This window comes from Melopsittacus undulatus, chromosome 21, assembly GCF_012275295.1.
Source record: "Melopsittacus undulatus isolate bMelUnd1 chromosome 21, bMelUnd1.mat.Z, whole genome shotgun sequence".
Taxonomy (NCBI): Eukaryota; Metazoa; Chordata; class Aves; order Psittaciformes; family Psittaculidae; genus Melopsittacus; species Melopsittacus undulatus.
The window spans coordinates 1,334,838-1,395,790 of NC_047547.1; the positions used below are offsets into that span (position 1 = coordinate 1,334,838).

General features: G+C 63.0%; 6 protein-coding genes across 8 annotated transcripts; 3 read left to right on the forward strand and 3 right to left on the reverse strand.

Annotated features, from left to right (window-relative positions):
• Window positions 1-598: 598 nt before the first annotated feature.
• On the reverse strand, window positions 599-8,778 carry PDE1B (phosphodiesterase 1B). Its single transcript, XM_034071496.1, has 16 exons — window positions 8,663-8,778; window positions 8,007-8,124; window positions 6,103-6,216; window positions 5,462-5,647; window positions 4,721-4,787; window positions 4,330-4,446; window positions 4,117-4,257; window positions 3,748-3,848; window positions 3,013-3,138; window positions 2,808-2,909; window positions 2,601-2,721; window positions 2,413-2,494; window positions 2,183-2,309; window positions 1,457-1,593; window positions 800-907; window positions 599-714 (listed from the first exon to the last, which is right to left on the reverse strand). The coding sequence occupies exons 2-15, from the start codon at window positions 8,117-8,119 to the stop codon at window positions 816-818; spliced, it is 1,626 nt and encodes a 541-aa protein (XP_033927387.1). The 5' UTR covers window positions 8,120-8,124; window positions 8,663-8,778; the 3' UTR covers window positions 599-714; window positions 800-815.
• Window positions 8,779-12,070: 3,292 nt separating this feature from the next.
• NCKAP1L (NCK associated protein 1 like) lies at window positions 12,071-25,453 on the reverse strand. The gene is made up of 31 exons (XM_034071562.1): window positions 25,352-25,453; window positions 24,859-24,969; window positions 24,336-24,428; window positions 24,191-24,247; window positions 23,972-24,114; window positions 23,424-23,514; window positions 23,178-23,315; window positions 22,861-22,909; window positions 21,908-22,064; window positions 21,365-21,421; window positions 21,144-21,240; window positions 20,556-20,665; window positions 20,353-20,482; window positions 19,951-20,032; window positions 19,802-19,860; window positions 19,266-19,411; window positions 18,901-19,033; window positions 18,694-18,813; window positions 18,209-18,348; window positions 17,613-17,744; window positions 16,590-16,808; window positions 16,242-16,372; window positions 15,108-15,205; window positions 14,925-15,018; window positions 14,388-14,470; window positions 14,158-14,238; window positions 13,796-13,889; window positions 13,381-13,497; window positions 12,835-12,944; window positions 12,577-12,666; window positions 12,071-12,217 (listed from the first exon to the last, which is right to left on the reverse strand). Exons 1-31 carry the CDS (start codon window positions 25,451-25,453, stop codon window positions 12,110-12,112), a joined length of 3,372 nt encoding a protein of 1,123 aa, XP_033927453.1. The 3' UTR covers window positions 12,071-12,109.
• GTSF1 (gametocyte specific factor 1) lies at window positions 23,880-28,598 on the forward strand. Of its 3 annotated transcripts, none has more exons than XM_034071559.1 (7): window positions 23,880-24,084; window positions 24,874-24,985; window positions 26,296-26,485; window positions 27,144-27,255; window positions 27,585-27,668; window positions 27,910-27,985; window positions 28,442-28,598. In XM_034071559.1, the coding sequence occupies exons 3-7, from the start codon at window positions 26,393-26,395 to the stop codon at window positions 28,596-28,598; spliced, it is 522 nt and encodes a 173-aa protein (XP_033927450.1). In that variant the 5' UTR covers window positions 23,880-24,084; window positions 24,874-24,985; window positions 26,296-26,392. The 3 variants fall into 3 exon arrangements, with proteins under 3 accessions (XP_033927450.1, XP_033927452.1, XP_033927449.1); XM_034071561.1 differs by having other exon boundaries at window positions 24,874-24,967; window positions 26,332-26,485; XM_034071558.1 differs by having other exon boundaries at window positions 23,881-24,084; window positions 26,332-26,485.
• A 3,377-nt stretch (window positions 28,599-31,975) lies between these two features.
• Window positions 31,976-48,170, forward strand: ITGA5 (integrin subunit alpha 5). Its single transcript, XM_034071551.1, is given in 34 exon segments — window positions 31,976-32,169; window positions 32,974-33,101; window positions 33,522-33,628; window positions 34,212-34,338; window positions 34,461-34,522; window positions 34,810-34,855; window positions 35,456-35,581; window positions 36,022-36,066; window positions 36,152-36,195; window positions 36,626-36,682; window positions 37,065-37,117; window positions 37,739-37,950; window positions 38,613-38,804; window positions 39,321-39,366; window positions 39,459-39,563; window positions 39,985-40,040; window positions 40,134-40,198; window positions 40,200-40,286; window positions 40,784-40,921; window positions 41,506-41,573; window positions 42,150-42,214; window positions 42,217-42,276; window positions 42,279-42,300; window positions 42,841-42,866; window positions 42,869-42,933; window positions 43,019-43,098; window positions 43,536-43,616; window positions 43,911-44,016; window positions 44,333-44,485; window positions 44,849-44,950; window positions 45,881-45,994; window positions 46,531-46,623; window positions 47,178-47,300; window positions 47,601-48,170. Coding segments are annotated over 34 exon segments (3,090 nt in total). The 5' UTR covers window positions 31,976-32,017; the 3' UTR covers window positions 47,685-48,170.
• A 1,070-nt stretch (window positions 48,171-49,240) lies between these two features.
• ZNF385A (zinc finger protein 385A) lies at window positions 49,241-54,940 on the forward strand. The gene is given in 9 exon segments (XM_034071507.1): window positions 49,241-49,290; window positions 49,998-50,072; window positions 50,247-50,342; window positions 50,963-51,101; window positions 51,216-51,425; window positions 52,105-52,271; window positions 52,843-52,935; window positions 53,544-53,678; window positions 53,680-54,940. Coding segments are annotated over 8 exon segments (1,029 nt in total). The 5' UTR covers window positions 49,241-49,290; the 3' UTR covers window positions 53,794-54,940.
• A 1,121-nt stretch (window positions 54,941-56,061) lies between these two features.
• COPZ1 (COPI coat complex subunit zeta 1) lies at window positions 56,062-59,933 on the reverse strand. Its single transcript, XM_034071523.1, has 9 exons — window positions 59,816-59,933; window positions 58,533-58,601; window positions 58,351-58,432; window positions 57,842-57,933; window positions 57,422-57,477; window positions 56,777-56,854; window positions 56,633-56,684; window positions 56,514-56,552; window positions 56,062-56,127 (listed from the first exon to the last, which is right to left on the reverse strand). The coding sequence occupies exons 1-9, from the start codon at window positions 59,831-59,833 to the stop codon at window positions 56,080-56,082; spliced, it is 534 nt and encodes a 177-aa protein (XP_033927414.1). The 5' UTR covers window positions 59,834-59,933; the 3' UTR covers window positions 56,062-56,079.
• Window positions 59,934-60,953: the final 1,020 nt, after the last annotated feature.

Sequence of the window (60,953 nt, forward strand, 5' to 3'; positions counted from 1 at the left end):
AGGCACAAGAAGATGCAGGAGGATGCTCCATGCCCATGGGATAGAGGAGGATGCTCCAACCCTTGGATGCAGGAGGATGCTCCATGCCCATGGGATGCAGGAGGATGCTCCATGCCCATGGGATACAGGAGGATGCTGGAGGCAGAGCAGGGCAGGAGGAAGCAGGGAAGGGGGTACCAAGGGCAATGCTGGAGCCAGTGATCCTGGAAGCACCCTGGGGCTGGGGGACCATGGGGGGACACTGGGGGGGGTACACACACACAACACCAGAGCCAGGGGCCACCTCCACCCCATTCCCAGCTCCTGCTCCAGCCCCATCACCACCTCCCTGTCCCGCATCCCATTGGGGTTCGGGTGTCCCCAGCGCCGGGTGACAGTGGGGACAATGGGGACCCCCATCCCCGGCTGTGCCCCACAGGGCAGCGGTGCCATCGGTGCCATCGGTGCCCCCGGTGCCAGCACCATGGTCCCCAGCTCTATTTAAAAGCCACCGTTGTGGCCCGAACCCCTTGGGTTCGCTGTGGCAGTGACAGGATCGGTGTCACCGGCACCAGGACCGGCTCTTGGTTGGGTGTATGGGGGGGGGGGGATGCTCCGGTGGTCCCCAGCACTGATCCTTGTGCGTCCCCGGCTGGCTCCTTCCCTGGGGATGGGGCTGGGCTCCATGGTGTCAAAGACTTTGGGTGAGACGGTGGCACTTGGCTGGATGAGGACCTGGCATGGGATGGGCACAGGGTCACAGTGATGCTGCCACCCCCCCCCCCGCTCCCGGCATTCCCGGTGTTCCCGGTGCTCCCACCTCGCGTTTCCCGGTGTTATTCCACATCCCCGTTGTGCCGGTGCTGGCCGGGCTCCGGCTGCTCCTCACTGGGTGACAGCTCATCGATGGATGACTGGTCCGTGATGCCTGAGGAGGGATGTGGGCATGGGGGTGGCTCCTGACCCCCCCCAGCTCAGACCCATAGCTTGGGGTCTCCCAACATGGGCTGTGGTGGCCGTGGTGGCAATGGTGACCGTTGTGACCATAGGGACCCATAGTGTCCATGGTGACCATGGTGGCCATAGGGACCCATAGTGTCTATGGTGGCAATGGTGGCCATGGTGGCCTGGTGACCATAGTGGCCATGGTGGCTATGGTGGCTTAGTTGACCATTGTGGCCATAGTGGCCATGGGGACCGTGGTGTCTATTGTAGTTATGGTGACTATGATGACCACTGTAGCCATAGTGTCCACAGTGGCTATGGTGGCTGTGATGCCCATGGTGATCATTGTGGCCATGGTGGCTATGACGACTGTTGTGACCATGATGGCATTGTGACCATGGTGGCCATGGTGGCTATGATGACTACTGTGGCCATGATGACCATTGTGATCATTGTGACCATGGTGTCCATGGTGGCCATGGTGGCCATGGTGGCTATGCTGACTGTTGTGCCCATGGTGGCTGTCACCTACCGCTCGCCGCCCGCTCCTTCCACTTCTGCTTGTTCTCCTGCAGGTGCTTGAGCCACGTGGAGCGGAACGTGGTCAGGTTGGCCTTGATGTCCCCCACGTCCGCGTGCTCATCCAGGCCTGGCTGCCGCCACTGGGAGCTGAGGGACAGGGACACTGGCACCAGGACCGGAGCCTGCGCTGCTCCCAAGGAGGGGATGGGGCCCACAGACATCCATGGGGAGGCAAAGGGCACCAGGGGGCTGCACATCTGTATCCTGCCCCATCAATGGTATTGGGTACCAGCACATCTGTATGCTGCCCCATCAATGGCATTGGGTACCAGCACATCTGTATCCTGCCCCATCAATGGCATTGGGTACCAGCACATCTGTATCCTGCCCCATCAATGCCATTGGGTACCAGCACATCTGTATCCTGCCTCTATCAATGCCATTGGGCACCAGCACATCTGTATCCTGCCCCATCAATGGCATTGGGTACCAGCACATCTGTATCCTGCCTCTATCAATGCCATTGGGTACCAGCACATCTGTATCCTGCCCCATCAATGGCATTGGGTACCAGCACATCTGTATCCTGCCCCATCAATGGCATTGGGTGCCAGCACATCTGTATCCTGCCCCATCAATGGCATTGGGTACCAGCACACCATATCCTTCCCCATCAATGCCATTGGGTACCAGCACATCCCTCCCATGGTGGTGTCATCGGGTGTCCTGCACCCACCTGCCCTGCTGGTTGCCCACGGCATTGCCATTGCCCTTGGTGCCATCCTCGGCCGCCGGCAGCACCATCCTCTCGGCCACATCGGTCATCACCGAGAAGGTCGGCTCCACAATGAAGTCAATGAACCCTAACGTGGGGCAGGGACACGGTGACCATGGGGACACCCCAATGGGGGGCAGGATAGGGGTCGGGCCCTTCTCCATCATCCCCCCCCCTCCATCCCCACTCACCAATCTGGGACTGGGCCACCAGTGTGGATGTGCGGTCACAGAGCGGTGAGAAGGGGAGCCCCAGTTCAGCCTCTTTGTCTCCCTGGCAACGCAAAGGAGCCGCATCCCAAGGGATGCTCACATCCATCCATCATTCCCAACACCCCCCCTTGGATCCCCCCTTTATCCCAGCCCCATGGTGGCCCTACCTGCCTGAAGAACTCCTCCATAAGGGCCTTGGTCCAGCGGCTGTGCACCGACCACTGCTTGGTGGGGTGGCTGATGTCGGCCGCATGCAGCAGCAACGACAGCACCTTGGACTTGTCGATCCTGGCGAGGGGGGGACCCCAAAACTGAGCTTGATCCCCCCATTTAAACCCACCTCATGCAGAGCAATGGGAGGCACCAGGACTCACCTCTCCAGCTGCTGCAGAGCCGTCTTCATGCTCTTGACCTGCTGGAAGTGGCAGGACATGTCTGTGGCCAGCACCATCTCGATGACCAGCGCCCGCAGCTCCCTGCGCCCCAAAGGGGGGGAACAGCATCAGGGCCCCCCCTGCGTCCGCCCCCCAAGCCGGGGGATGCTCCGGACGATGGGGATGGGCACCGGGGAAGCCTTACGCGAACTCGTCCTTGGTGAGGTTGACGAAGATGTTCATCTCCTCGTCCTGCATCAGCCGGAACGCGGCACTGATGTGGTGGTTCTCCAGCACCGAGCGGTCGTTGTACAGGATGGCACAGTCCGACCTGGGGACATGGGGGGGGGTGTCCCCAAGGGGGCAACGCATCTGTATCTGTGGCCTTGGGTACCACCAAGGTGACAGAACATCTGTATCTGTGGCCTTGGGTACCACCAAGGTGACAGCACATCTGTATCCGTGGCCTTGGGTACCACCAAGGTGACAGAGCATCTGTATCCTGCACCATCAATGCCATTGGGTACCAGCACATCCGTATCCTTCCCCATCAATGCCCCAAGGTCCTGCCCATATCAATGGCATTGGGTAACCCCAAGGTGACAGCACATCTGTATCTGTGACCTTGGGTACTACCAGGGTGCCAGCACATCTGTATCCTGCCCCATCAATGGCATTGGGTAACCCAAAGGTGACAGCACATCTGTATCCTGCCCGTATCAGTGACATTGGGTGTCCTGGGTGTCCCCAAGGTGCTGCTTTCCATGCCCCTAGCAGGTCCCCAGCCCTGCTCATGCCATGCCATCCATTCCATGCTATGCCATGGCACCCATGGCACCCATACCACCTGTTCCATGCTATGCCATGCCACCCGTTCCATGCTGTGCCATGGCACCCATGGCACCCATTCCATGCCACCCTTGCCCCCGGTGCCCCTCACTTGGTCTGGATGTGGAAGCTGTTGGTGGTGCCCGTGTGCTCATAGTCATGGATGGCGGCAGCGAAGATGATGGCCAAGACCTCGAGCTCCGTCAGGTAGTTCTGGGGGGGGGGGGGCACACATACATGTGTGTCACATGTCACAGGCGTGTGCAGGCACATGTGGACACGTGTGAACCCATGCAGGACACATGTGCTGGGGTCACTCCAATGGCATCCTGCTCCCCACCCTCCCCATCATCCTGGCGCTGTTGCCACGGTGGCACCGTCTCCATAGCAACAAGCATCACTTGGACCAGCATGGCCAGGACCCCCATGGGACCCCCATGGGACCCCCATGGGACCCCTATGGGACCTCATGGGACCCTACCAACATGCCCGTGCGGACCAGGAAGCAGTGGACAGTCTGGGTGACATCGGCAGCGTGGACTTGGTTGTGGTAGGGATTCCGGTACTTCCCATAGCCTGTTTCCAGCGCATCCAGCAGCGTGTTCAGGAAGACAGCCGGGATCTGGGGCACGGATACATGGATGTAAAGGCCCTCAGCACCCATGGGTGCGCACGGGCATGGGCATGGGCGCACCTTGAAGCGGCTGTTGAGGTTGTGTCGGGTGAGGATCTCGAAGACGATGGTCCTCAGGGAGTGTTCCTCCGTCATCTGGTTCAGTGTGAAGACATCGAAGCACCACACATCGAGGCTCTGGGGGGGGAACATCCCATAGGATGCTCAGCAAGGCACAGGGAAGCTCAGGAATGCTGAGCCAGGGAAGGGATGCTCCAGGGATGCACAAGGCCAGGGATGCCCCAGGGATGGGGACTGAAGCGCAGGGATGCTGAGCCATGCCCAGTGGTACCCAACTGATGCCCAATGAATCCCATCCATGCCCAGCAGCACCGGGTGCCATCTCCCATGGGAAAATCCCATCCATCCCCAGGGTATTGGGGTGCCCCCCCCCCCCATCACCCCCTGGTACCTTCAGGCAGTTGAGGACGGAGCTGGAGTAAGTGGGCCCAACGGCTGTGTACAACCGGCGAAGCATCCTGCAAGGGATGGGGTGATGTGGGTGCTGGGGCAAAGATGGGTGCTGGGGGCAAAGGTGGGTGCTGGGGGCAAAGGTGGGTGCTGGGGGCAAAGATGGGTGCTAAGGCACCCACTTAGGTGCTGTGGGACAGACCTGGATGCCTGGGGACCACTTGGGTGCTCAGGACCCTCTTGGGTGATGGGGACAGTTCCTGGGTGCTCAGGGACCCTTCTTTGGTCCTTGGGGACCCACTTGGAGGGTTCAGGACCCTCTTTGGTCCTTGGGGCCCCTCTTTGGTCCTTGGGGACCCTTGCACTCAGGGACCCAACCTTGCCCTTGGGACCACCCCTGGGTGCTCAGCACCCTCTGTGATGCTTGGGGCCCCTCTTTGGTCCTTGGGGACTCCCATTGATGCCTGGGGACCCTCTTGGTGCTGAGGGACCCACACTGGGGGTTCAGGACCCTCTTTGGTCCTTGGGGTCCCCACTGATGCTTGGGGACCCTCTTGGTGCTGGGGTCCCACACTGGGGGTTCAGGACCCTCTTTGGTCCTTAGGGACCCTCTTTGGTCCTTGGGGACCCTCGCCCTCAGGGACCCAACCTTGCCCTTGGGACCATCCCCTGGGTGCTCAGCACCCTCTATGACGCTCAGCCCCCCCCATAGACCCCATGGCTCCCATCCTGCTCCCCCCACCTCTCCACGAAGATGCCGGCCTGCACCGCGTGCACGATGCTGCGGAACTTGGGCTTCTCCTCTGCCCTGCGGCCCTTGGCTCGCGCCTGCTGCGTGAACGTGGCCGCCAGCCAGTCCCGCACCTCCGAGGGCACAGCCGCGTCCGAGCCCATCTCCCGCAGCTCATCCTCCGTGTCCAGCATCTGCCTGCAGGGGGCACAGCGAGGGGATGGGGGTCAGTGGTGGTCAACGATGGTCAATGGTGGTCAATGATGGTCAATGGTGGTCAATGGTGGTCAATGATAATCAATAGTGGTCAATGTTGGTCAGTGATGGTCAAAGGTGGTCAATGGTGGTCAACGGTGGTCAACGATGGTCAACGATGGTCAATGGTGGTCAACGATGGTCAATGGTGGCCAACGATGGTCAATGGAGGTCAATGATGGTCAATGATGGGCAATGGTGGTCAATGATGATCAATGAAGTTCAGTGGTGGTCAATGGTGGTCAATGGTGATCAGTGATGGTCAGTGGTGGTCAATGATGGTCAATGATGGTCAATGATGATCAATGATGGTCAATGGTGGTCAATGATGATCAATGATGTTCAGTGATGGTCAATGATGGTCAATGGTGGTCAGTGGAGGTCTGGGGGGGTCTCACCGGGTCTCATCGATGTAAACGGCCTCGAGCAGGGAGGCTGCATACTCCAGGTTCCGCTTGAGCTCCTCCACGTTCACCTCACCCGAGTCCAACTGCTTCACCAGGAAGCGCAGCCTGTGGGCAGTGTGGGGCACTGTGGGGCAGGGAGCGCGACACCGGCACCGGCCGCGAGGGGCGCTGGGGGCGGCTGTAGGGACCGTGGGCTATGGGTGCTATGGGTGCCATAGGGACCATGGGCTATGGGTGCTGTAGGGACCTCTGCTGTGGGTGCTATGGGTGCCACAGGGACCTTGGGCTATGGGTGCTGTAAAGACCATGGGCTATGGGTGCCATAGGGACCGTGGGCTATGGGTCCTATGGGTGCTATAGGGACCCTGCTCCATCGGGAAGAGGGGCTGGATCCGGGAGCTCTTTGTTGCCTCTTCCAGCCCGATCCAGGCTGGGATTGCTTGGATGCGCCCACACGAGCCCTGATCTGCGTGGGCAGCTCCTGCGTGCGCGTGTGTGCATACGTGTTCCTGTGTGTGCATACGTGTTCCTGTGTGTGCATACGTGTTCCTGTGTGTGCATACGTGTTCCTGTGTGTGCATACGTGTTCCTGTGTGTGCAGGCATGTTCCTGTGTGTGCATGTGTGTTCCTGTGTGTGCATGTGTGTTCTTGTGTGTGTATGTGTGTGCGTGTTCCTGTGTGTGCATGCGTGTGCATGTGTGTTCCTGTTTGCATGTGTGTGCATGTGTGCGTGTGTGTGTGTTCCTATGTGTGCAGGTGTATGCATGTGTGTTTCTGGGTGCGTGCACCCAGCAGGTCCCCATCAGCACCCAACAGGTCCCCATTGACACCCAACAGGTCCCTGTTAGCACCCAACAGGTCCCTATGGACCCAATCCTCATGGACCCCATCCCTCTGGACCCACATCCCCATGGATCCCCATCCCTATGGACCCCCCTCTCCATGGACCCCATCCCTATGGACCCAATCCCCATGCACCCCATCCCTACAGCCCCATCCCTACAGACCCCCACAGGATGGGGTCCCCTGTGTCACAATGGGTGCCGGGACCCCCCAGTGGCCCCCCCATTGCCAGCACTGGGCCCCATCTCATGGGGGGGGGCCACCCGCACCCACGCCCCCCCACGAGCTGCCTGTCACCACCCACACCGCTGCCCCCCCCACTGCCACTGGGGTCCCACTTGGGGAGGGGGCTTTGGGGTGCAGCCGGTGCTGGGGGCTGCCCCATGCACACCCATGGGTGCTGCTGCCCCCCCGACACCGCGGGGTACCCCCCCCAAATAACCCCATAGAGGTCCTGGGGTACCCCCATAGGGGTGATGGGTACAGCCCCTATAGCCCTATAGGGGAGCTGGGGTACCCGCTATAGGGGTGCTGGGGTACAACCCCTATGGCCCTATAGGGGAGCTGGGGTATGGTCCCTATAGCCCTATAGGGCTCCTGGGGTACCCACTATAGGGGTGCTGGGGTACAACCCCTATAGTCCCATGGTGGTCTTGGGGTGCCCCCCGAAGGGCTCCTGGGGTACAACCCCTATAGCACTATAGGGGACGTGGGGCATCCACTATAGGGGTCCTGGGGTACAACCCCAATAGCATCCTGGTCCCATCCCAGGGACCATTGGGGTCCCTGTTTTGGGGTCCCTGTTTTGGAGTTCCCCTTGGTTCCCTATAGGGGTCCGTACTGGGGTCCCTATTGGGGGTTCCCTATTGGGGTTCCCATTGGGGTCCCTGTTTTGGGGTCCCTACTGGTGTCCCTATTGGGATCCCTATTGGGGTCCCTATTGGGGGGTCCCAGTTGGGGGGTCCCTATAGGGGTTCCCCATTGGGGTCTCTGTTTTGGGGTCTCTATAGGGGTTCCCATTGGGTCCCATTGGGTCCCCCCCCGCACTCACAGCGCCCGCAGCTTCACCCAGATCCTTTTGCTGGGCTCCGGTTTCTCCTCCAGGGTCTGCTCTGGGGCCCCTCGCTCAGGCTCCAGCTCCGGGAGGCTCCGCGGCGGCTCCATGGCCCCTGCGGCCGAGACGGAGCCGTCCTGAGCCCGGGGCCGAGGCCGGTACCGGCACCGGCCCGAGGGGAGCGGGGGGGGAACAACCGGTAGGGATGGAACCGGGAACAACCGGTAGGGATGGAGCTGGGGAGCAACCGGTAGGGATGGAGCTGGGGAGCAACCGGTAGGGATGGAGCCGGGGGGAACCGGTAGGGATGGAACCGGGGGGAGCAACCGGTAGGGATGGAGCCGGGGGGCAACCGGTAGGGATGGAGCTGGGGGGGAACCGGTAGGGATGGAGCTGGGGGGGAACCGGTAGGGATGGAACCGGGGGGAGCAACCGGTAGGGATGGAGCCGGGGGGCAACCGGTAGGGATGGAGCTGGGGGGGAACCGGTAGGGATGGAGCTGGGGGGGAACCGGTAGGGATGGAACCGGGGGGAGCAACCGGTAGGGATGGAGCTGGGGGGAACCGGTAGGGATGGAGCTGGGGGGGAACCGGTAGGGATGGAGCCGGGGGGGGGACGGGAATGAAGGGAGCGGGGAGGCTGCGCGCTCCTACCCGGGGATGCTCGGCCGGAAAGCGCCGCTGTTACCGGTGCCGCCGGGCTCCGGGTACCGCCGCTGTTACCGGTAGCGCCGTGCTCCGGTTCCGCTGTTACCGGTAGCGTCGCTGCCGCCGTGCTCAGGGTCCCGCCTCTGTTACCGGTCGCTCCGTGCTCCGGTTCTCGGTGTTACCGGTCGCTCCGTGCGCCGGTTCCGCTGTTACCGGTCTCTCCGTGCTCCGGTTCTCGGTGTTACCGGTAGCTCCGTGCTCCGGTTCTCGGTGTTACCGGTCGCTCCGTGCTCCGGTTCCGCTGTTGCCGGTAGCTCCGTGCTCCGGTTCCGCCGTTACCGGTCGCTCCGTGCTCCGGTTCCGCTGTTACCGGTCGCTCCGTGCTCCGGTTCTCGGTGTTACCGGTCGCTCCCTGCTCCGGTTCTCGCCGTTACCGGTAGCTCCGTGCTCCGGTTCTCGGTGTTACCGGTACCGTCGTGCTCCGGTTCCTGTTACCGGTCGCTCCGTGCCCCTCGCTCCCCCCCGCTCCCCCCCGGTTCTGCCGCCGCCCCCCGGGGCTCGCCGCAACTTTCCCCGAGCCGGCACCGGGGGGGGGGGCGGGGGACGGGAACCGGGCCCCCCCCCCCCCCCCCCCCCTCCAACCCCAGCACGGGGGGGGGCCGCAGCCCCGGACCCCCATAAAGGAGGAGGGAGGGGAGGGTCCCCATGGGGCTGAACCACAGGAACCCTATGGGGGGTGCCCCAGGACCCCTATGGGGCTATAGGGGCTGTACCCGACGACCCTTATGGGGCTATAGGGGCTGTACCCCAGGACCCATATGGGGCTATAGGGGCTCTACCCCAGGACCCATATGGGGCTATAGGGGCTGTACCCCAGAACCCATATGGGGTTATAGGGGCTCTACCCCAGGACCCTCATAGGGCTATAGGGGCTCTACCCCAGAACCCATATGGGGCTATAGGGGCTGTACCTCGGAACCCCAATGAAGGGGTCCCCCAAGACTCCTAGGATGGACTACAGGTGTTTTACTCCAGAGCCTCTATGGGGTCACCCCAAGACCCCCATGGGCTACAGGGGTTGTACCCCAGGGCTCCTATGGGGCTATAGGGGTTGTAGCCCTAAACCCCTATGGAGGGTACCCCAAGACCCCTAAGGGGGGGTTTACCCTAAGACTCCCATGGGCTACAGGGGCTATACCAGAAGACCCCTATGGGCTAAAGCAGCCACCCCTGCACCCCTATGGCGCTATGGGGGTGCGAGACCCCCCCCATCCCTATCCCCCCAGCACCCCAATGCCTTTATGGGGGTGCTCAGCCCCCCCTCACCCCATCCATGTCCCACCTATGGGGGGTCCCCGGACACATGGGGGGGGGGATGTTGGGGTGCTCGGGGGGGGGGGGGGTCCGTGGCTCGGGGGTGTCCCAGCAGCCCCCGCGCTGCTCGGGTGCACGCGCCGTGCTCAGCCCCCGGCATTAGCACTAATTAATATTAATGAGCCTTTATATAACCTATGCAACACCCACCCCCCCCTCACCCCCCCCCGGCCATGGGGCAAAACGGGGACCCCCCCCCCAACCATCCTACCCCTGGGGGGGGCATCTGAACCCATGGTCCCCAATGGGTTCCCTTGTGCCAGGCCATGGCACCCATGGGTGCTGCCTCCCTTTGCTTTGGGGGGCACCCATTGGACCCCCCCTTGGGTGCTGGGGTCACCAGATGGGGGGCTGGGAGCTCCCCATGGGGACACATTGGGGTCCCCAGTCTTTACTTTGGGGGGGGTCTCAGAGCCAGGTTGGGGGTTCAGGGACCCAAAGAGGGGGTGCTTTGGTTTGGGGTGATGGGGGCACCCATGGGACCCCCATTTGGACACGGGGACACTTTGGGGTCCCCAAATGTCATTGGGAGGGTCAGAGCCAGGTTTGGGGGTGCAAAGGGGGGACCCAGGGGGGTGGGACATCTGCTTTGGGGGCACCCATAGGACCCCCATTGGCTCTTGGGGTCTCCAACGAGAGCCCCGCATCCATCAGGGACCACTTTGGGGTCCCCAAATGTCTTTGGGGGGGTCAGATCCATGTTTGGGGGTGCAGGGACTCAAATAGGGGGTGCTTTGCATCCCCCCCATTGACTCTTGGGGTCCCTGATAAGACCCCTGCATCCCATCAAGGACCACATTGGGGTCCCCAAACTTCATTATGGGGGGGTCAGATCCAGGTGTGGGGGGGATGCAGGGACACAAAGCGGGGTTCGGGGGGGGGGGGGGGTCCCCCCCTCTGTGGGCGGCGTGGGCCGGGCCACGCGTGCGAGACAAAGCAGCTCTGCGGCCGTGATTGATGAGCGGGATAATAGAGAGGAGCAGGGATGCGGGGGGGGCGGGGGAGTGCATTCCCTCTGGGAATGCAGCGGGATAAGGGGAAGGGGGGGGGGGGGGAGCGGAGGAGTTCAACCCGCTCCGCACCTGGAATCCCAACCCCTTCCCTCGGCGCTGCTATGGGATGTGCGCATCCCCCCCCCGGATCCTGATGGAAGGGGGTTGGGATAGAAGGTTGGGATAAGGGATGGGGAAGGGGGGGGGGGGTCAGGGCAGCGGTGGCCACGTCCCCATTCCCGGCGCTCGGTGACTCATCCCGGAGCTGCCGTGAGGGGAATGGCAACGGGAGCTGATCCCGAAGGGGATGCGGGATGGGAGGTGGGAATGGGGTTTGGGAATGGCCCCATCCTATGGGAGGTGAGGGACCGGGATCATCCCCAGCAGGATGGGACCCCACAGACACCCCTGGGGATGCTGTTCCCGTTGGATGCATGGATCCGGATACCCCCCCCGCAGCATTCCCGGCTCCCCCCCCCCCCCCAAGTGGGACACAAACTGGAGAGGGGTTTGGGGTGACTTTGGCTGTTTTTGGGTGCATTTGGTGGGGTTTGGGTACAGTTCAAGGGGTCGGGCGCAGTTTGGGTGCAGCTGCAGGGGTTTGGGTGGCATCCAATGGGGTTTGGGTGCAGAGGAAGGGGTTTGGGTGCAATTGCAGGTATTTGAGTGCAGTCTGGGTGCAGTTTGGGTGCAGATGAAGGGGTTTGGGTGGCATCCAATGGGGTTTGGGTGCAGTTCGGATGCAGTTTGGGTGCAGTTTGGGTGGGGTTGATGGGATTCGGGTGCAGTTGCAGGGATTTGGGTGCAGATGAAGCGGTCTGGGTGCAGTTTGGGTGCAGTGGATGGGGTTCAGGTGCAGTTCAGGTGCAGTGGATGGGTGCTGGGTGCAGTTTGGGTGCAGTTGATGGGGTTCAGGTGCAGTTCAGGTGCAGTGGATGGGTGCTGGGTGCAGTTTGGGTGCAGTTGATGGGTGCTGGGTGCAGTTTGGGTGCAGTGGATGGGTGCTGGGTGCAGTTTGGGTGCAGATGAAGGGGTTCAGGTGCAGTTCAGGTGCAGTGGATGGGTGCTGGGTGCAGTTCGGGTGCTGTCAGCGCGGGGGCTCCCTGCACACCTCCCTGTACGCGTTGCGCAGGAGCACATATGGGAAGCAGGATTCCAGCACTGCCGGCGTCAGGAACGGGGACTCGGCCACCACCTGGGGCAGGGACATGGGGACCCCCCTGGCACCTGGAGCCCAACCCCAGCCCCAAGAGCTGCATCCCAAAGCCAGGCCCCAGCAGGCCCCAGAGCCCACCCATTGGTACCCATTAACACCCATTGACACCCATTGGCCCCCATTGACACCCACTGACCGCCACTGACCCCGCTGGCACCCACTGGCACCCATTTGTCCCCATTGACACCCAGTGGCCCCCATTGGCACCCATTGACACCCATTGGCCCCCATTGACACCCATTAACCCCCATTGACACCCATTGGCCCCCATTGACCCCCATTAACCCCCATTGATACCCATTGCCCCCCCTTGTCCCCCATTGCCCCCCAGCACCCACCAGCTGCAGGAGCAGGGCGATGGAGCCCCAGTTCCGCACCCGGCCCCGCTCCGTGTCCTGCCCCAGCTGCAGGAGGCTGCTGGAGGCCACCTGAGGATGGGGCCAGATCAGCGCCGAGTGATGGGGACCCCATGGGTGCCCCCCCCCAGCACCCATGGGTGCCCCCCCCCCCCCTCACCAGCACCCATGGGTGCCCCCCCCTCACCAGCACCCATGGGTGCCCCCTCCTCACCAGCACCCATGGGTGCCCCCCCTCACCAGCAGGAAGTCCTTGAGGTGCCTCTCGATGTTCTCGTTGTGGAGGGTGAAGAGTGCGGCCGAGAGCTGAGCGATGGCTTTGGCCAAGCAGTGCAGGTTGTTGGGGGAGCCTGGGGAGAGCAGGGATGGGATGGGGATGAGGGATATGGAATAGGGGGACATGGGGGTGGGGGATATAGGGATGGGAGATACGGGATGGGAGATATGGGAACAGGGGATATGGGATGGGAGATACGGGAATGGGGGATATGGGAATGTGGGGACAGGTGGATGGAGGATATGGGGATGGGGCACATGGAGATGGGGGGATATGTAATGGGAGGATATGGGAATGGTGGGACATGGAATGGGAGTCATGGGGAGTTTGGGACACCAGAAAGTTGGGCCATGGGGATGGTGGGAACTGGGGATGGTGGGAGTTGGGAAGGTCGGGAACAGGTTGGGATCACAGGAGCTTGGGGCCAGGGGCGCTGCGGGTGAGCAGGGGGGGTCCCGGTGCCGGGGGGGGCCCCGGGGGGGGGGGTCCCGGTGCCGCTCCAGCCTCACCACCCAGCTCGGGGCTGTAGCAGGAGCCAGGGTCCGAGGCCAGGACTGGCAGTGCCAGTGCCACGAACAGCAGGAGCAGGGAGGGGAGAGCAGAGCGATCCTGGGGGCAGGAGCCCTCTGGGGCAGAGAGAGCTCTGTGGAGGGGGAGCGGTGCGGGCACCCCCAGAGACACCAGAGACACCCAGAGACACCAGAGACACCCAGAGACACCAGAGACACCAGAGACACCCGGGGCACCCAATGGTGCCCAATGGTACCCAGTGGTACCCAGAGATGCCCAGTGATACCAATGGTACCCAGCAGCACCCAATGGTACCCAATGATACCCAATGGTACCCAATGGCACCCAGCCGTACCCAATGTACTCAATGGTACCCAGTGGTACCCACTGGTACCCAGCAGCCCCCAGCCATACCCGTCTTGCTGCCCGCCAGCACATTGACCAGTGCAGGATCCACCTCGCAGGGGATGCCGGCGGCTGATGCCAGCTGGAAGATGCTCAGGGTGACCTAAGGGGGCAAAGGGGAGTAGGGGTGAGGGCTGGGGGACCCCAGGGCAGGGCTGGGGGCACCAACCCAGGTCCAGCCCCATCCCAGCCCTATCCCTGCCCCATCCCATCCCCATCCCATCCCCATCCCAGCCCCATCCCATCCCCATCCCATCCCCATCCCAGCCCCATCCCATCCCCATCCCATCCCCATCCCATCCCCATCCCAGCCCCATCCCATCCCCATCCCATCCCCATCCCAGCCCCATCCCTGCCCCATCCCATCCCACCTGGATGTCGGTGTCTGGGCTCACAGCATCCATCAGGCTCTCAATGGGGCCCATCAGGAAGGGGCAGTGGTGGGACAAGACCTGCAGAGGGAAGGTGGATGCTCCATAGGGAGTGGGGGTCCGTGGTTGGTGTTGCCATGGGGGAGGGTTCCATCACTGGGGGTCCCATCGATGGGGGTCCCATGGTTGAGGCCCTATGGGTTGGGGGTCCCATGTGTGGGGGCTCCCACCTCCCGCAGGCCCTCCTGGGCCATGGCTCGGAAGCTCAGGATCTCTCCGATGATGGTCATGCGCTTGAGGACGTTCTCGGCCCCTGTGGGACACACATGGACATGGATGTACAGGTATGTACAGGTGTGTGCACACATATGTACATGCATGTATAGTTATGTACAGATATGTACAGGCATGTACAGGTATGCACACACATGCACAGGTATGTACATGTATGTATAGGTATGTGCAGGTATGTACAGGTATGTACACACACGTACACATATGTATAGGCATGTACACACATGCACCCGTATGTACATGCATGCACACACGTGCCCACTTATACCCACATGTACCCGCATGTACACACATGTACCCTCATGCACACATATGTATATGTATGCACACATATGTACATGTATGCACACACACGTACATGTATGCACACATATGTACATGTATGCACACGTATGTACATGTATGCACACATATGTACATGTATGCACACACATGTACACGCATGCACCCCCCCTGCAGAGCCCAGTGCTCACCCGTCAGCCTCGGCAGCAGCTCCCCCATGTCCCAGCGCCGGCCGAGCCCGGAGCGGATCCTCACCAGTGCATCCCAGTTCTCCAGCACCAGCGCCTGCAGGGACATGGGGCCCATGGCACTGGGGGGGCCCAGGGCAGCACAGAGACCCCCCCCCCAGCCCCAGCCATGGGGCCCGGCCCCACCTGGAGCGCACTGAGCTGGGAGCCCACGTGCCACAGGAGGTTCTCGCTCAGGAACTGCAGCCCATAGGGACCGAGGAGCTCAGCCAGAGCCTGCATCTCTGCAGGGATGGGATGGGATGGGATGGGATGGGATGGGGATGGGATGGGATGGGATGGAGATGGGATGGGGATGGGATGGGATGGGGATGGGATGGGGATGGGATGGGGATGGGATGGGGATGGGGATGGGATGGGGATGGGATGGGATGGGATGGGATGGGATGGGATGGGATGGGATGGGGATGGGGATGGGGATGGGGATGGGATGGGATGGGGATGGGATGGGATGGGATGGGATGGGATGGGATGGGATGGGGATGGGGATGGGATGGGGATGGGATGGGATGGGATGGGATGGGGATGGGATGGGGATGGGGATGGGATGGGATGGGGATGGGATGGGGATGGGGATGGGATGGGGATGGGATGGGATGGGATGGGATGGGATGGGATGGGATGGGATGGGATGGGGATGGGGATGGGGATGGGGATGGGATGGGATGGGGATGGGGATGGGATGGGGATGGGATGGGATGGGATGGGATGGGATGGGATGGGATGGGATGGGGATGGGGATGGGGATGGGGATGGGATGGGATGGGATGGGATGGGGATGGGATGGGATGGGATGGGGATGGGGATGGGATGGGATGGGGATGGGATGGGGATGGGGATGGGGATGGGATGGGATGGGATGGGGATGGGGATGGGGACAAGGATGGAGACAAGGATGAATGGGCAAGGATAGGGATAAGGATGGATGGGACAAGGATGGAAGGGAAAAGGGATGGGGACAAGGATGGGGATGGGGATAAGAACAGGGACAAGGATGGATGGAGACAAGAACAGGGATAAGGACAAATGGGACAAGGATGGATGGGGATAGGGATGGAGACAAGGATGGGGATGGGGACAAGGGATAGAAACCAGGATTGATGTGGGCAAGACCAGGGCTAAGGATGGATGGGAGCATCCATGGGGTGATGCCCCCATCCCCATCCCATCCATGGGGTGATGCCCCCCACCCCCATCCCATCCATGGGGTGATGCCCCCACCCCCATCCCATCCATGGGGTGATGCCCCCAGCTCCGCACCAGTCACATCCGTGTACTCAGCTGGGCTGAAGCTGAGCTCGGCCTCACTCTGCCCCACAGTGAACGCCTGCATGGCAGGGGCCAGGACCACAGCACCGGTGCTGGCCTGGCGCAGCAGAGCCTCCAGGTACCTGCACATGGGGGGAAGGGATCCAATGGGGCAGCCCCATCCCAACCTCTCACCCATCCCATGGGAGCAGATCCCGGATCCATCCGGTCCCTCCTGAGCTTCCTCCTCAGGGAAGAGCAGGGCTCGAGGCCAGCCTGGCCCCAGGGGCTCGGAGCATCCCATGAACCCATGGATGTGCCCCACATCCCCCCCACGCCATGGGGCAGGATGGGACCCACCAGTTGGTGTAGATGGAGGTGAGCGTGGGCTCCCCGGCCCCATCACGGGGCTGCGTCTGCTGCAGGAGGACACTGCGGATGATGCGCCCGGGATCCAAGCCCAGCACCCGGCCCAAGGACTGGATGGAGCCCACGTAGGAGCTGAGCCCCAGCAGCACCTCCGAGGGACGAGCCACCTCCTGCGTGCTCTGGTTGTACCGAGCCATGGCCACGATGGCTCTGAGGGGACATGGATGGGGATGGGGATGGGATGGGGATGGGATGGGATGGTATGGGGATGGGATGGGATGGGGATGGGATGGGGATAGGGATGGGATGGGATGGGGATGGGATGGGATGGGGATGGGGATGGGATGGGGATGGGATGGGGATGGGATGGGATGGGGATGGGATGGGGATGGGATGGGGATGGGATGGGGATGGGGATGGGGATGGGATGGGGATGGGATGGGATGGGGATGGGATGGGGATGGGATGGGATGGGATGGGATGGGGATGGGATGGGATGGGGATGGGGATGGGGATGGGGATGGGATGGGGATGGGATGGGATGGGATGGGGATGGGATGGGGATGGGATGGGATGGGATGGGGATGGGGATGGGATGGGGATGGGATGGGGATGGGATGGGGATGGGATGGGGATGGGATGGGGATGGGGATGGGGATGGGATGGGATGGGATGGGGATGGGATGGGGATGGGATGGGGATGGGATGGGGATGGGATGGGGATGGGATGGGGATGGGATGGGATGGGATGGGATGGGGATGGGGATGGGATGGGGATGGGGATGGGGATGGGATGGGGATGGGGATGGGAATGGGGATGGGATGGGGATGGGATGGGATGGGATGGGATGGGATGGGGATGGGGATGAGATGGGGATGGGGATGAGATGGGGATGGGGATGGGGATGGGAATGGGGATGGGATGGGGATGGGGATGGGGATGGGATGGGGATAGGGATGGGGATGGGGATAGGGATTGGGATGGGGATGGGATGGGGATGCCCAAGGTCCCACCGGCTGAGCCGGGTCTCCAGGTGCCTGCTCAGGTACTCGCTCGGTGTCACCGTGTGCTCGAAGACAGTGAATGTGGGTACATGGCTGAAGCTCAGGCCCAGCTCGGACAGGGTCTGGTGCAGTTTGTCCATGCTGGGGGCACCGGAGCCATCAGCCCCACACTGCCCCATGGGGCAGCCCCTTGGGCACAGCCTGGCCCCATGGCACCAACTGCTCAACCCCATGCCTGGGGCACAACCGCTCCTCTCCATCCCCACCAGCCCCTGTGCATCCCCAGTGCCTGGTGCCTCCATCCCCAATGTTTGGTGCCCTCCATCCCCAATGTTTGGTGCCCTCCATCCCCAATGTTTGATGCCCTCCATCCCCTATGTCTGGTGCCCTCCATCCCCAGTGTTTGATGCCCTCCATCCCCAGTGTTTGATGCCCTCCATCCCCAATGTTTGATGCCCTCCATCCCCTATGTCTGGTGCCCTCCATCCCCAGTGTTTGATGCCCTCCATCCCCAATGTTTGATGCCCTCCATCCCCTATGTCTGGTGCCCTCCATCCCCAGTACCTGGTCCCCTCCATCCCCTTGCCCTCCCCTCTGCCCCTCACTTGGTGCTCAGGCTCCGGTCCCTCCTGTGGCTCTCAGCCCCTGGTTTATCCCTCTCGGTTTCCCCTTTCCTGGCCGCCTGCTTGAAGCCCTTCTTGCCACGGGCCTTGCCGATGATGGGGGCACAGTGCTTGGGCAGCAGCTGTGGGGCATGGACCAGGGGGTACCATGACATCCCCAACGGGACCTGCCCCTTCCCACCCATCATATCCCAATGGAGCACATGGGGACTGCAATGGGATGCGGAGACCCCAAAGGCCACGGAGGGCCCAAAGGATGCAGGAGCCTGGAGAGCCAAAGGTGGTGAATGGGGAAGGTTTGGATGCCCCATCCCTGGCAGAGCTCAGGGCCAGGTTGGACACAGGGAGCATCCGGTTGATGCCCATGGAACGGGATGAGTTTAAGGCTCTTCCCAACACAAAGCATCCCATAGGGCCACGATTCCATGGTCCTGAAGCCCATGGAGCCCCCAATGGTGTGGCCCTACCTGCTCACTGAGCTTGTGCTGCTCAGCACAAGCATCCATGATGCAGGCGCTGGCCTGACGAGCCATCTCCTCCAGGAACCTGTCGCACATCCCCAGTGCTGCAGCCTTCAGGTGGGGATACTGCAATGGGACACACACGGATCCGCTATGGGATGTGGGCACGGAGGCCTCCGGCCGCCCCACAGCATCCCCATGGCCAGGACCCACCTCCTCCGGGCACATGGGGTGCAGACAGTGGGAGAAGTGGCTGCATAGCAGGGGGAAGGAGATGCTGTAGCGGAGCAGCGAGGGCTCCTCCAGGGTCAGCTGGAACATCTTCTCCATGGGGCGAGGGTAGAAGCTGCAGGGGGGCAGGAATGGGGCAGGAATGGGGCAGGAATGGGGCAGGAATGGGGCAGGAATAGAATCTGTCTCTACTGTACCATTCCTTTCTCATCCCTCTCCCCATGTCCATGGCACCCAATGGTGCCCATCCTCTCCCATGGGTACCACCTGCATCCCATCACCTGCAGGCACCTTCCATGGGGCAGGAGGTGGTTGGGGACCCCCTGCTATGGGGAGCTGGGGCTCACCAGAGGTCGGACAAGTCTGAGACCTCATCCAGGAGCTCATCCAGGGAATCCAGGAGCTTGGTGTGGAACACGATGAGGTTCATGGCTCGAGCCACGTCCGGGTTGGAGGCCAGAGGCAGTGGGGCCTTGGCCACACTTGTGTAGGCCTGGGGGGGGAGAAAGAGGGACATGGGAGAAGGATGGGGATTGGGATGGGGGCAGGGATGGGACAAGGATGGGGATTGGGATGGAACAAGGATGGGGATTGGGATGGAGGCAGGGATGGGACAAGGATGGAGATTGGAATGGGGACAGGGATGGAAACAAGGGTGGAGATTGGGAAGGGACAAGGATGGAGATTGGGAAGGGACAAGGATGGGGATTGGGATGGGGGCAGGGATGGGACAAGGATGGAGATTGGGATGGGACCAAGGATGGGATAGAATGGGGATTGGGATGGAAAAAGGATGGGGATTGGGATGGGGACGGGGATGGGACAAGGATGGGGACAGGGATGGGGACAGGGATGGGGTCAGGTATGGGGACAGGGCCAGCACCTGGAGCCGGAACCAATCCAGGCGGAGCGCGGTGAAATCCAAGGGCTCCTTGTCATCAGCTGGAGGAGCAATGGGGGGAGCACATCAGCCCCCAGGCAGTGGTGGGGGGGGGGATCAGCCCCGGGGGGGGGGCATGGGGTGGTCCCTACCATCCTGAACTGGGAGAGCCGAGAGGGAGCTGACGAAGGACGAGAGGATGACGGATTCCTCCTCGGGACACACGGAGAGGTTCTGTGGAGCAGGGAATGGGGATGGGATGAGGGATGGGATGGGGATGGGATGGGGATGGGATGGGGATGGGGATGGGGATGGGATGGGATGGGGATGGGATGGGGATGGGATGGGGATGGGATGGGGATGGGGATGGGATGGGGATGGGATGGGGATGGGATGGGATGGGGATGGGATGGGGATGGGGATGGGGATGGGGATGGGATGGGGATGGGATGGGATGGGGATGGGATGGGGATGGGATGGGGATGGGGATGGGATGGGGATGGGGATGGGATGGGATGGGGATGGGATGGGATGGGGATGGTTCTGGTCCCCACCTGGATGACGTCACTGAGCAGGATCACGTGATACTGCCCCAGGTACCGGCTGTGGTATCTCCGCAGGAGCCTCACGTGTGTCTGTGCCAGTGCCCGCAGCTGATGCAGCAGGAACAGGAGCTCCGCGGGGCTGCGGGGGGGCGGGGTCAGGGCGGGGTCACGGGGTCATGGAGGGGTCACGGGGGGGGGGGGGGGGTCCGTACCCGTCCGGGGGCTCCTCGGGGCCGCGGCCCCTCCCCCTTGGCTCCATGTGCTGCAGCAGCCACCGGAGCTCAGAGCGACACAGGGAGAGAGCCAGGAGCAGCTGGGGGGCCTGGGGACAGGGGGCACGTGACCTGGTGACCCCGTGACCCAGGGACACCATGAACCCAGTGACCCCATGACCCCTGTGACCTCAGTGACTCCCAGTGACCCCCATGACCCCAGTGACCTCCATTGACCTCCATTGACCCCCATTGACCCCCAGTGTCCCCAGTAACCCCATGACTCAATGGCCCCAGTGACCCCAGTGACACCATAACCCCAGTGACCTTGTGACCCCAGTGACCCCCAGTAACTCCAGTGATCCCAGTGACCCCATGACCCCAGTGACCTCCACTCACCCCTGTGACCTCCATTGACCCCGTTACTTGCAGTGACCCCATGACCCCAATGACCCCAGTGACCCCATGACCTCAGTGACCTCATGACCCCAGTGGCCCCATGACCCCAGTGACTTCATGACCCCAGTGACCTCATTACCCCAGTGACCTCATGACCCCAGTGACCCCATGACCCCATCCCCCCCTCACCTTTGGCCCCAGCAGCCCCGGTTGCTCTCTCAGCAGGGCCTCCAGCTCCCGCACAGCCCCGACCAGGAACTGCCTCCGAGCGCGGTGCAGGGACCCACTGAGGGCACGGGGGGGTCACCAACAGCACCCATGGGGGCAATGGGGGCACCCACGGGACCCACAGCACCCATGGGACACAGCAGCACCCATGGGACACAGCAGCACCCATAGGACCCCCCCACCTGTGAGCCACCGCGTGCTCCCTGCACTCCTTGACATCGGCCACGCGCTTCCCATACCTGCGAGGGGAGAGCACCCATGGGACACACACAGCACCCAGTGCACCCCATAGCACCCAATGGAGCTCCTTAGCACCCAATAGAGCCCCATAGCACCCAATACATCCCCATAGGAGCCAATCCATCCCCATAGCACCCAATAGATCCCATAGCCCCCACTGCACCCCATAGGAGTCAATAGAGCCCCATAGGAGCCAATAGAGCCCCATAGCATCCAATAGATCCCATAGGAGCCAACAGAGCCCCATAGGAGCCAATAGATCCCATAGGAGCCAATAGAGCCCCATAGGAGCCAATAGAGCCCCATAGCATCCAATGCACCCCATAGGAGCCAATAGATCCCATAGGAGCCAATAGAGCCCCATAGCATCCAATGCACCCCATAGGAGCCCATAGATCCCATAGGAGCCCATAGATCCCATAGGAGCCCATAGATCCCATAGGAGCCCATAGAGCCCATAGGAGCCGGTGGCCCCGCCCCCTTACCCGCGCATGCTCCCCAGCAGCTCCTCGGCCGCCGCGTGCACCGCCAGCGCCTCCTCGCGCAGCAGCCGGAGCCGGCGCGAGCCCCGCAGCGCGCGGAGCCACAGCTGCAGGCACGGGGGCGCCGAGCCCAGCGCGCAGGGGCACAGCAGGAACCCCACTGCGGGACACACGTGGGGGGCCATGGGGAACCATAGAGAGCAATGGGGAACCATAGGGGGCAATGGGGGGAATGGGGACCCATAGGGGCAATGGGGACCCATAGGGGGCAATGGGGGGCAATGGGGAACCATAGGGGGCAATGGGGTAATGGGAATGGGGAGCAATGGGGGGAATGGGGGTAATGGGGGCAATGGGGGCAATGAGGGGAATGAGGGGCAATGGGGGCAATAGGGTCAATGGAGGCAATGGGGGGCAAAGGGGGTAATGGGGGGCAATGGGGACCCATAGGGGGCAATGGGGTAATGGGAATGGGGAGCAATGGGGGGAATGGGGAGCAATGGGGGTAATGGGGGCAATGGGGAATGGGGCAATGAGGGGAATGAGGGGCAATGGGGGCAATAGGGTCAATGGAGGCAATGGGGGCAATAGGGTCAATGGGGGGCAACGGGGACCCATGGGGGCAATGGGGTAATGGGAATGGGGGCAATAGGGGGAATGGGGGGCAATGGGGACCCATAGAGGACAAGGGGGGGAATGGAGGCAATGGGTGGAATGGGGGTAATGGGGGGCAATGGGGACCCATAGGGGGCAATGGGGTAATGGGGGCTATGGGGGGAATGGGGTAATGGGGGCAATGAGGGGAATGTGGTAATAAGGGCTATGGGGGTAATGGGGGCAATAGGGACCCATGTGGGGCAATGGGGGTCCATGGGGGGAAGGGAATCAATGAGGCTGGACCCACAGGGGGCAGGGGCACCCCCGACCCCAGCCCCACAGGGAGCCCGAGCACTCACACAGGATCCAGCGCTCCATCACCTCCAGGGGCAGGAACTCACAGGGCATCTGTGGGAGCAACAGCACCGCATCCACATCCACATCCCATCCATCCCATCCATCCCATCCTCATCCCATCCCATCCCCATCCCATCCCCATCCCATCCCATCCCCATCCCATCCCCATCCCATCCCCATCCCATCCCATCACATCCCCATCCCCATCCCATCCATTCCATCCCCATCCCATCCCCATCCCATCCCATCCCCATCCCCATCCCCATCCCCATCCCAAACCATCCCCATCCCATCCCATCCCATCTCCATCCCCACTCACGCAGTCAGAGGTGCAGGGGCTGAGCATGTCCCCGGGGGTGCTGAGCAGGCTCAGGATCTGCTCCCTCCTCCATTGCTCTGCATCCTGGCTCCTCCGCATGTACACGGGATGCAGGGACAGGAGGGCACTGCTGAGCACCTGTGGGACATGGGGCCATGGGGCAGGATGGGACCCATGGGGCAGGATGGGACCCATGGGGCTGGGGCCGTGGGGCAGGATGGGACCCATTGGGGGGTGCGGGCACACCTTGGTGTGGGGCTCGAACTCCTCCACCAGCTTCTTGAGGGGGTGCTCGTATTCCAGCAGCATCTGCGCCAGGCGGGAGAAGGCGGGATCACTGCAGGGATGGAAGGGATGGGATGGGAATGGATGGATGGGATGGGATGGGATGGATGGGATGGATGGGATGGGATGGATGGGATGGGGGAGGGGTTGGAGCTCATCCAGCTCCATGGGTAAAGAGCTGAGTCCAACCCAGCCTGGATGTGAGGGAGCAGCCAAACCTCCATTGAACCCATCCCAGTGTCCCAATAGGGAAGAGCTTCCCTAGATCCAAACTAAATCTCCTGTTTCCACCTATCATCCATCCATCCATCCCTTTGGTTATCCCTCTATCCATCCATCCTTCATCCATCCATCATCCATCCATCCATCCCTTTGGTTATCCCTCTATCCATCCATCCATGCATCCATCCCTTCCTCCCTCATCCATCCATTCATCATCCATTGATCCATCCCCATCCATCCCTCTGGTTATCCCTGTCTCCATGCATCCCATATCCCCGCTGCGGTACCTGGCACCATGGCTCATCTCCTGCGCACACCGGTGCATGCCCAGCAGCAGCCTCCGCTCCTCCACCCGCGCCAGCAGCAGCACCAGTACCACCAGTGTCACCACCAGCTCCAGGTACCCGGCGGTGAGGTCGTGGTTGAGGCGCTGCCATAGGGACACCCTCAGTGTGGGGGGGGGGTCCTGACCCCTGACACCCCCCCCCATGGGGACCCCCACTCACAATGTCAAGGAAGCACTGATGGGCATCAATGGTGTTGAGGAGCTCATAGACATGGTCCTGGGCATGGAGGGGACCGCAGGTGATTCCCAAGGGCTGGAATGGCACCGGGACCCCCCCCCCCCCATTGACCCCCCCCCCCACTCACCCGGAATTCCAGCACATCCAGGAAGGATTGGTAGAAGGGAGTCAGTGTCCGGAGGAGCTCCCCCTTGTCCCTCTGCACTGGGGCCAGCTGGTGCTGGGGCAATGGGGCAGAGAGGGGGGGTCATGGGGGGGCAGGATGGAGGGGATGGGGACAGGGCATGGATGGGATGAGGGCATGAATGGGATGAGGGCATGGATGGGATCAGGGCATGGATGGGATGAGGGCATGGATGGGATGAGGCCATGGCTGAGACGAGGCCGTGGATGGGATCAGGTCATGGCTGGGATGAGGCCATGGATGGGATCAGGTCATGGCTGGGATGAGGCCATGGATGGGATGAGGCCATGGCTGAGACGAGGCCGTGGATGGGATGAGGCCATGGATGGGATGAGGCCGTGGATGGGACGAGGCCATGGATGGGATGAGGCCATGGCTGAGACGAGGCCATGGCTGGGATCAGGTCATGGATGGGATGAGGCCATGGCTGAGTCGAGGCCGTGCTGGGGCCTCGCTCCGGCCTCACCATGTTGCTCCTCAGGTCCAGGTGAGGGAACTTCCTGAGGATGATCCTGATTGGAGCCTCCATGGATTTGTCGCTCAGGAAACGCGGCCGCGTCTTGGGGTCGGAGCAGGTCTGGGGGGGACCAAGGGTCAGAGCCCCCCCCTCCCATCCCCCATCACCCCCATCCTTCAGCACCAGCATCCCCAGTGCAGCATCCCCATTGGATCCCCATGACCCCCATCCCAGATGGAGCATCCCCATTGGATCCTCTGAGTCCCCATGACCCCCATCCCAGATGGAGCATCCCCATTGGATCCTCTGTGTCCCCATGACCCCCATCCCAGATGGAGCATCCCCATTGGATCTCTTCACCCCCACCCAGCTGGACCATCCCCATTGCCCCCCCCCCGTACCCCCATGACCCCCATCCCCCTCAGACCACCCCATTGCCTCAAGGGGGGGGGGTACCCCCTCTTTTGCCCCATAACCCCCCCATAACCCCCCCCGTACCCACCTTCTTGATGTTGTAGATGCGCACCAGGACCCCCCGGCCCCTCTCATTGAGCAGCGTCAGCTTCTCAGCCAGCTTCAGCTGGTACCCGGAGGGCAGCGCCATGGGGACCCCAATACCCCCTTGAGGACCCCAACACCCCCCTGGGGACCCCAATACCCCTTAAGGACCCCAATACCCCTTAAGGACCCCAACACCCCCTTAAGGACCCCAGCACCCCTTTGGTGGCCCCAATGGCCCCGTTGGTGGCCCCACAGCCCCACTTCCCCTTCCTGCTCTGGGGCCGGCCCCACGTGATGCTGGCACCACCCCGTGACGCTGGCACCATGGGGGTGTCCGGGCCCATAGGAGGTCCCTATGGAGCAGTGCAGGACTCTATAGGGGATGTGTGGGAGCAGCCGGGTACAGGGGGGCACCAGCGAGGGCACATCCTGCTGCTGAGGAGCAGGGAGCATTGACTGGGTCCATAGAGCATTGACCATGTCCATATAGTATTGATCATGTCCATATAGTATTGATCATGTCCATATAACATTGAGCATGTCCATATAGCATTGAGCAGGCCCATAGAGCATTTACTGGATCCCATGTAGCATTGACCATGTCCATATAGCATTGATCATGTCCATAGAGCATTGAGCAGGCCCCTATACCATTGGCTGGATCCCCTACAGCATTGGTCATATCCATATAGCATTGACCATGTCCATATAGCATTAACTGGGTCCTATATAGCATTGACCATGTCCATATAGCATTGATCATGTCCATACAGCATTGACCATGTTCATATAGCATTGACCATGTCCATATAGCATTAACTGGGTCCTATATAGCATTGACCGTGTCCATATAGCATTGACCACATCCATATAGCATTGCCCATGCCCCTATAGCATTACCTGGATCCCCTATATCATTGCCCACGCCCCCCATGGCCCTGCCAGGACCCCGTTGCCATAGCGACCCCTTCGCGTCCCCAGCGGACACCGTGTCGCCCCCTGGCGGCCGTTGCCATAGCGACGCGTTGGTGCCTGAGGCCCCATGGATCCGGAGTCGCTCGTTCAGTGCCCGTTCGACGGCAGCCACCGGGTGCGGGCGTCCAGGCTGCCCTACCACCTGGTGCGGTGCGAGCGGGTGAGCACCGGGGACCACCGGGGACCACCGGGGACCGGGGCCTACGGGGCTTACTGGGGCCTACCGGGGACTGGGGCCTGCCGGGGCCTACGGGGCCTACCGGACAACGGGGCCTACGGGGCTTACTGGGGCCTACCGGGGACTGGGGCCTACGGGGCTTACTGGGGCCTACCGGGGACCGGGGCCTACGGGGCTTACTGGGGCCTACAGGGGACTGGGGCCTACCGGGGCCTACGGGGCCTACAGGGGTCTACCGGGGACTGGACCCTACCGGGGACAGGGGTTACCGGACACCGGGGCCTACCGGGGCCTACCGGGGACCGGGGCCTACGGGGCCTACCGGAGCCTACCGGGGACTGGAGGCTACCGGGACCGGGGCTTACCGGACACCGGGGCCTACTGGGGACTGGGGCCTACCGGGGACCGGGGCCTACCGGAGCCTACGGGGCTTACCGGGAACCGGGGCTACCGGGGACCGAGGCCTACGGGACACCGGGGCCTACCAGGGACGGGGGCTTACCGAGGCCTACCGGACACCAGACCCTACCGGACACCGAGGCCTACGGGGTTTACCGGACACCGGTCCCCACCGGGCTCCGGTCCCCGCCAGCCCCGGGGGGTCCGTGGGTCTGAGCGCCCCCTTGTGGTTCCCGCGCAGAACCACCCGCAGCTCGCGCGCTCCCTGGCCACGTGCCCCTTCAACGCGCGCCACCGCGTGCCCCAGCCCGAGCTCCGGCGTCACGTGACGGAGTGCCCCGACCGGAGACACGGTACAGCCCAACGCACACCCCACGTGACCCCATCACCCCCTGCCCCCCCATTGACCTGTGCCCCCCCCATTGTTCTCTGCCCCCCCCCCATTGCTCTGTGCCCCCCATTGATCTGTGCCCCCCATTGATCTGACCCCCCATTGATCTGTGCTGCCCCATTGATCTGTGCCCCCCCATTGATCTGTGCCCCCCCCATTGATCTGTGCCCCCCATTGATCTGTGCCCCCCCATTGATCTGTGCCCCCCATTGATCTGTGCTCCCCCATTGATCTGTGCCCCCCATTGATCTGACCCCCCCATTGATCTGTGCCCCCCCATTGTACCCGTAGAGATGGAGCTGCCCCCCCTGAAGAGCTCTCAGCAGCCAGAGGTGCCCTGGAAGGCCCCCCCGTGCCAAGAGGACTGGGAGGCTGGTGAGTGCCCCCCCCATTGACACCTATGGGTGCTCTGCCCCCCCCCACTGACACCCATGGGTGCTCTGCCCCCCCCCACTGACACCCATGGGTGCTCTGCCCTCCCCCCATTGACACCCATGGGTGCTCTGCCCCCCCCCACTGACACCCATGGGTGCTCTGCCCCCCCCCATTGACACCCATGGGTGCTCTGCCCCCCCCCCATTGACACCCATGGGTGCTCTGCCCCATGCCCCCCCAGAGCTGTCCGGCCTGGAGGACCCTGAGCCCTTCATCCTCAACCCCTGCAGTAAGGAGCTGCTCCTGCCCTGGGACAGGTACGGGCCCTGACCCCCCCATTCACCCCCCCATTCACCCCCCCCATTCACCCCCACACTGCCCCCCATTCACCCCCATTGACACTCCCATTGACACCCCCATTAACCCCCCATTCACCCACCATTGCCCCCCACATTGCCCCTCACATGGCCCCCCCATTGACCCCCCCCATTGACCCCCATTCACACCCCCCATTGACACTCTCATTGCCCCCCCACATTAACCCCCACATTGATCCCCCATTCACTCCCCCATTGACCCCCATGGACACCCCCATTGATCCCCCATTGAATCCCCTATTGACCCCCCTAATGCCCCCCCTTGACCCCCATATTGCCCCTCCCACATTAACTTCCCCATTGAACCCCCAAATTGACCCATATCGATCCCCATTGACACCCCAATTGATCCCCCATTGCCCCCCCATTGACCACGCCCCCCTCTCCCCCCCCCAGCTCCCCGCCAGCAGCCCCCAGGAGCCGGCACCGAGTCGCGGGACCCCCCCGGGGGGGGCCTGGAGCCAAACGGGACCCGGGCCCCCCCCAACACCGGGGGGGGACCCCAAGAGATGCGGGGGGGGGGCCCCCCCTTTTCAATGGGGTTCATCAATAAAGTCCCTTTGAGCGTTAATGGGGGGGGCACCTCCATAATGGGGACCCCATTGCGGGGGGGGGCTCCTATGGGTCCGGTCCCCCCCCCCAGGGCTGGGTTTTGGGGTGAATTCCTCCCGTTTCGGTGCATTGGGGGCAGCTCTGGTGTCGCAATCACCGCCCCCCCCCCCCCCCCCATTCCATGGGGCTGGAATCGCCCATCCCGGGCTCCGCTTCCAAACACCATTCCCGGCCTTTCCCCGCCCCCCCCCCCGGCGCCGGGATGGTCCCGCCCCACATCCATAGGGAGGGACGGGGATCCCGCTCCAGCCCCATCCCAACTCATCCCACACTGGAACCGTTCCCTGCTCCATCCCACATCCAAACCCCTCCCTGCTCCATCCCAATCCCAACTCATCCCACACTGGAATCGTTCCCTACTCCAGCCCCATCCCAAATCCGCGTTCATCCCAAATTGGAATAGTTCTCTTCATCCCAAATCCAACTCCTTTCCTGTCCCATCCCAGTCCCAACTCATCCCAAATTGGAATCTTTCCCTGCTCCATCCCAATCCCAAATCCCACTTCATCCCACATTGGAATCGTTCCCTGCTCCATCCCAAACCCAGTTCCTTTCCTGCTCCCTCCCAGTCCCAACTCATCCCCCATTGGAACTGTTCCCTGCTCCATCCCAAATCCCTTCCCGTTCCATCCCATTCCCTCCCTGCTCCCTCAGGGTTAAGCAGGAATTCCTGCCCCCTCTTCCCTCTCCCTGCGCCTCTCCCTGTGCATTCCCAGCGCTGCCAACAGCACCGGGAGCTCCCCTCGGAGCCTGGATCCAACGGGAATGCTGCCGGATCCATGCGGGATCCAACAGGCCTTGCCCCCCCCCTCCCCTTCCCCACTTCCTTTGCTGGGATATCCCCTTTGGGGTCACCCCAATTCCAGGCGCTCCCACTTCTGGATCCCACTTTTCTTGGGATCATTCCCAACCTTTTTGTTCCTTTCCCCTCCATGTGTTTTATCCCCTTTTCCCTCGTTGTTTTCCATGCATCCAAGGGAAGCCCGAGCACCTCCGCCCAGCCCCTGGGATCGGGATCGGGGCTCTTCCCATGCAATTCCCAAGCCAGATTCCCTTCTCCTTAACCCACGTTCCTGCTGCTGCCAACGGAACCCCCCCCCCCCCCCCATAGAATTCCCTGTTTCCTGCCTGAACACAGCAGGAAAAGGAAGGGAGCAGGAAAAGGAAGGGGGCAGGAACACCAACACATCCATTGGATTGCAATTCCTGAGGACGGGAATGTCGCCCGGGGGGGGGGATGTTGGGAGCCCCATCCCTCAGTGAGCACCCAACCGAACCCCCTCTGGTTTAGGGGCATTGTGGGGGGGGATATTCCCGTTTCCCACATGGAATCTGCCCCCCCCCCCCTCCCCAGCTCCAGGAGGATTCCTGAAGGCAGGAAATTAGCAGAACCCCCGGGAATGCCGCCCCCCCCCCCCCCCCCCCCCCCCCCCCCCGTAATTCCAATGCTTAAATCACTGCTCCTGACTCGATTCTGGAGCATCCCAACCACGATGGGGGGGGCGGATCCAACCGGGATTGGGGGGGGGTAAAGGGTTAAGGGGGGGGGGGGGAAGGAGGGTGCCCCCCCCCCCCCCCCCCCCGGTGCTGGCTCCATTCCCGGTTTCCCAACGCCTGGAGCCGCCAGCGCCTTTTTGGGAAGCAAAGGGAATCGCGGCCATCCCCGGGCATGGGGCCAGAGCAGGGGCCCCCCCCCCCATAGGAAACTGAGGCACCCCAAGGGTGCCCCCCCCCCCATTCGTGTCAATGGGGGGGTCCACAGCATCCATAGGGGGGCCCATCCATAGGGGGGTCCCTTCTATGGGGGTGCCCCCTTTATGGGTTGTGCCCCCCCCCGCCCCAGACGGGTGACGTGGCCTCACCATCAGACAGGGCTATAATGGGGCTGTGAGTCAGGAGCGGCCCCCCCCCCCCTTGGGATACAGGGACATTCCCTGGCATCCGGCCTATGGGGTGGAAAGGTGTTGGGGGGGCCATAGGGCTGACATCCATGGGGGGGGCATGGGGATGGGATCTATGGGGGGGTTCATGGGGGTGTCCATGGGGATGGAACCCATGGGGGGGGGTTCATGGTGGGGATGGGATCTATAGGGGGGGTCCATGGGGGGGTACATGGGGTTGCATGGGGGGGGGTCACAGGGACACCACCCATGGGGTGAGGGTGGCCCCGGTTCAGACCATCCAGGTCAATGGCGGGGGGGGTAGGGGGGGAACTGAAGCAGGAGTGGGACAGGGAACATAGGAATGGGACATGGGATATAGGGATAAGAGATATAGAATATGGGATATAGGGATATGGGATGTGGGGTACGGGATATAGGCATATGGGATATAGGATATGGGATATCGAATGTAAGGATATGGGATGTGAGATATGGGATATAGGGATGAGCCTGAGCAAGGGGACCGGGCCAGGACACGCATGTGCGGGGGGGGGGAGGAGGCAGGAAGGGCTCCGGCGCCGGACATTGCCCCCCCCCCCGGGGGATGGAACCATCCCCATTGATCCCATTGTCCCACAGGGAGCCCATAGGGACCCCCCTCCGGGATCAGCTCCGGCTCCAGCCCCGTTTCCTTCCAGGAAGCAGGAGCCGGATCCGGTCCCTCCGTGTCCCGTTCCCCCCCCCCCCCCCCATCCCATCCCTGCTGCTGCCCCCGTTCCTTGTCCCGGTATTCCCGGTGTGTCCCCCCCCCATTGCCCCTGCTGTGTGCCAGTGTTCCCGTTGTCCCAGGTGTTCCGGTGTCCCTGTCCCCCGCATCCCGGTGTCCCCATCCCAGTGTCCTGGTGACCCCGTTCCCGTTGTTCCTGCGTGTCCCATTGCCCCGTTTCCGGTGCCCCCGTTCCCGGTATCCCGGTATCCCTGTGCCCCCATCCCATTACCCTTGTTCTCATTGCCCCCATCCCGGTGCCCCCATCCCATTGCCCCCATCCCGGTGTCCCTGTTTCCGGTGCCCCCGTTCCCAGTATCGGGGTACCCCTGTGCCCCCATCCCATTGGCCTCATCCCATTGCCCCGTTCCCGTTGCCCCCATCCCGGTGCTCCCGTTCCCGGTATCCCGGTACCCTCGGGGTATCCCATTGCCCCATTCCCATTGCCCCCATCCCGGTGTCCCTGTTTCCGGTGCTCCCGTTCCCGGTATCCCGGTACCCTCGGGGTATCCCATTGCCCCCATCCCACTGCCCCATTCCCTCAGCCCCCGGTCCCCATTGCAGTGCTTTGGGGGGGGGGGGGGGGGGGGCAGGGGTCGGGTCGTGGCTCCTCCCCCCGATGAGGTCACACCGGGGGCGGGGTCCCCGTTCCCCCCCCCCGCAGTTTCCGCGGGCGTCGGGAGCGGCCCCGTGCGCGCTCCCGCTCCCGCCATGGCCGCGGCCGCGCTCCCGGTGCTGCTCCCGGTGCTGCTGGGAGCGAGCGGAGCCTTGAACCTGGAGGCGGCGGCACCGGAGGAGCTGCGGGGGCAGCGCGGGGACATGTTCGGGTTCGCGCTCGAGTTCTACAGACCCGGGGGGGGCAGGTACCGGACACGGGAACAACGGGAACGGGAGAGACGGGAACGGGAAACGGGACCGGACGGGAACCGGGGAGCGACGGGAACGGGACCGGACGGGAACGGGACAACGGGGGAACAACGGGAACGGGACCGGACGGGAACCGGGGAAACAACGGGAACGGGACGGGGGAACAAGGGGAACGGGACAACGGGAACGGGAGAACAACGGGAACGGACTGGACGGGACCGGGAACGGGATCGGGGGAACAACTGGAACGGGATGGGACGGGGCCGGGAAACCGGGAAACGGGAGCGGGAACCGGGAATGGGAACCGGGAACGGGACGGTAGAACAACGGGAACGGGACGGGGGAAACGGGAACGGGGAAACAACGGGAAAGGGGAACGGGAAACGGGGGAACAACGAGAACGAGGCAAACGGGAACCGGAACGAACGGGAACGGGACGGGGGAAACGGGAACGGGGCGGGGTAACGGAAACTGGGAACTTGAGCCGGGAATGGGGGCCGGGGTTAACGGGAGCCGGACCGGGATAACGGGACCGGGATAACGGGACCGGGGGTAACGGGTTCGGGATAACGGGATCGGGGATAATGGGACCGGGATAACGGGACCGGGGGTAACGGGACCGGGATAACGGGATCGGGGATAACGGGACCGGGATAACGGGACCGGGGGTAACGGGATCGGGGGTAACGGGACCGGGATAACGGGATCGGGGATAACGGGACCGGGATAACGGGACCGGGATAACGGGACCGGGGGTAACGGGATCGGGGGTTCCGGTAACCGGACCCCCCCATGCTCAGTGTGAGCATCCTGGTGGGAGCCCCCAAGGCCAACACGAGTCAGCCCAACGTGACCCAGGGGGGGGCCGTTTACCACTGCCCGTGGCCCCCCCGCACCGGCTGCACCCCCATTGACTTCGACCACATCGGTAACGGGGGGGGGGACATGGCCCCGTCAGCCACGGGTCCCGTTAATGCCAATGGGCCCCAATAACCCCCGTGTTCCCCATTACCCCCCCCCCATGGTCCCCATTAACCCCAATGGTCCCCATTCCCCCCATGATCCCTGTTAACCCCATTAGGCCCCAATAAGCCCCCATAGACCCCATTACCCCCCCAATAGACCCCATTATCCCCCATGGTCCCCATTATCCCCCCCGGCCCCCATTACCCCCATGGTCCCCTCCATAACCCCCCCTCCCCACTCCCCCCTCCCCCCCCACGTCCTTGGCCAGGGTTAATGATAAACACGGGGGGGGGGGTGGGGGGAGGGGTCGGTGGGTGCCGGGGGGGGGAGGGGGGGGCACCCATGGGTGCTGCGGGCCCCCCCTCACCCCTCCCCCCCCCAGGGACCCGCACCCATGACCTGGGGGGTAACGGCAGCTCCGGACCCCTGGAGTTCAAATCCCTGCAGTGGTTTGGGGCCACCGTGAGGGCTCACAACGGATCCATCCTGGTGCGGCCGTGGGGGGCGCTATGGGGCCGCTATGGGGCTGGGGGGAGATGGGAATATGGGGGCTATGGGGGAGATGGGGAGATGGGGCTATGTGGTTATGGGGTTGTGGGGATATGGGGGCTATGGGGATATGGGAATATGGGGGCTATGGGGAGATGGGGGCTATGGGGCTGTGGGGATATGGGGCTATAGGGAGATAGGGGCTATGAGGATATGGGGGATATGGGGAGATGGGGATATGGGTATATGGGGCTATGTGGTTATGGGGGATATGGGGCTGTGGGGCTATAGAGGCTATGGGACTGTGGGTGCTATGGGGCTATGGAGCAGGGGGCAATGGGAGGCATGGGGGAAAATGGGGGTGCTGGGATGATGGGGCATGGGGGGGAATGGGGAGTTATTGGGGATTATGGGGTACGGGGGGGCTGTGGGGCACTATGGGCGAGAATGGGGGGCAATGGGGACATGGGGGTCAATGGGGAGATATTGGGGGCTATGGGGCAGGTGGGCACTGGGGCCATGGGGGGGACATTGGGGTCAGAGGGTGCATGTGGGGCACAGCTCCCCCCGTGACCCCCCCCAGGCCTGTGCCCCCCTGTACAGCTGGAGCCCCCCCAAGGAGGAGGGGGGGGGCCGGGAGCCTGTGGGCTCCTGCTTCCTGTCCATCGGCAACTTCTCCAAGTTCGTGGAGTACGCGCCCTGCCGCTCAGGTGTGACCCATAGGGACCCATAGAGACCCATAGAGACCCCATAGGGACCCCATAGACCCCATAGAGCCCCATAGCTCCTCTCACCTCCCAGCACCCCCTCACTCTCCCCTTTCTCCCCACAGACCTGAACTCAGCGGCCGGGCAGGGCTATTGCCAGGGGGGCTTCAGCGCTGAGTTCACCCAGGTGGGGCCGGGGGGGGCAATGGGGGGGGGCAATGGGGTGGGGGACAATGGGGGGAGCTTTGTGTTCATGGGGGTCACAGGGGCCATAAGGGGCTATGGGGGTTGTTATGGGGATGGGGGGGGGTATGAAGGTGGGGGGGGTGTTCATGGGAGGGTCTGTGGGGGGGTTCATGGGGGGGGGGGTCCATGGGGGGTCCATGGGAGGGTCCATGGGGAGCTCTATGGGGGGTCCATGGGGTCTGTGTGGGTCTGGGCCCCCCAGGCTCAGCCCCCCCCATGTCCCTGCAGACAGGACGGGTGCTGCTGGGGGGGCCTGGAAGCTTCTTCTGGCAAGGTGAGAAATGGACCCGGCAGCTCCACGGACACCTCTGCCCCCCCTATCCCCATCCCATCCCATCCCCATCCCATCCCGTCCCCATCCCCATCCCATCCCATCCCCATCCCCATCCCATCCCCATCCCCATCCCCATCCTGTCCCCATCCCATCCCATCCCATCCCCATCCCCATCCCATCCCATCCCCATCCCCATCCCATCCCCATCCCGTCCCCATCCCATCCCATCCCATTCCCATCCCATCCCCATCCCATCCCCATCCCATCCCCATCCCATCCCCATCCCATCCCCATCCCATCCCATCCCATTCCCATCCCATCCCCATCCCCATCCCATCCCCATCCCCATCCCCATCCCCATCCCCATCCCATCCCCATCCCATCCCCATCCCCATCCCCATCCCATCCCATCCCCATCCCCATCCCATCCCCATCCCCATCCCATCCTATCCCATCCCATCCCCATCCCATCCCCATCCCATCCCCATCCCCATCCCCATCCCCATCCCCATCCCCATCCCCATCCCCATCCCATCCCCATCCCCATCCCCATCCCATCCCCATCCCAATCCCATTCCCACCCCATTCCCTCTGCCCCAGGTCAGGTGATCTCGGCCACCCAGGAGCAGATCTCAGGCTCCTCCTACCCCGGGTACCTCATCCAGGAGGTTCTGGGGCAGCTGCAGACCCGGCAGGCGGCTCCTACCCACGATGACAGCTACATGGGTGCATGGGCTATGGGGGCTATGGGGGTTATGGGGGGCGCTATGGGGCTGTGGGGATATGGGGGTTATGGGTCTATGGGGACTATGGGTGCATGGGCTATGTGGTGCTATGGGCTGTGGGGGATATGGGGCCATAGGGGGGCTATGGGGGTTATGGGGATATGTGGGCTATGGGGCTATGGGGGCTATGGGGCTATGGGGCTGTGGGGATATGGGGGTTATGGGGGCCATGGTGGGGCTATGGGGGCTCTGGATCTATGTGGCTATGGGGGGGCTATGGGGCTATGAGATCCTATGGGTCTATGGGGGATATGGGGGCTATGGGGGGGCCATGCGGCTATGGGAGGCTATGGGGCTATTGGGGGGCTGTGGGGGGCCATGGGTCTATGGGGGGCTATGGGGCAGGGTGTCTGCAGTGCCCCACTGACCCCCCCCCCCCAGGTTACTCAGTGGCAGTCGGTGAGTTCAGTGGGGACACGATCCAAGGTGGGTACCAATGGGGGGGTGGGGGGGTCACCCTGTGCCCCCCAACCCGGACCCCCCCTCACGGGGTCCCTTTGCCCCCCTGCAGACTTCGTGGCAGGGGTCCCCAAGGGCAACCTCACCTACGGCTACGTAAGGATGGGGCTGGGGGGCTATGGGGCTATGGGGGTTATGGGGGAATATGGGGCTATGGGGGTTATGGGAGGCTATGGGGATTATGGGGCTACGGGGGAATATGGGGCTATGAGGTTATGGGGGGCTATGGGGCCATGGGGGTTATGGGAGGCTATGGGGATTATGGGGGCTATGGGGGTTATGGGGCTATGGGGGACTATGAGGGCTATGGGGAAATATGGGGGCTATGGAGCTGTGGGCCTAAGGGGGACTATGGGGTTTATGTGGGCTATGGGAGCTATGGGGGGGATATGGGGCAATGGGGGTTATGGGTCTATGGGGGGGTGTGGGGGAGCTGTGGGGCTATGAGGGTTATGGGTCTATGGAGAGGCTATGGGGGGGCTTTGGTCTCCATGTGTGGCACAGAGGGACCCCTGCCCCCCCCCAGGTCACCATCCTCAATGGCACCAACATGAGGTCCCTGTACAACTTCTCGGGGGAGCAGGTGGGTGCTGGGGGGGGCACCCATTGGGTGCTGGGGTTGGGAACACCCATTGGGTGCTGGGGGGGGGTTAGCACCCATTGGATGCTGGGGGGGGAGCACCCATTGGATGCTGGGGGGGAGCACCCATTGGGTGCTGGGGGGGGGCATCCATTGGGTGCTGGGGGGGGTTAGCACCCATTGGGTGCTGGGGGGGGGGAGCACCCATTGGATGCTGGGGGGGGGGCATCCATTGGATGCTGGGGGGGGGAAGCACCCATTGGGTGCTGGGGGGGGGCACCCATTGGATGCTGGGGGGGGAGCACCCATTGGATGCTGGGGGGGGGCATCCATTGGGTGCCAGGGGGGGAGGGACCCCTACAGATGCTGGGTGCCCCCCCCACAGATGGCAGCGTACTTCGGCTATGCTGTGGCGGTCACGGATGTGAACAATGATGGGTGCGTGTCCATGGCAACACCATTGCCCCCATTCACCCCCATTGACCCCATATCCCCCCCCATTGACCCTCATTGACCCCATGGTTGCTCCCATTGACCCCATATCCACCCCCATATCCCCCCCCCATGTCCCCCCTATTGCCCCCATTCACCACCATTGCCCCCAGTGACCCCATGATTGCCCCCATATCCCCCCCATTGATGCCATGGTTGCCCCCATGTCCCCGCATTACCCCCATATCCCCATCCATTGACCCCCATTGTCCCCATATCCCCCCCCATTGACCCCATGGTTGCCCCCATGTCCCCCCCTATTGCTTCCATTCACCCCCATTGCCCCCATATCCCCCCCATTGACCCCATGGTTGCCCCCATGTTCCCCCCTATTGCCCCTATATCCCCCCCATTGCCCCCATATCCCCCTCCATTGACCCCCATTGCCCCCATGGTAGCCCCCATGTCCCCTCCTATTGCCCCCATATCCCCCCCCATTTACCCCATATCCCCCCCCACCCCCCCATGGTTCACTCCTCTCCCCCTTTCCCCCTCCCCTTGGGCGCTCCCACTCTGCCCTGCCCGGGGGGGGGTAGGTGTGCTCCGTGCGCTGACCCTCCCGCGCAGGCGCAGTGACCTGCTGGTGGGGGCGCCGCTGTTCATGTCCCGCTCGGGCGGGGGGCGCGCGCAGGAGGTGGGGCGCGTGTACGTGTACGTGCAGCGGGGGGGGGGCGCCATGGCCGCCGCCCCCTCACAGACCCTCACCGGGGAGCACGAGTTCGGCCGCTTCGGAAGCGCCATTGCTGCCCTGGGGGACCTGGACCTGGACGGGTTCAATGGTGCGGAGAGGGGGGGGGAATGGGGGTGAGGGGGGGTCCCGGTGTTTGGGTGTCCCCCCCCCCGCTGATGGCAATGGTGCGGACCGGGGGAGGGGGCACGGACACAGTGGGGGGCAATGGGGGTGAGGGGGTGTCCCGGTGTGTGTGTCCCCCTCTGGACGGGTTCAATGGTGCACGGGGGGGGGAAATGGGGGTGAGGGGGGGGGGGGGGTCCCGGTGTCCTCACCCCCCCCCCGTTGATGGTAATGGTGCGGACCAGGGGAGGGGGTATGGACACAGTGGGGGGCAATGGGGGTGAAGGGGGGCTCAGTGGGGCTGAGGGGGGGCCCAATGGGGCTCAATGGGGCTGAGGAGGGGCTCAATGGGGGTGAAGGGGGGTCACCGGGGGTGAAGGGGGGTCTCAATGGGGCTGAGGGGGGGCTCAATGGGGGTGAGGGGGGGCCCAATGGGGCTCAATGGGGCTGAGGAGGGGCTCAATGGGGGTGAAGGGGGGGTCACCGGGGGTGAGGGGGGGCTCAATGGGGATGAGGGGGGGTCTCAATGGGGGCTCAATGGGTCTCAATGGAGGTGAGGGGGGTTCAGTGGGGCTGAGGGGGGGGCTCAATGGGGCTCACCGGGGTGAGGTGCTCCCGGTGCCCCCCCCGCTGACCGCCATGGTTCAGACGTGGCTGTGGGGGCTCCGCTGGGCGCCGAGGGCCGGCGCGGCCTGGTCCATGTGTACCGCGGGGGGGAGCGCGGGCTGAGCGCGCGGCCCTGCCAGGTGCTGCGCGGCCGCTGGAGCCCCCCCCCCCAACCGGACTTCTTTGGAGCCGCCCTGCGGGGGGGGCACGACCTGGACGGCAACGGGCACCCGGGTGAGGGGGGGGCGGCCCCGGAGCATCCCTATGGGTCTTGAGCATCCCAGGGCATCCCAAGCATCCCAATGCATCCTGAGCATCCTAGAGCATCCCAATGCATCCCAATGCATTCTAAGCATCCCAGTGCATCCCAAGCATCCTAGAGCATCCCAGCTTATCCCAATGTATCCCAATGGATCCTAATGCACCCCAGGGCATCCCAATAGATCCAGATGGATCCCAGTGCATCCCAATGCATCCCAGGGCATCCCAGCTATCCATTCCCTCGCATCCATCCCATCAAGGCACATCTGTTCCATCACATCCATCATCCACATCCATCCCACCCTATCCCATCATGTCCCATCCATCATCCATCCCATCCTATGGGTGCTCCATAGTCAGGGACACCCAGATCCATCCCATCCTGTCCATTCCCATTTCATCCACCCCATCCCATTGTATCCATCCCATCCATCCCATCCTATTCCATTGCTCCCACCCCCTGACCCCTCTCTCCCCTGTCCCCCCCAGACCTCCTGGTTGGCGCCTTCGGGGTGGACACGGTCGTGGTGTTCAGGTGGGTGCTGGGGGGGCTGTGGGGCTCCCCCCCCATACCCTGACCCCCAATTGACCCTCCTATACCCTGACCCCCCCATGACCCCCCCCCAGGGCCCGCCCCATTGTCCACGCCAGTGCCATGCTCAGCATTGCCCCCACTATGGTGAACCCTGAGGAGCGTGGCTGCGTCCTGGAGAGCGGTGGTCATGTGGCCTGGTGAGGGGGGGGCATGGGGGGGGCAGGGGGTAGTGGGGAGTGTGGGGGTAATGAGGGGGTGGGGTTAATGGGGGGAGTGGGGGTAATGGGCAGGGGGATAATGGGGGGACATGAGAACAATGGGGGGCAGTGGGATGGGGGATGCTCTAAGGGATACCCAAGGGATACAGGGATGGGGGATGCTGGGGGGGGTCCAATGAGGGTCCTTGCAGGGCTCAATAAGGGGGTGCAAGGGGACACGGGATTGGGAGCATCCCAATGGACACCGGGGGGTGTCTGTGGGGGGTGTCTATGGGGGTGTCCATGGGGGGTGTCTATGGGAGGTGTCTGTGGGGGTGTCTGTGGGGAACCCCCCCTGTGTTGATGCTAATGGGGGGGCAGTGATGGGTGCAGGGGGTCCCATGGGTGCCCCCCCCTTTAGCATCAACATCAGCTTCTGCCTCAACGCCTCCGGGCTGCACCTCCCTGCCTCCATTGGTGAGTAATGGGGGGGGGTTGGGGTGGGGGGGGGCACCCAATGGGGAACCCCCCCCCCGTTCCTGACATGGTTCCTCCCCCCCCCCCCCCCAGCGTTCTCCGTGGAGCTCAGCGTGGACACGGCCAAGGGGGGGGGCTCCCGGCGGGCGCTGCTGCTGCCGGGGGGGGGTCCCCACACGCAGCCTCCCCCTGCCCGTGCCCAACGGTGGTGGAGCCCGATGCCAGAGCGTGGCTGCGTTCCTGAGGGTATGGGGGACACATGGGAAACATAGGGGCACATAGGGATCACATAGGGAACCCTTATAGGGATCATAGCGAGCACCATAGGGAACCCAATAGGGGTCATAGAGAAACCCATGGGAACCCCATAGGGAACCTCCATAGGGACTCCTGCAGGGATCATAGGAACCTCAGAGACAACGCCATAGAGACCATAGGAACCCCCATAGTGTTCCCCCATGGACCCCCCTCATGGTCCCCATCACCCATTGAACCCTCCCATAGACCCCATCACCCATAGACCCCCCTCATTGTTCCCATCACCCATAGATCCCCCCATGGACCCCCCTCATGGTCCCCATCACCCATGGACCCCCTGTGGTCCCCATCACCCATGCACCCCCCCATGGTCCCCATCACCCATAGATCCCCCATCACCCATAGACCCCATCACCCATGGACCCCCACATAGAACCCATCACCCATGAACCCCCCATGGTCCCCATCACCCCTGTGCCCCCCAGAACGAGTCGGAATTCCGGGACAAGCTCTCTCCCATTGCTGTGGGGCTCAGCTTTGCCCTGGACCCACGGGCACCCCCTGATGCCCGTGGGCTGCACCCAGTGCTGGCAGCACAGACACACACCCACCTGGAGGCAAAGGTACCCCTGGCACCCTATGGCACCCCATGGTACCCCCTGCTATCCCCTGGTACCCTGTGGCACCCCATCCATGACACCCAGTGTCACCCCATATCCTATATCCCCATACCCCATATCCGATACCCTATATCCCATACCCTGTATCCCATATCCCGTATCCCATATCTCATATCCTGTATCAAATACCCTGTATCCCATACCTTGTATCCCATACCCTCTATCTCATACCCCATATCCCATACCCCGCATCCCATACCCCATATCCCGTATCCCATATCCTGTATCCCGTATCCCATATCCTGTATCCCGTATCCCATATCTCCCATCCAATACCCCATATCCCATATCCCATATCCTGTATTCCATACTTTCCATCTCATATCCCATATTCTGTATCCCATATCTCCCATCCCATACCCCATATCCTGTATCACATATCCCGTATCCTGTATCCCATACCCCATATCCCGTATCCCATATCCCGTATCCTGTATCCCATACCTCCCATCCCATATCCCATACCCCATATCCCGTATCCCATATCCCGTATCCCATACCCTCCATCCCATACCCGTATCCCACAGGCTCACATCCAGCTGGACTGTGGTGAGGACAATGTGTGTGTGCCCGACCTGCAGCTGGAGGCCTTTGCGTAAGGGGGGGTACCGGTGTGTGTGGGGGTGTCCATGGTGACCATGTGTTACCATGGTGACTGTGGTGCTGCCGTCATGGTGATGGTGCTGTTGCCACAGTGATGGTGCTGGTACCATGGTGATCCTGGTGCTGTTGCCATGGTGACACTGGTGTTCCCATGGTGATGGTGTTGTTCCTATGGTCATGGTGCTGGTGCCATGGTGATGATGCTGTTGCCATAGTGACACTGGTCCTATGGTAATTATGCTGTTGCCATGGTGACACTGGTCTCACGGTGATGGTGCTGTTGCCATGGTGATACTTGTCCCATGGTGATGATGGTGTTGCCATGGTGACACTCGTCCCATGGTGATGATGGTGTTGCCATGGTGACACTGATTTCATGGTGATGATGGTGTTGCCATGGTGACACTGATCCCATGGTGATGATGGTGTTGCCATGGTGACACTGATTTCATGGTGATGATGGTGTTGCCATGGTGACACTGGTCCCATGGTGATGATGCTGTTGCCATGGTGACACTGGTCCCACGGTGACGATGCTGTTGCCATGGTGACCCCGATGTCCCCACAGAGACCGCCGTGCCGTGTACCTGGGGGACCGGAACAGCCTGAACCTCACATTCCATGCCCGGAACCAGGGCGAGGGGGGGGCCTACGAGGCCGAGCTCCACGTGCGGCCCCCCCCGCACGCCCAGTACACGGGGGTGCTGCACCCACATGGGGTGAGCCCATGGGTGCAGGGTGGGTGCCCCCCAAGTAGGGGATGGGAGCATGGGGGCGGGGGGAAAATGGGGTTGCCCTACAGGTATGAGGTGGGGGAGGATGGGGGGGTCAAGGGGGTGCCCATGGGTGGGAGATGGGTGCCCCATGGGTGGGTGCCCCCAGCTATGGGATCAGTGCCCATTGATGGGTGCTTATTGGTGAGTGCTCATTGGTGGGTGCCCATAGATGGGTGCCCCATAGAAGGGTGCCCATTGTTGGGTGCTCATTGCTGGGTGCTTATTGGTGGGTGCCCATTGTTGGGTGCTCCATAGATGGGTGCCCATGGATGGGTGCTCATTGATGGGTGCTCCCCATTGGGTGCTCATAGATTGGTGCTCATAGATGGGTGCTTCCCATTAGGTTCCCATTGGTGGGTGCCCATGGATGGGTGCTCCCCATTGGGTGCTCATTGATGGGTGCTCCCCATTGGGTACCCATGGATGGGTGTTTCCCATTGAGTGCTCCCCATTGGGTGCCCTCACCCCCCTCTCCCCCCCCAGAACTTCTCTGCCCTCAGCTGTGAGCTGGGGGGGGGCAACGGCTCCGATTCCCTCATCTGTGACCTGGGCAACCCCATGAAGGCCGGGGCCAGTGTGAGTGGGGGGGGCATGGGAGGGGGTGGGGCTTGGGGGGTGGGGGCGGGGCCGTTGTGACCCCTCCCCCCCCTGCACCCCACAGATCTGGGGGGGGCTGCGCTTCACCATCCCCCACCTGAATGACAGCAGCAAAAGCATCCGCTTCGAGCTGCAGATCCGCAGGTGGGGGGGCACCCATGGGGGGGATGGGGGTGCTATGGGGTCTATGGGGTGCTATGGGGTATATGGGATGCTATGGGGTTTATGGGATGCTATGGGGTGTTATGGGGTGTATGGGATTCTATGGGATGCTATGGGGTTTATGGGATGCTATGGGGTTTATGGGGTGTATGGGATGCTATGAGATGTATGGGATGCTATGGGGTGTATGGGATGCTATTGGGTGCACAGGCACCCATGGGGGTGACACCCATTGGGGTGGGGGCACCCAGGGGTGGGGGCACCCACAGGGGGTCATGGGGAGCACCCAGGGGTGGGGGTGTCCAGCCTGGTTCATCCCATCCTGGGACCTTGGGGGGGGTCCCCAGTGCCCCCCCCCATATATGGTGGGGTCCCATGGGTGGGGGGGGTCCCCATCCATGCCCCCCTTGTGCCTGCAGCAAGAACGCCAACAACTCCCAGAGCGCGGTGCTGTGGGTGCCACTGGAGGTGCGGGCGGCCACACGGATCTCAGCCTTTGGGTGAGGGCACCCATGGGTGCTATGGGGCCTATGGGGGGCTATGGGGGCCTGCGGGGTGCTGTGGGGGGCTGTGGTGCACTGCTGGTGGTATGGGTGCTTGGGAGGGGCTGTGGGGTGCTATGGGATGCTGTGGGGTGTATGGGATGTATGGGATGCTCTGGATGCCTTGGATTGCTATGGGGATGCTGTGGGTGATGCTATGGGGCATCTATGGGGATGCTGTGTGTTGCTATGGGGATGCTATGGGTTACTATGGGGATCTATGGGGTGCTGACCCCCCCATGCCCCCCGCAGGGTCTCCCGTCCTGACGTTGTCACCATCCCCGAGGGGGGGTGGCCTCCGGAGCGCCCCCCCCAGCGCCTGCAGGACCTGGGGCCGCCCGTGGAGCACGTCTATGAGGTGGGGGGGGCAGCACTGGGTGCCCCCATCCCTGTGCTATGGGTGCCCCTGTCCCTGTGCCATGGGTGCCATGTGCCATGGGTGCTCTATGCCATGGGTACCATGGGTGCTCCATGCCATGGGTGCTATGGGTGCTCTATGCCATGGGTGCCATGGGTGCTCCATGCCATGGGTGCTATGGGTGCTCTATGCCATGGGTACCATGGGTGCTCCATGCCATGGGTGCCATGGGTGCTCTATGCCATGGGTGCTATGGGTGCTCTATGCCATGGGTGCCATGGGTGCTCCATGCCATGGGTGCTATGGGTGCCCGCAGGTGGTCAACGAGGGCCCCAGCGCCATCAGCCTGGGCTCCCTGGAGCTCCGCTGCCCCCTGCGCTACCGGGGGCTGCCCCTGCTCTACATCATCGGGCACTCGGGGCCCCCCAACTGCTCCAGCAGCCACCCCATGGACAGCCTGGGCCTGGCGGTGGGCATGGGGCAATGGGGATGGGGGGGGGCAGTGGGAGGCATTGGGAGCACTGGGTGGCATTGGGTGGCATTGGGGTTATTGGGTATCATTGGGTGGTATTGGGTGTCAATGGGTGTCAATGGGTGTCGTTGGGTGTCATTGGGTGTCATTTGGGATATTGGGTGTCATTGGGTGTTGTTGGGTGTCATTGGGGATACTGGGTGTCAATGGGTGTTGTTGGGTGTCATTGAGTGTCATTGGGTGTCACTGGGGGCACTGGGCGTCAGTGGGGCATTGGGTGTCACTGGGTGTTGTTGGGTGTCATTGGGTGTCAATGGGAGGTGCCCACTGACAGGGGTGTCCCCATGTCCACCCCCCCAGGAGCAGGAGCAGGGCTCAGACCCTCACGTGCTGCAGCGCCGGGACACGGGGGGCAATGGGGACATGGGCAGGAGGGACCCCCCCGTGCTGCCCCACACCCTGGTCAGTGCCATTGCCCCCCCATTGTCCCCCCGTGACCCACATTGTTCTGCCCATTGTCCCCCCGATGTCCCCCATTGCCCCCCCATTTGTCCCCCCTCATTGTCCCCCCCATTGTTATCCCCATTGTTACCCCCATTGTCCTCCATTGAACCCTCCCATTGCCCCCTCATTATCCCTTACTGTTCCCCTGCATTATCCTCCCCATTGTCCCCACATTGTCCCCCACTGTTCCCCCCATTGCCTCCCCATTGAACCCCCCCATTGAAGCCCCCCATTGCCCCCATTGCCCCCACTGCCCCCATTGCCCCATTACCCCCATTGCCCCCATTGCCCCATTGCCCCCATTGCCCCCATTGCCCCCACTGCCCCCACTGCCCCCATTGCCCCCATTGCCCCCATTACCCCCATTACCCCATTGTCCCCATTACCCCATTGCCCCCATTGCCCCCATTGCCCCATTGCCCCCATTGCCCCCATTGCCCCATTGCTCCCATTGCCCCCATTGCCCCCATTGCCCCCATTGCCCCCATTGCCCCATTGCCCCCATTGCCCCCATTGCCCCCATTGCCCCATTGCCCCATTGCCCCCATTGCCCCCATTGCCCCATTACCCCCATTGCCCCCATTGCCCCATTACCCCCCATTGCCCCCATTGCCCCATTGCCCCCATTGCCCCCATTGCCCCCATTGCCCCATTGCTCCCATTGCCCCATTACCCCCATTGCCCCCATTGCCCCATTGCCCCCATTGCTCCCATTGCCCCCATTGCCCCATTGTCCCCATTGCCCCATTACCCCCATTGCCCCATTGCCCCATTGCTCCCATTGCCCCATTGCCCCATTACCCCCATTGCCCCCATTGCCCCATTGTCCCCCCATTGCCCCCATTGCCCCCCTGCCGCTGTCCATGGTACCGGTGCTGTCTGCCCCAGGGCTGCCCCGAGGCCGAGTGCTTCCGGCTGAGCTGCCCCATGGGGGCGCTGGAGCGGCAGCAACGCGTGAGCCTCAGCCTGCGCATGCGCCTGCGCGGAGCCCCCCCGCGGCAGGTGAGGGAACTGCACCCCCCCCAGCACCTCCTATGGGGACCCGGGACCCCCATTGGGGACCCCCCTTGAGACCCTCGGGGACCCCTTGGGGTGCTCTGGGATGTCCATGGGTGCCCCATTGGTGTCTGTGGGAGCCCCATTGGTGTTCATGGGTGCCCTGTGGGTGCTGGCGGGTGCCCCATTGGTTTCTATGGGTGCTGTGGGTGTTGGTGGGTGCCCCATTGGAGCCCATGGGTGCCCCATTGGTGTCTATGGGTGCCCTGTGGGTGTCAGTGGGTGCCCCATTGGAGCCCATGGGTGCTGTGGATGCCCTGTGGGTGTCGGTGGGTGCCCCATTGGTGTCTATGGGTGCCCTGTGGGTGTTGGTGGGTGCCCCATTGGTGTCTATGGGTGCCCTGTGGGTGTCGGTGGGTGCCCCATTGGTGTCTATGGGTGCCCTGTGGGTATTGGTGGGTGCCCTATTGGTGTCTATGGGTGCCCTGTGGGTGTTGGTGGGTGCCCCATTGGCACCCATGGGTGCTGACGTGGGTGCTCAGCGGGCACAGGCGCTGCGCTGCGAGGCCGAGTACCGGGTGCTGCGGCTGCCGTACCGGATCCAGCCCCAGAGCTACCCCAGCCAGCGCCTGCAGGTGACACCGGGGGGGGACCAGGGGCAATGGGTGCGGGGGGGGCACAGGGCATGGGGCTGGAGGTGCAGGAGGTGACCCTATGGGTGGTGCTGGGGTGATGCTATTGGTGATGCTATGGGTACCACTATGGGGGATGCTGTGGGTGATGTTATGGGTGATGCTATTGGTGACACTATGGGTACCACTATGGGGGATGCTATGGGTGACACTATGAGTACCACTATGGGTGATGCTATGGAGGATGCTGTGGGTGATGCTGGGACTGATGCTGTGGTGATGCTGTTGGTGACACTATGGGTACTGCTATGGGTGACGCTGTGTGTGATGCTGGGGGTGACACTATGGGTGATCCTATGGGGGGTGTTATGGGTGACGCTGCGGGTGATCCTATGGGAGATGCTTATGGGTGCTGCTGTGGGTGATGCTATTGGTGACGCTATGGGTACTGGTATGGGTGCCGCTGTGGGTACCACTATGGGTGCTGCTGTGGGTGTTGCTATTGGTGACACTATGGGTGCCACTGTGGGTGACGCCGGGTGCACCCCTGGGTGCAGGTGGTGACAGGGCTGCAGTGGGTGCGTGCTGAGGGCTCAGCTGCGGTGCCGCTCTGGGTGGTGGTGGTGTCAGTGCTCCTGGGGCTGCTGCTCCTTGCCCTGCTCTGCTATGGCCTCTACAAGGTGTGTGTGGGGCCGTGGGGGGGTACAGGGGATATTGGGGTCTATGGGTGGGGGCATAAAGGTGATGGAGGGGGAGCTTTATGGGGATGGACAGACCCGGGGGGGGCGCAAGGACTATGGGGAGAGCACAAGGGATATTGGGGTCCATGATGGGGGGGAGCTTTATGGGGATGGGGGGGGCACAAGGACCATGGGGGGGGCATAAGGGATACTGGGGTCTATGGGGGGGGAGCTTTATGGGGATGGGGGGACCATGGGGGGGGCAGAGGGGCCATGGGTGACCCCGTGCCCCCCCCCCAGCTGGGGTTCTTCAAGCGCTCCGGTCCCTATGGCACAGCCATGGAGAAGGCACAGCTGAAGCCACAGGCAGCCTCCGAGGCCTGAGGGGGCCCCGGTACCCCCGGAGCACACACACGGGGGGGGGCAGTGGGGTCACCCCAGTGCGGGGTCACCCAGTCCTGGTGCCGGCACCCTCGCGCTGTGTCACCCTATAGGGGGGTCACCCATTGGTGGGGTCAACCGGTTGTGGTGTCAGCCCAGCATGGTGTCACCTGGTTGAGGGGTCACCCTATAGGGGGGTCACCCAATAGTGGTGTCACCCCATTGCAGTGTCACCCTATAGGGGGGTCACCCACTGGTGGTGTCAACCGGTTGTGGTGTCACCCCATTGCAGTGTCACCCAATAGCGCTGTCACCCCCCTCATGGTGTCACCCCACTGCAATGTCACCCAGTGGTGCTGTCACCCTCTCACAGTGTCACGGTTGCAGTGTCACCCCCATTGCAGTGTTACTCCCCTTGTGGTGTCACCCTATGCCGGTGTCACCCATTGTGACGTCACCCATCGTGACGTCACCCATCGTGACGTCACCCATCACGGTGTCACCCACCATGCGCTGCACTGCCCGTGCCCCCCCCCCGTGGGCACCTCACTTTGCACTGACCCCGCACCCACATATGGGGGTACGGGGGGGGGGGACACACACACAACACACATGACACATCACATGACACACACATGCCCCCCCCACCCCCACCCTGGGGTGTCCCCTCGTGCCCACGGGGGGGGGGGTTTGCACTACAGGGGGGGGATGGGGGGGTGGGGGGGGAGGGGTCGGCTTCGGGGTGTATTTAATGTGGGGGGGCGGCTCAGGCCCCCCCAATAAAGGTGTCTGACCCAAAGCTGTGCTCTGGGGGGGGGGGGGGGGAGCACACACGTGTTCATGCGTGTCCATGCGTGTCGGGCCGGGTCAGGTGACACAATTACACCCTCATTAGCAGCCGGGAGGCGGCAGCATCAATTATTCATCCCCCCCCTTCCCCCCCCCCCTCCCAAGGGCTGTGGGGGGGGGAATGGTGGAAGCAGCACCTATAGGGGCCCAGGGCACCCATGGAGACCCCATTGATACCCCAGGGCACCCATAGGGACCCCATTGATACCCCATAGAGACCTCATTGACACCCCAGGGCACCCATAGGGACCCCATTGACACCCCATAGAGACCTCATTGACACCCCAGAGCACCCATAGATAACCCCTGTAGTACACATAGAGCACCCATAGGCACCCCATAGACACCCTATAGCACCCATACATAACCCCTACAGTACACACAGAGCCCCCATAGACACCCCATAGCCCCCACAGACACCCCAGACCACCCATAGATAACCCCTATAGTATACATAGAGCCCCCATAGCACCCATAGGCACCACATAGCACCCATAGATAACCCCTATAGCACACATAGAGCACCCATAGACACCCCATAGCACCCACAGCCCCACCCCCGATCCCCGCCGTCACGTGACACGCGAGGGGGTGTGGGTGGGGCCGTTACCAGGGTAACGGGAGGGGGAGGGGGGGGGGAACCCGCCCCGCCCCACGCGTGTCCGGACACGTGCGTGTCCCCGCCCCCCCCCCCCCCCCCCCCCAACCAGCGCGCGCTGCAGGCCCGGGGCGCGCGGGGCCGGTGCCGCGCCGGGAACACGTGAGTGGGGGGGGGGAACCGGTAACGGGGGGGGGGGAGTCCATGATAACCGGTAACGGGGGGGGGGGGGGGTCCATGATAACCGGTAACGGGGGGGGGGGGGGGTCATGATAACCGGTAACGGGGGGGGGGGACTCATGGTAACCGGTAACGGGGGGGGAGGACTCAGGGTAACCGGTAACGGGGGGGGGGGGTTGGTTCATGATAACCGGTAACGGGGGAGTCCATGATAACCGGTAACGGGGGGGGGAACTCAGGGTAACCGGTAACGGGGGGAGTCCATGATAACCGGTAACGGGGGGGGGAGCTCAGGGTAACCGATAACGGGGGGGGTTTGGGGTAACCGGTAACGGGGGGGGGGGAGGACTCAGGGTAACCGGTAACGGGGGGTCCATGATAACCGGTAACGAGGGGGGGTTCCTTGTAGTCGGTAACGGGCTCAGGGTAACCGGTAACCGGTGTGGGGGGGGTCATGATAACCGGTAACGGGAGGGGGAAACCAAGGGGGGGGGTTCATTGTAACCGGTAACGGGGGGGGGGAATTCACGATACCCTAAACCCCCCCCCCCCATTACCGATTAACCGGTAACCAGAAGACTCCATTGTAACCGGTAACGGGGGGGGGGGGGATTCAGGGTAACCGGGCGAGTCCATTGTAACCGGTACCGGGGGGGACCGATCTCAATGTAACCGGTACCCCCCCCCAGATGCTGCGAGCCCCGGGGCCTTTGGGGCCGCCCCCCCCCGGCCGCCTCCTGCAGCTGCTGCCGGCGCTGCCCAATGTAAGTGAACGGGGGGGGGGGGTCCCCGGTACCGATCGCCCCCCCCCCGCCCCCCCCAAAGCCGCCATCGTGGGGGGAACCGAGCGGGGGGGGGTGGGAGAGACCAATGGGATGGAATGGAGGGGGTTTAATGGGGGGGGGTTTAGGGGTAACCCCCCCCCCCCATTGCTGCAGATGGAACCGGTCCTAAGGGGGGGGGGGGCGGTGTTGGCCAAGCCCCGGCGCCCTGTGATCGCCTGCAGCCTCTGCCAGATCCGGTTCAACTCCGAGGTGAGCCCCCCCCCCCCCCCCGGGGTCCGGTTTGGTTCCGTCCATTCCCCCCCCCCCCCCGTTTGGTTCCGTCCATTCCCCCCCCACCCACTTTTGGTTCCGTCCGGTTCTCCCCCCCCCCACTCAATTGGGGTTCCCCTTGGTTGTGGGGGTCCCCACAGCGCCCCCTGGTGTCAAAGGGGGGGATGGGGGGGTGGGGGGGACCATTGGGGGGATGATGGGGGGGATGAAGGAGAAAGGGGGGTCCTATAGGATGCGCAATGGGGGTGATATTGGGGTGTCCCATAGGGTGATATGGGGGTGATGCTGTGGGAGGGATAAAGGGGGTATCCCATAAGGGTCACATTGGGGTGATGCTGGGGGGGATGAAGGATAAAGGGGGGTGTCCCATAGGATGCACAACGGGGTGATATTGGGGTGATGTGGTTATGGGGTGTCCCATAGGGGTGACAAGGGGGTAATGGAGGGGTGATGCTCTTGGGGTGATGCTCTTGGGGTGACAAAGGGGGGGTGTCCCCATAGGGGGTGTCCCATAGGGCTGTCATTGGGATGATGCTCTTGGGGTGCCCCATAGGGGGTATCCATGGGGGGGGGTTCCCCTGACCCCCCCCCCCCCCCAGAGCCAGGCGGCCGCTCACTACCAAGGGAACCGCCATGCTCGGCGCCTCAAGGGGCTGGAGGCTGCACGTGCCCGACGGGGGGGGGGCGAGAGCGGAGACCCCCCCGAGCCCCCCCCCGGCCACGCCCCCGAGAGCTCAGGTGGGTGCCCCCCCCCCATGGGCTCCTTGTCCCCCCCAATGGGGTCTTCCTCCCCCCCCCCCAATCTCTTTGTCTCTATGGGGGGGTCCCATTAACAGCCCCTCCCCCCCACAGGTGACCCCCCCCCAGCCCCCGCTGCCCCCGGAGCCCCCGGGCCCCCCTCCCCCCCCGCTGCCCCCCCTCAGGAGGGGGCGGGGGAGGGGTCCGGGGGTGGGGGGGGGGAGGAGGAGGAGGAGGAGAAGGCGAAGGCAAAGCGGCTCCTGTACTGTGGGCTCTGTAAGGTGGCTGTGAACTCCCTGAGCCAACTGGAGGCACATAACAGAGGTGGGGATGGGGGTGATGGGGGTTAATGGGGTAATGGGGTTTAATGGGGTAATGGGGCTTAATGGGGACAATGAGAGTAATGGGAGCAATGGGAGTAATGGGGGGTAATGGTGATGGGGGTAATGGGCATGATGGGGTAATGGGGACAATGGGGGCAATGGGGTTTTATGGGGTAATTGGGGTTAATGGGGACAATGGGGTAATGGGGGTTAATGGGGACAATGAGGGTAATGGGGACAATGGGGTAATGGGGGCAATGTGGTAATGAGCGTTAATGGGGACAAAGGGAGTAATGGGGGCAATGGGGGTAATGAGAGCAATGGGAACAATGGGGGTAACGGGGTTTAATGGGATAATGAGGGTAATGGGGACAATGGGGTAATGGGGGCAATGTGGTAATGAGCGTTAATGGGGACAAAGGGAGTAATGGGGGCAATGGGGGTAATGAGAGCAATGGGAACAATGGGGGTAACGGGGTTTAATGGGATAATGAGGGTTAATGGGGACAATGGGGATAATGGGGGTAATGGGATAATGGGGGGCAATGGGGACATGGGGGATGGGGGGGTCTTTGGACACAAGGGACATGGGGGGGGTCTCTGTCCCAAAGGGCTCAATGGGTGCGGGGGGGGGGAGGGGGGTCCCAATGGGGTCCCAATGGTTCCCCCCCCCCCCCCAGGGACGAAGCACAAGACCCTGCTGGAGGCGCGCAATGGGCTGGGCCCCATTAGGGCCTTCCCACGGCTGGGGGGGGCTGCGGGGACCCCCCCCCGGGACCCCCCCGAGCGCTGCTTCCACTGCCAGGTCTGCAACGTGCGCCTCAACTGCGAGCTGCAGCTGAAGCAGGTGCCGGCAGCCCCAAACACCCCAAAAACACCCTGAAACACCCCAAAAACACCCTGAAAACACCCTGAAACACCCCTAAAACACCCTGAAAGCACCCCAAAAACAGCCCAAAAACACCCTGAAACACCCCAAAAACACCAGAAACAGCCCAAAAACACCCCAAAAACACCCTGAAACACCCCAAAAACATCCTGAAAACACCCCGAAAACACCCCCAAAACACCCTAAGAACACCCCAAAAACACCCGAAACAGCCCAAAAACACCCTGAAACACCCCAAAAACACCAGAAACAGCCCAAAAACACCCCAAAACCACCCTGAAACATCCAAAACACCCAGAAACACCTAAGAACACCCCAAAACAGCCTGAAAACACCCACAACCACCCCAAAACAGCCCCAAAACCACCCAAAACAGCCCTGAAACAGCCCAAAACCATCTTGGGACCCCCAATTAATACCCATGGAACCCCCAAACCCCTTCAGGCCCTCCTCAGACCCCCCCCCACACCAACCCCCCCCCTTGCCCCATCCCCCCCCATTAACCCTCCCCCCCCCGTGCCCCCCCCAGCACATCTCCAGCCGCAGGCACCGGGATGGGGTGGCCGGAAAACCCAACCCCCTCCTGAGCCGGAGCAAGAAGGTGCGGAGCCCCCCGGAGCTGGTGAGGCCATGGGGCTGTGGGGGCTATGGGGTAAATATGGGTGTCTATGGGTGTCTATGGGTGCCTATGGGTGCCTATGGGTGTCTATGGGTGTCTATGGGGTGTCTATGGGTGTCTGTGGGTGCTTATGGGTGCCTTTTGGGGGCCTATGGGGGCTTATGGGTGTCTGTCAATGCCTATGGGGGCCTATGGATGTCTATGGGGTAAATATGGTGTGCCTATGGGTGTCTATGAGTGTCTGTGGGGTGTCTATGGGGTGTCTATGGGTGTCTGTGCAGTGTCTATGGGTGCCTATGGGGTGTCTGTGGGTGCCTATGGGGTAAATATGGGATAAATATGGGGCTACGGCTGGTCCTGGGGAAGCCCTATGGGATGGAGTGGAAGCTGAAGGCATCTATAGGGTATCCTGGAGGTGCTCTATAGGGCTGGGGGTACCTTGGGGTGTGCATAGGGTGTCCTGAAGGTCCCTTATGGGATGGATGGGGGGCGTGGGGGTACCCATAGGGGGGCCTGAGGCTGTTCTATGGGGCAGCTGCTCAGGTCTCTCTATTGGGTGCCCCTATGGAGCCCCCCCCCCCATCACTGACCCCCCTTTGCCCCCCCCCCAGGCTGCACTGCCCTTCCCCAAGGAGCTACCAAAGGCGCTGGCGGGGGGGGCCCTGGCGGGGGGGGGGCTCCTCCCGCCCCCCCTGGCCCTGGCGGCTGCCGCTGCTGCCATGGCTGCCCCCCCCTTGGCCCTGCGCCCCCCCCGGACCCCCCCTATTGCCGGGGCCCCCCCTGGCCCCCGCTCTGCTGCGCCCTGCACCTGGGCCCCTGCGCCCCACACACGGCCCCCCCCTCCTCTTCTCCCCCTATTGACCCCGGCAACCGGTACCTGGCAACCGTTACCTGGCAACCGGTACCCAGCACCCTCCAAGCACAACTGGTTGCCAGGTGATGGTTACCCCGGTTGCCATCCCAGAATAGTCCTCCTGGCGATGGTATCCTAGCAACCGGCCACCAATGGTGGTTCAGCCCCGAAATCTGCCCGGCAACAGCACACCCGCAGCCTGACAACGGTTACCTGGCAACAGGACCCGCATCCTGCCCAGCAACTGGTTCCCTGGCAACCGGACAGTGGTTGCCTTGGCAACCGGATGATGTTTACCCAGCAATGATGCCCTGGCAATGGTCGCCTGGCAACAGTACTCGGCAATGGTACCCAGCTACGGTTGCCAAGCAACCGTGCCCAGCATCTGCCCTGGCAACGTTAGCTAGTGACAGCCTCAAGTGATGGGACCTGGCAATGGGACCTAGCAACCACACACGTGGCAATGGTTGCCTGGCAACGGTACTCAGTGATGGTACCCCCCACCCCTGGATATGATTGCCTAGCAACCATGCCCAGCATCCACCCCTGGCAACGGTGACCCAGCAATGGGTACTTGGCAACTGTCTACAAGCAACTGTGTTCACCGGTGGTACCTTGGCAATGGGACCCAGCGCAGTTGGCAACGGTACTTAGTGATGGTACCTGGCTACGGTTGCCTAGCAACAGCACATAGCAACCACCCTGGTGATGGTACCCAGCAGTGAACCCCTGCAAATGCAACCAAGAACAGTTGCCTAGCAACTGTGCCCCCCCCATGGTACCTTGGCAACAGGACCCAGCAATGATAACCTGGCAATGGTACCCAGCAATGGTTGCCTAGCAACCATGCCCAGCATCCGTCCCTGGCAACGGCACCCAGCAATGGTTACCCAGCAACCACCTCCTAGCATCGCACCCACCAGCGGTACCTTGGCAACAGGACCCAGACTGTGCACACGGCAGCGGTTGCCTGGCAACGGGACTCAGCAATGGTACATCCCCAACCCCTGGTTATGGTTGCCTGGCAACCGCACCCTGCATCCACCCCTGGCAATGGCACATAGCAACCGCCCTGGTGATGGTACCCAGCGTTACCCAGCAACCGTCTCCTAGCAACGCCCCCCCCATCTCCCCCCCCCCCCTTTTCTGGGCTCAGCGATTCTTTTTTAACTGGAATTGGGGGATTTGGCAGGAAAACGAGGACCCCCCCCCCCCCCCCCCCCCCCCCCGCCCCCACTGCACAACTCCCATGGGGACGGGGCCCCCCCACCAGCACCCCAGGGTGGGGTGGAAGGGTCCGGGGGGGTCCCCAATGCCCCTTTCTTACCCCCCCCATTGGCACCTCAGGGATCCGCTAAGCAATCAGTGATGGCTCATAGGGAAGGGAGCCCCCCCCCCACTTCACTGACCCCCCCCCACTTCAGGGTGCCCCCCCCCACCCCCCAAGCCATGACCTCTTGCACTGAGGGCAATGAGCCCCGCACACACCCATGGGGGGGGGGGGTCCCCATCACCCCCCCCTTGCCCCCCCAATCCCTGGGCCCAGCCCATTGCAATAATGTGGGGGGGGGAGCTGGGGCACCCCCCCTGTAAATAGCATGAACCCCCCCACACACACACCCCCCTGGCCCCCTTGGTATTGCCCCACAAGCACTGTGCCCCCCCCCACACAGCCTTGGTACTGCCCCATCACTGTGACCCCCCCCAACCCAGCACCCCACATCACTGTGACCCCCCCCATCACTCCCCCTTTTATCACTGTGCCCCCCCCTTTATCAGCCCTGCACTATCACTGTGACCCCCTCTTATCACTGTGCACCCCCCATCACTACAGCCCCCCCCATCATCACCCCACTATTGGCACTATGGACCCCCCCCAAACCTTGCACTGCCCCCCCCTCACTGCACACACCCCCCCCCATAAGTCAATACTGTGATGTAAGCAAAGCAATAGCAGGCACGGGGGGGGTGGGAGGGTTTGGGGGGGCCACAGAGCCCTGGTCCTGCCCCCCCCCCAAATGCCTGTCCCCAATGTGCCCCCCCCAGCTTTATCCCAATAAATGATGAGGTTTGAGGCCTTGGTCTTGTGTTGGGGGGGGGTCCTAAGGGGGTTATGGGGGTCCTGGGGGGGTCCATTGGGGGTCAAGGGGGGGGTCCTAAGGGGGTTATGGGGGGCCCTGTCTCTCCATACATGCCCATGGAGACCCCCCCCATAAGGACAAATGAGACCACACACACTTGGTGGGGGGGGCACACATGTTGGGGGGGGGGGGGGGGGCCGAGGGGGGGCCCCTTTAACGCAGCAGCGTCCACTTGATCTGCTCCTTTGCCGCCTGCAGCACCTGTGGATGGGGGGGGCAGAGTCTGTATGTGGCACCCATGGGTGCTGGGGGGGGGTATTGGGGGGGGGGCAAACATGGGTGCTGGGGGTTATGGGGGGGTATTTGGGAGGGGGACCCATGGGTGATGGGGTGGGGTATTGGGGGGGGCACCCATGGATGATGGGAGGTGACATTTTGGGGGGGGGGCACCCATGGGTGAAAGGGGGGTACTTGGGGGGCACCCATAGGTGCTGAGAGGGGTACTGGGGGGGGGGGGCACCCATGGATGATGGGAGGTGACATTGGGGGGGTGGGGCACCCATGGGTGCTGGAGGGGGGGGTACTTGGGGGGGGCACCCATAGGTGCTGAGGGGGGGCTTATTTTTGGGGGGGGGGTCACCCCTTACCTGGGACACTGTCTGCTCCGTGAGGGGCACATCCTCCCCCTAGAACACACAATTGGGTGCTGTAGGGTGGGGGGGGGGCAGCACCCATCACCCCCCCCCCCCCATTGCCACCCCCATACCCGCACAGCCACGCGATGCACCACTTGCTGGGGGTCGCTCTCCAATACAACCCTATGGGGACACAGAGGGGCTGGTGAGCACCCAGAGCCCCCCCCCCCGGTGCCATGGGCACCCATGGGTGTGGGGGGGCCATGGGCACTCACCCCCCATCCACGATCTCATCCACAGCCAGGAAGAGCCCCTCCATGTTCTCCAGCAGCGCCCGCTTCTCCACGTTCTTCCTATGGGGGGGGCTGTGCTCAGCACCCATGGGTGCCCCCCCCCCCAAATGGGTGCCCCCATCCTCCTATGGGTGCCCCCATCCCACCCCCCTCCAAACCATGGGTCTCACCAAAGACAATGGGTGCCCCCCCCCCGGCACTCACAAGACCCCCCTGCAGCACCCATGGGTGCCCCCCTCCCAATGGGTGCCCCCTAGCCCGCTATGGGTGCCCCCATCCCACCCACAGACACCCCCCCGCAAACCATGGATGTCACCCAAGATAATGGGTGCCCCCCCCTCCTTCCCCCCAGCACCCATGGGTGTCCCACAGGACAATAGGGGGGGCCCATGGTTTCCCCCCTAAGACCCATAAGTGAACCCCAGCACCCATGGATGCCCCCAAAGACAATGGATAACCCCCCCAGCACCCATGGGTGCCCCCCCAAATTATGGGTGTCCCCCAGCATTCATGGGTGCCCCCCAGGACAATGGGGGGGGCCCATGGTTTCCCCCCTAGGACCCCAGGTACCATCCCCATAGGACCCATGGGTGCCCCCCCCCCAGCACCCATGGGTGCCCCCCCTACCGCAGCATCTGGCTGAGGGAATCAAAGAGGCAGTTGAGGACGGCCGTGAGCATCAGCTGAGGATGGGGATGGGGGGGGGGGTCACTTGGGGTACCCCAAGAACCTCCCCCGCCCCCCCCCGGCACCCAAAGGGACCCCTCCATGTCCCCAAACCAGCACCCCTGGGTGCCCCCCCCCCCTTCCACCATCACCCATGGGTGGGTTGGTGATGTGTCCCCCCCTTTCAAACCATCCCATGGTCACCCCAATGTGTCCCCCCCTTCATGCTCTCCCATCACCACCCATGGGTGCCCCCCCATATCCTCCCTCATGCCCACCCATGTACCCCCATTGCCCCCCCCCCCACCCATGGGTGCCCCCCCACATCCCCCCCATTGCCCCCCCACCACTGCCCCCCCCTCCCATGGGTGCCCCCCCAACCTCGTTCTCATAGGGGCTGCCAATGACATAGAAGTAGAGGTCGATGCTGCTCCTGTAAACCACAGTGAGCCCCTCCAGCAGCGCGATCTCACCTGCGCCAGGGCACAGACCCCATTGACCCCCATTGCCCCCCCCATTGCCCCCCATGACCCCCCCATTGCCCCCCCCATGTCCCCCATCCATCCCCCAAGTCCCTCCCATAGCCCCCCATATCCCCCCCTTCTCCCCCCATCTATTACCCATGCTCCCCCCCCATACACCCCTCCGTGCCCCCCCATCTCCCTTAGAGCCCCCCCATGCGCCCCCCCCATATCTCCCCCCATCCCCCCATCCATTCCCTATGTCCCTCCCATCCCCACCCATATCCCCCCCCATATCCCCCACATTCCCCCATGTACCCCCCCCATTGCCCCCATTGCCCCCCATATGCCCCCCCAATGTACCCCCCATACCCCCCCCATAGCCCCCACTGCCCCATAGCCCCCATAGCCCCATAGCCCCATTCCCACTGTCGCTGCGCTGGGTCTTGCTGAAGATGTTCTTCTCAAAGACCCTCTGCTCCTTGGTGCTGGGGTAGGAGCCATCGTAGTACTGGGGGGGCATGGGGGGGGCATGAGCAGTCACGTGAGGGGTCACATGAGGGGTCACATGGGGGAGGTCCCCCCCTGCCCCCTCGGTGCCCCCCCCTCACCTTGGCGAAGAGCCTCTCGCCATCATTGTCCAGGATGATGACGGCTTTGACAGTGTAGAGAGAGGGCTCCTGGGGGAGGTCATGGGCTCGGCCCCATCCCGATCCCATCCCGATCCCATCCCAAACCCATCCCGATCCCATCCCAAACCCATCCCAAACCCATCCCGATCCCATCCCAAACCCATCCCAAACCCATCCCGATCCCATCCCAAACCCATCCCGATCCCATCCCGATCCCATCCCAATCCCATCCCAATCCTAAACCAGTTCCATCCCAATCCCATCCCCATTCCATCCTCGTCCCATCCCAGTCCCATCTTGGTCCCATCCTCGTCCCTTCCTGGTCCTGTCCCTTTCCTGGTCCCATCTCAGACCCATCCGGGTCCCATCCCAGCCCTATCCCAGTCCCATCCCAGCCCCATCTGGATCCCATCCTCATCCCATCCTGCTCCCATCCCGATCCCATCCCGATCCCATCCCGGTCCCTTCCCGGTCCCATCCCCATCCCATCCCATCCCATCCCAGTCCCGTCCAGGTCCCATCCCAGTCCCCTGCTGCTCCCTGTGCTGCTGCTCAGCGCCCAGGACCAAGTTCTGTGATGCACTGACTGCCCTGAGCCACAGCCGAGTGTAGGACAGAACCTCACCCTGGGCACTGCCACGGAGGGGCAATGGGGGCAATGGGGGCAATGGGGGCAATAGGGGGTAATGGGTATCAGTGGGTATCAATGGGCACCAATGGGCATCAATGGCATCAGTGGGTACCAATGGGCACCAATGGCCTCCAATAGGCACCAATGGGTATCAATGGGTATCAATGGCCAAGGCCCCCCCACGGGCAGGACAAGGGCACCCCCAAGGGAAGGGAGACCCCCCCATTCACCCCCATTCACCCCCAATAGCACCTGGCATTGAACCCCCTTGTCCCCATTGCTGCCCCCCTCACCCCATAGGCGACCGCTTAGAACACCCCCTGCCCCCCACTTACACTCATTGCCCCCCATTTACCCCTATGGCACCCCATTACCCCCCCATTCACCCCCATTACCCCCCCATTTACCTCCATTACCAACCCATTCACCCCCATTTACCCCCCATTCACCCCCATTACCCCCTCAGTGCCTCCCACTTACCCTATGGGCACCCCATTGCGCCCCATTCACCCCCATTGCGCCCCATTCATCCCCATTGCGCCCCATTCATCCCCATTTACCCCCCATTCACCCCCATTGACCCCCATTGACCCCCATTCCCCCCCCGGCCCCGCTCCCCCCTCTCCCGTACCAGGATCAGCGCCTCCATTTTGCGCTCGCCGCTGCCGACGTGGAGCCGGAAGAGCCCTCGCAGCTCATTGGCTGCGCTGCTGCCAATCAAGCCTCCGAGCCCCGCCCCTACGCGCTGATTGGTCCAACGGCTTCCAGAGCTGACCAATCGCTGCGCGGCTTCGCTCGGGGGAAGAGCCGGCTTTTCCCGCCCTGTCCGAGGCGGCCGCTGATTGGCTGCGCGGCTTCTACGTCACGGCCGCGACGCGCTCCCGGAAGCGGGGAAGGGCGGTGCTGTTGCCATGGAGACGAGGGAAGCGCTGACGTCACCGCTTTGCCGGCTGCGCGCGCTGATTGGCCTGATCCCCGGTCACATGACCGGAAGTTTCCAATGCGCCCGGGCTGTGCTTGGCCACGCCCCTCGGAGGAACGAGTCCGCCCCCGGTGGGCGGGGCCGGGGTCATGGGGGCAATGGGGATCACGTGTGTGCAGTGAGGATCACGTGTGTGCAATGGGGATCACGTGTGTGCAATGGGGACCATGTGCGTGCAATGGAGAACACGTGTGTGCAATGGAGAACACGTGTGTGCAATGGGGATCACGTGTGTGCAGTGGGGATCACTTGTGTACTATGGGGATCACGTGTGTGAACAGGGATCACGTGTGTGCAATGGAGAACATGTGTGTGCAATGGGGATCACGTGTAATGGAGATCACGTGTGTGCAATGGGGATCACGTGTGTGCAATGGAGAACATGTGTGTGCAATGGGGATCACGTGTAATGGAGATCACGTGTGTGCAATGGAGATCACGTGTGTGCAATGGGGATCACGTGTGTGCAATGGGGATCACGTGTGTGCAATGGAGATCACGTGTGTGCAATGGGGATCACGTGTGTGCAATGGGGATCACGTGTGTGCAATGGGGATCACGTGTGTACAATAGGGGCTGCCCTGCGGCTGCGGCAGGAGCGGGGCTTTAGGACCCTGGGGAGGGCCCCCAGAGAGGCGGAGCCAATGAGGGCGGAGCCAGGCGCCACGCGCAGCCAATCAGAGCCAAGGATGTGCTGTCGTCACACACACGTTGGCTTAGCCACGCCCCCTCCTTTGGCCACGCCCCCAGCGCTGCAGGGTCCCTCTGCCCCCCTGCGGACCGCAGC

Coding starts and splice junctions, on each gene's coding strand:
- PDE1B (XM_034071496.1), bottom strand. CDS start 8,119: ATGGAGCCGCCGCGGAGCCTCCCGGAGCTGGAGCCTGAGCGAGGGGCC. Junction 4,788..5,461: donor GCCGGCATCTTCGTGGAGAG/GTGGGGGGAGCA, acceptor CATCCCTTGCAG/GATGCTTCGCCGGTTGTACA. Junction 2,722..2,807: donor GCTCTGCAGCAGCTGGAGAG/GTGAGTCCTGGT, acceptor CCCCCTCGCCAG/GATCGACAAGTCCAAGGTGC.
- NCKAP1L (XM_034071562.1), bottom strand. CDS start 25,453: ATGGCGCTGCCCTCCGGGTACCAGCTGAAGCTGGCTGAGAAGCTGACG. Junction 22,910..23,177: donor GCCCCTGCACCTCTGACTGC/GTGAGTGGGGAT, acceptor TTGCTCCCACAG/ATGCCCTGTGAGTTCCTGCC. Junction 20,666..21,143: donor CGGGGCTGCTGGGGCCAAAG/GTGAGGGGGGGA, acceptor CCCTGTCCCCAG/GCCCCCCAGCTGCTCCTGGC.
- GTSF1 (XM_034071559.1), top strand. CDS start 26,393: ATGGATCCGGAGTCGCTCGTTCAGTGCCCGTTCGACGGCAGCCACCGG. Junction 26,486..27,143: donor ACCTGGTGCGGTGCGAGCGG/GTGAGCACCGGG, acceptor GTTCCCGCGCAG/AACCACCCGCAGCTCGCGCG. Junction 27,669..27,909: donor CCAAGAGGACTGGGAGGCTG/GTGAGTGCCCCC, acceptor ATGCCCCCCCAG/AGCTGTCCGGCCTGGAGGAC.
- COPZ1 (XM_034071523.1), bottom strand. Junction 56,855..57,421: donor TCCCTCAGCCAGATGCTGCG/GTAGGGGGGGCA, acceptor CCCCCCCCATAG/GAAGAACGTGGAGAAGCGGG. Junction 56,685..56,776: donor GATGAGATCGTGGATGGGGG/GTGAGTGCCCAT, acceptor GTGTCCCCATAG/GGTTGTATTGGAGAGCGACC.